We start from the raw sequence: 72,089 nt of genomic DNA, 5'->3' as shown, positions 1-72,089 counted from the left end.
CGCCATGAGGTTCATTTGTACAATCCACAAACCCTCGCTGCTGCCTCCTTCCACGGTGATGGATTTACAGTCGTGTACCACCGCTGCACATCTTCGATTCCACATCTATGCCCCCCCCCCCGTCCTTCATCAACCCCTCCTTTGACCAACGTGGTGAAGTATGGTCAAATAACCCTCGTGACCTGCAGGGGCTGTACGTGATCAACTGTGCATTGATTAATTAATTGATATTGGTTCTTAATGCTCACGATGCGTGCATGGAATTGTGCGTGCAAGTTTCGGGGACTGTTTGTGCAAATATAAATATATGTATACGAATGTTACATGTAATGCTGGTGGAGAAAAAAAACTTTGTATGAATGAGACGAAAGCAAATTTACCGATACGAACAAGATGGTGAAGTGAAATTTAAAGCTAATTAACGTTCTCCAATAGAATCAAACGTCTGGATTGTTACAAATCATCGAATCCTAGGGAGTCATGAATTGTTACATTTCTGCTCGTAATATAAACTTGTTAGAAATTGTGATTTGCTAGTACATTTAGGATCGGTTACTGACTGTTGTTATTCAGAGCTGGTCCTCGCTCACCGTTATCTGCACTCGTAATAAGGCCTTGGCGAGATGTTTACGACCTCGCCTGGTTTACAGGAGGTCGTGGGTTCGATCCCGACCCTGATGCCTGCTGTATATTTGGAGTGTGGATTTTTTCTCAGTGTCCTCCGGTTTTTCCCTCTCGACTATTTGCCTGTACACGATAAGCCACTTCATTGGGCTACCATTTGTGATAGCCGCTTCTGGAAAAGAGTTGGGCAGCTCAGTGGGCCTTACCTGGTAAAATAAAAAAAATACTTCATAGTTTTGTTTTACTTGTTTGTCATGGTCAGCGTTTGGCTCAGAGGTGTCCTACTTGACCATGCGGTTCCGTTCCGTGCGCTACAGACCCAAGTGGACACACCCTGGCTACCCCGCTGCTCAGCCTGCCCCCCAGGAAGAAGTAAGTTGTGTCTTACAACTATGAAACCTTTGCCTGTCCTATATGCAGTGGCAATGAATGGCAAGTGCGAGTTCCTTCGTGTCAGAATCAGAATATTCATACTGGAGGAATCCGATGAGCTGTAAAGCTCTTTGTCACATGACCAGTCGTGTTTCGCAGCGGCCTTTGTCTTCCCGGTGGCGATGTTTACACACAGCACCAGGTACTGATTTCAGCGCGAGTCGTCCTAGGGGAGGTCCAGGAACGGTTCAGATAATCGTCACTGGCGTTGGCTGTGAGCTGGAACCGTCGGGTTCGTAGCGCAGGGCGCTACCCGCTACGCTACCGTTCCAAAAACAAATATCCCCCGTATAGCCTCACCGGGGTGTTGGGGCAAGTGGTGTTAGCAAGCGAATCGGAATATGAATTAATACTGAAGGAGGAATCCGATGAGCTATGAAGCTCTTCTTCACAGATGTGCAGTTGGAGCACCGGGTCCGAACGTAACAACAACAAACAATACAAACACGATAGGAGTGCCACTGCGCCATTGCTAGGCGAGAGTGTCCCTTAATAATGAGGTTTAAAATCAGCATGTCGTCATTGCCAGAGCCTAATTAGCAGCAATAATTCAAATTGAACGCTCGCCGGAAATGACGAGCAACTTTGTATCCCCGGAACACACACCCCTTGGGAAGAGGGGGTGGGTGGGTGGGTGGGGGTCGGGTCAAGGATGTCAATGTATGGAAAAGGAAAAGGGAAGAGCGATTCATTGCAAATAAGAGGAAAAGGTCACGTGGCTTTTTTTGCCAGCATCAAAACATTAAATATCAGAATAGGTGTTTACCCTTTCTGGCAATAAAACAGGTGTTAAGATGTTCAAACACCAAATAGATAACTTTTGCAAGGAATCACGTCTGCATTAATAACACACGGCGCACGTGGTGAACATGCAAACATTCTCCGATAAAATACGCATTGGTTTTAAAAATGATTGGTGCGTGTGGTTAATGCAGACTTGATTCCTTGCAAAAGGTTGTTTGAACATCTTAACGGCTGTGGCCAACACCACGCCCAGCCACCTTTGTCTCCCCCGGTGGTGATGTTTACGCACCACAGACACACATACGCACGCACACACAGCCGGCATCCGCCGCCTTTTCACACACGCGCACACACAGCCGGCTGAGCGGATGACTGCGTTGGGCAGGAACCCGGACTACTACGAGAAGGTGAAGGACCCCCTGGACCTGGTTCGTGTGGAGCGGCAGATCTTGACGGGGCACTACCGCACCGCGGAGGCGTTCGACACCGACGTGCTCAAGGTGTTCCGTAACGCCGAGGTACAGCTTCTGCCCCCCACCCCTCAACCCCCCCCCCCCCCCCCCCCAATGTGGACTTTACGTGGTAAAATAAAAATTCATCTTCTTGGTTCTTTCGGTAAAGTCACGTAGAAGGGAAGTAATAAAATAATAAAAATAAAACATAATAAAATAATTCTCACGACTTTTCGGCCACAACGCAAGCAGTCGTCCTCAGGTGAAGACCAGGTCTGTCGGGGAGACAGCGTCATTCAGACGTTGTCTCCCCGACAGAGAATTATTTTATGATGTTTTATTTTTATTATTTTATTACTTTCCTTCTACGTGACTTTACCGAAAGAACCAAGAAGATGAATCCCTGCAGTCACGAAAGCTTTAAATCGAAAAAGAAAAATTGTTTAGCTTTAGGTTGTGATAGCCAAATCGCTTCTAAAAAATTGATACATAGCTCAGTGGGGGCCTTACCTAGTAAAATGAAAAGTTTGGCTTAGTTTAAATTTACTCGTGGATAATGAAAGTTTTGTACTCTTAGTTCTTTCGGTAAAGTCACGTAGGTCAAAAATGAACTTAAAATTAATAAAAATAAAACAATAAAATCATTTTTTACCTACGTGACTTCACCGAAAGAACTAAGAGCACGAATCCTTTCAGTCACGAAAGCTTCAAATCTAGAATGAAAGTTTTGCTTGCGCTTGCCTCCATCAGAAGTACCACGGGCGCAAGTCGAACGTGGGCCGCGCCGTGTGCCGCCTGCGCAAGGCCTACTACAGCGCCCGCAGCGACGCCTCGGCGCAGCTCGAGGAAATCGCCGGCGAGACCGCGAGCGAGGCGGACGGCAGCGAGATCTCGGGCGGCGGTGGCGGCGGCACCGGCACCACCAACGGCGGTGGCGCCGCATCCGGTGCAGACCGCCACGACGGGGGCGGCGCCGGCGGAGACAAAGACGGCGGCGCCAATGACGACGTCATCCGCTGCATCTGCGGCCTCTTCCGCGACGAGGGGCTCATGATCCAGTGCGACAAGTGCTTGGTAAGGAGGGACGGAGACGCGGGGGGGCGGGGGCTGCCAATTGTCGTTTTGTTCTTCTTGGTTCTTTCGGTAAAGTCACGTAGAATGGAAATAATAAAATAATAAAAATAAAACATAATAAAATAATTCTCACGAATTATCTTCTCGACAGACCTGTTCTCCGCCTGAGGACGGCTGCTTGCGTTGTGGCCGAAACGTCGTGAGAATTATTTTATTATGTTTTATTTTTATTATTTTATTATTTCCATTCTACGTGACTTTGCCGAAAGAACCAAGAGGATGAATCCCTGCAGTCAAGAAAGAAGCTTTAAATCGAAAGAGAATTATTTTATTATGTTTTATTATTTTATTATTTTATTATTTCCATTCTACGTGACTTTACCGAAAGAACCAAGAGGATGAATCCCTGCAGTCACGAAAGCTTTAAATCGAAATGTCGTTTTGTTGTCGTTCTTTGTTGCGTTGTGTTTACACAGGAAATCCTCACCGAGTCTTGAGGATCTTCATTTTATTTATGTTTTCTTGCAGGAAGGCCCATGCTTAGTTTTCGCACGAGGAAGCGACGATCGCTCTTGTGTCCGCCAATTAAGTTATTTGCAAAGTAATTGTTCAAAATGTGTAACATTTGGACCAAGGGAGCCGTGTGCACACGATGGCCCACACACTTTCGAATAACTTCACCGGACCTTGACCCCGTCCACTGTGAAGCAGGCGGCGCGTACTATATGGTTAAAGCGCCCGCACTACTAACCAGTGCGGTGAACCTCTGTTTGAGCCGCAGACCTCTGCGGCAAACGTGCTGCCGCTGGGCCACGTCGCACCCTCTCGCTATCGTAAGGGCCCAATAGGTTCCCGTCCCCATGTCTCTGTTGATTTCAGTCGATTATCGTCGGAGTGAGGCCGTTTTAGAGCGGGCACCTATTCCAGAGGATGGCAGTATGGACCATTGCTTTAGATTGTTGCCCATTGCCTCTGGGTCTCATTTACACACCACGTCGCACCCCAAGACCCACGTGACTCAAGCAGGGCTTTGGCAAGAGCGCCGCAAATGCACACGTGCAAAGGGGTCGAATGTTCCCGAGTCGGCTGCGACCCGGCTAGGTAGAGGGCGCCGCGTGACGGTGCCGTTGCCGCCCCCCTGCGCCCCAGGTGTGGCAGCACTGCGACTGCATGGAGGTGACGGAGGACGTGGAGCACTATCTGTGCGAGCTGTGCGAGCCGCGTCACGTCGAACGGGTGGGTGGACATCGCCGCTTCCTGTCGTCCTCCCTGCCTCTTCCTCCTCTTATCTTTCGACATGTCCCAGTCTCGCTTCTCACATCGCCGCTTCCTCCCATCTCTCCATCCCCCCCCTCCCCATCTCCCCTCTTGCCGTATCCCCCGTCTCTTTTCATCTTTTGCTCCCCATGTCCTCCACGTTGATATCTCCCCCACCTCTACATATCCCCAAACTCGCCAAGTCTTTCTGCGTCTCCTCATTTCCGTGTTCCTCAGTCGCTCCGTCCTTATCTCTCTGTCCACCTCTCTCCCTCCTTTGGGTTCTTCCTTTTCTCATTTCTTACATAACCTCGGAGTGGAACTCTCCATCCCTTTGTACAACCGCAACATCAAATGCAGTCCGACTCTTAAGAAACATCTGAAGGCCTCCTCTCTATCTGTTTGGATCAGGCGTTCGAGCAGCCCAGAGCTTGGCTCCGCGCCTCTGAGTTGTTGACTTGTCTGTAAAATCTTGCGCGTTATAAATGTCATTCTTATTATTTAGCTCCCACCGTCGCTACCTACACCTGGCCTCTCTCTTTCTCTCGGGAAAACCCGGCTAACGGCACACGCCTCTAATCCTCCTCGTTGTTTACGTCCGCACTCGCCCCGAACCAAACAAATGTCCTCCTTGACCCGCCGGCGAGCGGCGTGAGCACCCTTGCCGGTGCCGTTACACTCGCGAGGCCCCTCACCAGTCGCGCGTTATAGACACGCAGGCAGCGCCGCACGCGCTCGTCCGCTTACTACCCACCCCCCCTCTACCCCCGCCCTGCCCGCAGGAGGTGCCCATGGTGCCGCAGCCGTCGTACGCCCAGAACGGAAGCTCCTACTACATCTGCCTCCTCCGTGACGACCTCTTGCTCAAGCAGGGTGGGTTGCGGGCCATCGCACATCGCTGCTATCCTCTGGGAGGGGCTCGCCTGGGGAGGGTCTCACGGAGAATTTGAGCCGACTCCACTGAGATTGTGGGTTTGAACCCTGGTTTAGGCCGCCCGTGTTTTAAGGCCGGGCTCTCGCGAGGGGCGAGTCGATTGTCTCGGCCTGGCCACCGATGACTGAATGTAAAATTGGTGTACCGCCTTGTGTTATACTCATTGCTACGTATGGCTTAACACATTCCTGTGGAGGGAGCTGGTAGGAACGTTGGGTTGCTCGGTCAATGGCCAGGGTCAACGGCGGCGTGGTGTATTCCGCAAATATGGCCGACTGTGAGGGCGGGCGCAAGCCGGCGTGAGTAGGTTAAACGTTGAGTTTTATAAGGGCACCACGGGGTGACCAGCCCCTCCCCACCCAGCCCCACCCAGCCCCACCCTCCCCACCCAGCCCCTCCCCACCCGCCCTACCCAGCCCCTCGCAGCCCCTCCCCACTCTCCCCTCTCCAGCCAGCCCCACCCCTCCCATTTTTGGATGCACGACGGACGGACGGACACAATAATCCCCTGTGGGCTGGTGGAACCAGGTGGTTCCTACCAGTATTAACACGCAGTAAACACCTCTCCGTGGGGCATTTATAGGATGTTCGCCAAGTGTGGACGAACCCTACCACCTGAGTTCAATTTCCAGCCGTGCTTAAAACCAGTGGCGAGTGATATCACAACCGATCATGCGCCTCCTCTAGGTTGACTCCACCTCAAATGAGTACCTGGTGCAGTGTGGATAGCGGAGGAGGCTCGTGAATGACGCTACTGGGCAGTTAGAGGCAGTCGCCCTCCAACAACAACGGAGGGCAGGAGAGCGACGCTCACAACAGCAAGTTGGCACAGTAGGGGGCACAGCTGGTGCATCTGTCATCTGAGTCAATCAACCCATGGCACCTCGGTCTGTCCTGTGATCGCCTGTCAGTGAGCCTTTGACAGCTGTTGTTATAATAGAGACAAAGCCACCCATTTGTGGCCACACCACTTGCCCCAATAGCTCATGTGGCGTCCTCTGTTCTAACACCGTTTGAGACGAGGCTCAAAAGAAAGCTGTCTCTGGTGTGGACCAAACAGTTTCAAAGACAATGCATTTATTATCAATGTTTTTTTTGTTTGCATTCTGAGCACAAGTGTATTGTGGTTAATGCAGACATGATTCCTTGTAAAAGGTTTCAGTTTGGTGTTTTAACATCTTAACACAGCTGTTTTGTTGCCAGAAAAAAGGGGAAAACCTATTCTCATGGAGGATCTTTGTTTATGTGTGTTTGCGGGAGTAGGCGCCTGTGCTACGAACCCAGTGACCCAAGTTCGATTCCCACTCACGGCCAACACCAGTGACGATGATATGAACTGGTCCTGGGCCTCCCCTAGGTCGACTCGGCCTTAAATGAGTACCTGGTGCGATGTGTCAAAACATCGTCAACTCGGGGAGACGAAGGCGGTCGGGCGTGGTGTCGTCCACCCACCTACCCCTTCGTGTGCCGTGACGGCCTTCGTAGCACTTGCCCCAACAGTATGTTAAAGGCTATCCGGGGGATCTTTGTCTTTGCAGGCGACTGCGTGTACCTGATGAGGGACAACTCCCAGCAGCGGCGCGGTGCCGACGGGCAGCCGGTGCGGCAGTCGTACCGGCTGCTGTCGCACGTGAGCCCTGACAAGCTCGACATCTTCCGCGTAGAGAAGCTCTGGAAGAACGAGAAGTGAGGACCCTGAAAGCCACCGCACGCACACACGCACGCGCACGCACACGCGCGCACGCACGCACCCGCACGCCCACGCGCGCGCACGCACACGCACGCGCACGCACACGCACGCGCACGCACACGCACAGCCGCGTGCTTCGTGAATGTGTGCGTCTTGTTATATGAACCCTGGGGGTCATTGTGATTGTGAATCTTGTGACACGTTACCCTCGTGTCACGGCGATTGCGTGTCGATCAATTCGGCGTGACGGCAAAATCCCTGTGTTTCTTAACGCTGGCATCGCGCGCTCGTGTTTAAAAATGTAAGGCACCTTATAGATGGAAGTCCCATTCTGTTAGGTTTACGTGTCTGTGTGTGTGGGGAGTGGTAGTGTAGCAGTTAGCGCGCTGCACTACGAACCCGGCGTCCCGAGTTCCATTCCCGCTCACGGCCACCACCAGTGACGATTATCTGACCTGGTTCAGGACCTCCCCTTGGTCGACTCGGCCTCACAATAGTACCTGGTGCGGGACAAAGGCGGTTGGGCGTGGTGCTGGCCACCCACCCCCTCGTTTACCTTGCTGGCCTTCATAGGTGCTCGGTAACAGCACTTGCCCCAACAGTCTGTTAAGGCTATACGAGGGGGATCTTTGTCTTTGTGTGTGTGTGTGCGTATATAACCGCGCGTGCGCCTGCCCGTGTGTGTGTGCGTGCGCGCCGCAGGGGCGAGCGCTTTGCGTTTGGGCACCACTACTTCCGGCCGCACGAGACGCACCACGCCCCGTCGCGCCGCTTCTACCACAACGAGCTCTTCCGCGTGCCCCTCTACGAGATCATCCCCCTCGAGGCCGTCGTCGGCATCTGCCAAGTCATGGACCTCTACACCTTCTGCAAGGGTGGGGTCCCGCGACCCCCTCCCACAACCGCCCCATCCCCCCCCCGCCCCTGAATTCCCCACCCACCCTCAACGCGCTGCCATCACTCATCAACATCACCGCCGCCACCACCACCTTGTGATTCGTAATCGAATTTTGGGTCGCATCGCTTAAGTAAAATGCGTCTCTTAAACCCTCCTCGACTATTAAAGTCCTTTGCGAGTAATTTTGTCAAAGTTTGGACCGTGACACCATGGCCCCACTCTCTTTCGGATACGGTAAAACCTTGGATTGCGAGCATAATTCGTTCCGGAAACATGTTTGTAATCCAAAGCACTCGTATGTCAGTTGTGATCACGTGACGCTCGGCAGAGAAAGCGTATGCACGTACTACTCGTATTGCAAGACCTCGCTCGTTTATCAAATTAATATTTATTTAAAAATGTTGCTCGTCTTGCAAAACACTCGCAGACCAAGTTACTCGCAATCCAAGGTTTTACTGTAATGTCTCAGGCTTCTTCAATGCCCACTGTGAAGTAGATCGCTCCCACTCACGGTGAATGATGCCCATCGTTTTTAGGCCCACTTCTGTTCCTCTGTGTCCAGACCTGCTTGTCCATGTCCCCAAGCCCTCTATCCGAGCTCTTACATGCTGCTTGTTGTAACCCTTGTATCTGTTTCTCAGTCCTTATGCGTGGAGTGTCTGAGTCCCCCCGCGTGTCCTGCGTCCGAAGCGCCGCTATCGGCGTCTCCACCGCGTCTCTGTGACGAGAGCCTTTTGCGTCCGCCGTCTGCGCAGGACGCCCCAAGGGCGTGAAGGAGCAGGACGTGTACATCTGCGACTACCGGCTCGACAAGTCGGCTCACCTCTTCTACAAGATCCACAAGAACCACTGGCCCACGTGCACCAAGGCCTACGCCTTCGACCACTTCGAGAAGCGCCTCGCGCCCAAGCGGGACTTCACGGCGAGTGAATTGCCTAAACGCCGCCGCAGGGTCACGGTTCACAGGGTCCCACCCAGGGTCACAGGTCACAGGGTACCACCCAGGGTCAGGGTTCACAGGGTACCACCCAGGGTCACCGTTCACAGGGTCCCACCCAGGGTCAGGGTTCACAGGGACCCACCCAGGGTCAGGGCACAGGGCACCACCCAGGGTCACGGTTCAGGGGGCACCACCCAGGGTCAGGGTTCACAGGGTACCACCCAGGGTCACGGTTCACAGGGTCCCACCCAGGGTCATGGTTCACAGGGCACCACCCAGGGTCAGGGTTCACAGGGTCCCACCCAGAGTCATGGTTCACAGGACACCACCCAGGGTCACAGGTCACAGGGCACCACCCAGGGTCAAGGCTCACAGGGTCCCACCCAGAGTCATGGTTCACAGGACACCACCCAGGGTCACAGGTCACAGGACACCACCCAGGGTCACGGTTCACAGGGCACCACCCAGGGTCAGGATTCACAGGGACCCACCCAGGGTCAGGGTTCAGGGACCCACCCAGGGTCACAGGTCACCACCCAGTGTCATGGTTCACAGGGTAGCACCCAGGGTCAAGGTTCACATGGTACCACCCAGGGCTCAGGCAAAAAGGGTCACGTGGCTCCTGGACATCTGTAAAAAAGAGCTTTGTAGCTTATCGGATTCCTCCAGGATAACTGAAGATCCTGATGATGATGATTCTGCGATCCGGGGCGACGTCGTCGCGGGATCACCGAATGTGAGAAGAATATTTTAGAGTAGGGAAAGGAAGTGGAGGGTGTTGGGGTGATGGAGCCTGAAATAGCACAGATGGATGAGCTGACCTTCAAGTGTAACCCGGCAAGAACCCGTTGAGACCTAAAGTTTAGTTTTTTAAGGAAGACCTTGAATAGAACGGCTTTGACTTTTCCAGGCATTGTGTAGTGTGCCTTTGTGACATAAGTTGCAGCGCCGCAGCGAATATATGAAAAAATAATGTGTTTTCTGGGCAACTGCTGTTGTAAATCATTTTAACGCCACGTCTGCGTGTTTGTGTGCTGCCGTTTGGTGTGGCTTGGTGTTTTTTTTTCCCTTCAGCCTCACCACGTTCCAGAGAACTACAAGCGGAATGGCGGGAGGTGAGTGGCCTCTCTCACTCAATCCAGGGAGGGAGTGGAGCAGGGACGGAGAGGAGAGTGGGGGGGGGTCGAGGAGAAGGGAGGGGAGTGGGGGGAGTCGAGGGAGGGAGGGACACGGGTCACGATGTCAGTGGGTGATAAGCAGAGACCCATTTGCTCCCCAGGACACGTAAGAGATGCGAGCAGCATTTGATCACGTTCCGTTGCTTCGTTTGAACAATACAAGAGTGGCAGGGTATAGAGTTGGGTGATGATTCATCGTCCCCAAGCAATTGACAGATTTATCACGATTCCGGGTCAAGGTTTCGGGTCACAGTTTTTCGGTCACGATTCAAACCATATTTACTTGCCGTCTCGTTCCATCTGTCTTGTTTGTACTGCCTGTCGTGTTTGTTTGTTTGTCTGTCCTATTGGCAATGTCTCTCTCATCTGTCATGCACTTCTTGTCCATCTCTCTTATATCCGTAAGCGTCCATTAACAGATAATGTGCACGAAATTCTACGTAATGTATTATTCCAAGCACAATTCTGGCACGTGTGTCTTGAGCGTAAGAGTAAATTTTAATTGATGGGTCGATCGCTCTTAACATGCCTCCCAAGACAAATCAGAATTACGATCCTTTCAATTGCCAATCCACTGCTGGATGGAAGCATTCCCACGCCATGTCGGTTACGTGGGTTCGACTAAACTTCTCCACCCAGTTCAGTGCGAGATGGTGAAGGGGTGGGAAGCCGAAGATCGGTTCGGATGCCACTCGCCGCCGACGTTAGACTTGGCCGGGATCCAAACTCAGGTTTTCGTGTTCACGGTTCAGTACTTGTGCGCACCGCTGCACCGGAGAGATGGCGACACGGCGAGTTGACGCAGACTGCCCGTTACGTGCGCGTGTGACACTAGCGGCGGCGGTGGCGGCGGCAGCAGCGGCCGGTCGCCTTCGTGGAAGTCCGACAAGAGTCGCTCGCGCAGGAAGAAGCCGATGCTCGGAGCGCCGTCCTCTAGACACGTGGACGACGCGTCTTCACCACCGGCAACGTCACTACCAGCACCGCCACCGTCACCGCCACCACCAGCACTGCCTGTGGCAACGTTATCGGAGGAGCACAAAAAAGCCGAGTCGGTTTGCCACGGCGAGACCAAGGCGGAGCAGAGCAGCAGCAGTAACGGCGGCGGCGGCGGCGTCAGCATCGGCCAAAACGATGACGGCGACGGCAAAGAAAGGATCGACGGCGCCAGCGCTGTCATCCAGGGCAGCTGTAGCAGGGGCAGCAGGAGCAGTAGCCGGGCGCGGCGACAGCTGCAGCAAGAGAGAGAGCGAGCGGCGATGTCGGAGGTCTGCTCGGAGGACAGGTCGGGGGTCAGGCCAGAGCAGCCGCCCTCCACGGAGCCGCCCTCCACGGAGCCGCCCCCCACAGAGCAGCCCCCCACGGAGGGGGAGCGCCGGCAGCGGCAGAAGGATCGTCTCAACAACTTCCTCCTGTCACTTCTGGCGAAATGTCCCAGCAGGAACGGTGAGGAAGGGGGTGGGGGGGGGGTCCTTGTTGCTGCTCACCGGTGCCGCGTGAGCTTTGAGTTGAGTCACAGATTGTACATGTACAAAGCTTTTACTGGTAGGAACGAAGTAGACCAGCCACCAATAGATTATTTCGTCCGTCCGTCCGTCCGACCGTGTAACAACATCGCCCCCTACTGCAAACACTTGTCGCCCCCTACTGCAAACACTTGGCATGACCCTACAAAAACCTTTAGACTCAGTGAGGCTTTCCTGGCTAAACAAGTGTTCCCTTATAATTCCCTGAGATAGCTTTTAATTAAAACTTTGAAATTCAAATTTTACTCACAGCGCCCTAAAGCCTACAGCTAGGCCTAAAGCCTAGAACTAGGCCTGAAACTCTCCCTTCGTATCCTACCCCCGCGTGTGTGAAAGGGAGTTAATGTTTAACAATGTTACATTCCCTCATGTTTTTCAATAGAAACATTTACATTTAAAGCTTTTACATTAATAATTATAACATTTCAATTAAAAATTAACTCACGGCGCCCTAAAGCCTACAGCTAGGCCTAAAGCCTAGAACTAGGCCTCAATCTCTCCCTTCGTATGGTCCGATTAGGTGTAGCAACATCGCCCTCTACTGCAAACACTTGGCAGGACCCTACAAAAACCTTTTGACTCAGTGGGGCTTTCCTGGCTAAACAAGTGTAATAATACATGATGTTTATATTCTTTGGTTATTCGTTCCTACCAGCCAACCCCGCAGGGTCCTGTTAATGAGTGTAATAGTGAGCTAGAACAGTCTGTTTTCGCCTCTATCACAAAGGGGCTGTGTGTCGCAGATGTGTAGTCTGCCAGTCAGGGGTGGGGGTGATCTTGCTGTGGTTTTAACCAATTAAGTAATTTGCCCAGGTATGTAGAATTTGTGACGTGCTACATATTGATCGCGACGCCATCGCTCACGGCCGCCTGCCCTTGTTCGTATAACGCAACGCAATATTTAACGTCCACTAAAGTGGACGCCCGTGTTCAGGGCAATAACACCCGCGGTGATATCCGGGGCGCCCGCTCAGCTTGAACCCCGCGAGCCTCCGCAACAAAGGGGGGCAAACAGCGCTGCCCTGGGGCCACATTATTGTGTCGTCATTGTCACGTGCTGCCTCGTCTCCTGACCTTGCTCTCTCCCCGCCCCACCCCCGGCCCCGGGTTCTCTCCGCCGCCTGCGCACGCACACGCGCAGCCATCGACGTGACGTACCTGCTGGAGGAGGGCCCGGGCCGGAAGCTGCGCAAGCGCTCGTCGCTCTCCTGCGAAGCGTTCGTGCTCAAGTAGCGGCGAGCGCGGCGAGCTCCGGTCACCGACTCTGTGGCATCCGCGCGCCGAGCAGCGGAACCCAAGCCGCCCCCCCCCCCCCCCGCTTCCCCACGGTCGCCACTTTCCGACGGTTTTCTTCCAACGTCGACGGCGGGCGCGGTGGGGGGGGGACCTTGAGTTTAGGGGCATTTCGACGGCACGCGGAGACGAAATCAACCGCGACGACGAACCAACGACGAGGGCGCGCAGGCTGCTCCGAGATGAACGGACACGCGCGGGCAGACGACCCCCGTTGATTCAACTGCCGATGCTGGCGGGGGGGAAGGGGGGGGGGAGGCGATGAGGGTGGGGCGGGGGGGGTGGTGGACACTCGATCCGGACGGTTGGCGTCACGGGAAAGACATCGCCTGACCCCCGCGAGTTTCCTCCGCGCGGCGGGCAGTGGGACGCGGCCGCTCGCCCCCAGGAGGCCACACTACGGTTGAGCCAGGCACATCGGCCGCCCCCCCCTCCCACCTCTTCCTCCTCCCCCCCCCCCCCCGCTTAACGGTTTAGAGGAGTAACGTCCTCCCCCGCCGGTGGCTTTTACCAACTCGGTACTTGAAAAACAACAAAAAAAACACGTGAAGAAAATACGTACTTTACTGTAAATCGCAACAACAACAACAATAAGTTAAATAACTTGTTTTTTTATTATATATATAAAACGAAAAAAAATTGCCGCGAAAACAAACGCCGCGCAACCTTCCGCCGTGTCGGGAATTTAAAAGAATTATGCGATCCTCATCATCGAAGCCGTTCCTTTGCTACGTTTTTAAAGAAACAAAAAAAAGTATATATATGAAATAGTAAAAACAAGGATGTTAACGTTATTTAAAAAGACGCAGATGACAAGAAATGAATTTCGGTTCGTGTCAAAGCACTTATATAATAAAAATGCTTTTTTCTCTCCAGTCAAACGGTTTCATCGGCGCTGCGTTGAAGACGTGAGTTAATCGAGACGACAGTATTTAAAAAAAATCTTTTTACGCAAACTCGGCAAAATATATATGTAAGTTAAAACAAAAATAATGAAAAATCAAAATGTATTTAGTTCACCGTGACGCGTTAGGTAACATACTGTATATGTTTTCAAACTGTCCAATGCTGATCTTCTAAAGAGGTTTCTTAAGCTTTTTAATCGGAACACGGAGGAGAAAACCCCCATTTTTTTAAGTTTAAATTTTCTCTCGTTTTCCTTGACACTTTTGTTTTTGGGTTCCAGATATTTTATGGTTGCGATGTTTGTGAGTGGCAGTTGCTGGGGCAATGGGGGAGATGTGTGTGTGTGTGTGTGTTTTGTACACGTGTAATATAAATGGGCTCGTTATCCCCGGGGCCTGGCTGTACATAGCTCATGGTGTCACACACACAGCGGACTTTCTGAAGCAATACTTTTGCCCGCCGTTTCGTCCAATTCAGAACATGCTCTCTCTCGCTCTCTCTCGGACCAATAGCATCATCGTCGTCGTCGTCGTCGTCGCAGTCTGTGTTTTTACAGCCTAAAGTGAAGCTGGCGCGAAACGTTTTTATTAAATAAACACAACGAAGTGACACTGTAATCACGAACGTATCCGTTAATAGTTTGTGGTGGCGATGGTAAGGCGGGACCCCCCTCCCCCCACCCCCTCCTTTTGTGTGACCCCACAAAACAGGCAAAAAAGTTACAAGTGTTGGAACCTCATTTGCCAGTAGTAAAATATGATAATTGTTTTTTTTACCCTTTTATCTGGCAACAAAACTGACACCTTTTTTACAAGGAGTCATGTTTGCATTGACCACAATACCTGCAGTTTTTAAATCACGAATGGTCGTGCCCACCTACGACGGCAAACATCTGGTCCAGCCACAGCGGCTTTTGCTGGCCCAGCCTATGACCAATGAAAGGAGCGCTTACATCGCATCTCGTCATGGCGGCGGGGTGGCCACTGTGCAACAAGTACACACACAAAATTTGGTTCAAAAAACAACTAGATTTTCAATGCGCACACGTTTGTTTGCACTCAAAAGGAAAAAAGTTATTTTGACACCTGGATTAATCAAATTTGATGTGCTCATTGAAAGTGGGTGGCTTCTTTTAGATTATTTTCTTTATGCAAGCTACCCCCATACATACTCTTTGGTTCTTTCGGTAAAGTCACGTAGGTATAAGATAATCAAATAAATTAAATCACGACGTTTCGGGCGCAACACAAGGTGGGACAACCACAGCAAGAAACAATTGCTAAGATACACTGGACGCATTTATAAATCATCTCAACTTGCTAAAACCCATCCATCCAGTTCACCGTGGCAGTGGTAGCTGTGGTTGTCCCACCTGATGACGGATGCTTGTGTTGTGCCCGAAACGTCGTGATTTATTTTCTACCTACGTAACTTTACCGAAAGAACCAAAGAGTATGGATCCCTGCAGTCACGAAAACTTCAAATCTAGATCAAGCCCACCCCACTTTAATTGAGGACATCAAATTTGATCAATTCTGGTGCCAAAGTAATTCATTTTCTACTTTTGAGTGCAAATAAAAGCGTGTTCATTGAAAAGCTTTTTTTACCTAATTGTTTTTTGTATTCATTTATTTTTCTCTTGACGTGTTATGTCTGTCGCGAAAGCCGGTACGTTTGTATTGATGAAACCCGACTTAAGAGCTTTCTTGGCTCATAGGGTACTTCAAAATAAACTGACACTGGATGTGGGGTGGAATGCCAGTGGAAAAAAATCACCCCGCACCATGAAGGTCCGACGCTGACGCAGCTCAAGATGTGTGCCAGGGGGATCGTGTAGCAGGTTTAAAATCCATTCGACGGTGAAACTGGAAAACATTTGGTGACGAAGGCTGCATAGGAGGCCGAATTCACGTCGCAACTTTGGGCAAACGTTTTTGTCTTCACCAACGGTGGAACAAATCGTCTGAAGGGTTTCTTCACAGCGTGAATCTGGCCCCGTTTGTACACAAATGTGGCCTCCCGTCTGGCATGGGAGAATAGGGCCCACGAACAGAATCTAAACTCTGAAAACCACTGACTGGTGAAGGCATTCAGGCTGGTATTGCGGTGGCTTTAGGATTATTGAGGATGGCATTCAGAATGTTTACATCTGTAGGCCGATTGCTGCGACGAATCGACTCTAAACTTGTATGAAATGCAACACGTACAGGCCCCTTCTTTTTGCAGTCCACTTGCTGGATGAGACACGGCCCCCCTACTCCTGGTGGGGGGTTTGGCTATACTTCACCACGCTGGTCAATGTGGGTTTGGTGTAGCCTGGGGAACAGGTGGAACGGCCGAAGTTACAGTGCAACAGGATTTCGCTTGCCGTCCACCGCACAGCACAGCGACCTACAACAGCCTGCTTGCTTAATTGCTGGTCGCCCATTCGAGCACTAATCCAGGCTGACACACACCTGCTAAGCTTTTCGAGATCTGACGAGATGATTTGGTCAAAGCCCCATCAGGTTCGAGGAGTTTTTAAATCCTTTATATTAAGTTCGCTTGCTTGCTTAGGACCGTGCAAATCTTTCGGTCGTTTTTTAACCCACTTCCCGTGATCCAATCGAGCTGAAATTTTCCACACAGACTCGTTGTGCGTGACAATTAATGTTCGTGAAAATGTTTTTCCAAAATTTTACACTTTTTGGGACAAAAATATTATATTTAATTACCAATTGCTTAATGGTGCAATGCAATCATCTGACCCATAGGTGGCAGCCATCTCAAGCCAGAGGACGAGAGGACTCTATCCGCCACGCATATAAAGGATTTATAGTGAAAAACTTTGTTTTTACGGGTTATACTTGTTTTTGTATCAAATCGTTTGATCAACAGAATGAATTCCCAGTCCCGGCTCCACACTCGTGCTTATTTATTCAGATGACCGTCAAGTCCCGTAAAGCAACATTTTTTAGTTGAAATTTGATCTCAATTTTCAAAGGACAATCGCATGTATACAGACCGAGACTTGCGCATCTCACCGAACACGAAAGACTTGACACAACCCTGAGCACTGTTGTAAAATAGATATATAAATCCCCACCCTGTTATGAATGTAGATTACATTAGTGGTCCCCTTTTTAAATCAACGCTACGAGTTCAATCAAGATAATGAGCTGGGGGGGGGGGGGGTTGAGGTGTATTGGAGTTGGAACTAAGCTTACGTTCAGATCTAAACTTGGCTTAACTCCAAACTCAATCCTGCCGTCATTGAATCCGTTCCTCGCAAATCGCAGATCATCGCCTCCTCGAATTGAAACGCGCTCGCACGCAGCAAGGCGGTGGTCTTAATTTAGTAATTTATGTATTTAAACGCTCAAACGTTGAACGAATTTATGAATTCTAGATTTGAAGCTTTCGTGACTGCAAGGATTCATATTCTTAGGTTGTTTTCGGTAAAGTCACGTAGGTAAAACATTAGCATCTGGGTGAGAATTTATGAATGAATAACAATGTAAATGAACGGGGGGAGGAGGGGGGGGGGGTGGTGTGTCGATTATTTTGTCCGTGTTAACGAAGCATTTGCCGGCCGTACGCGGTCGATAAAATTGTCTCGTGCTGGGAGATTGCGACACGGACGTGGTGGTGCCTCCCCCCCCCCTTCTTCCCTGCGTTACCTCTTAGACACGTAACGCTTCACCCCCCCCCCCCCCCGTCTCGCCCCACTACTCCCAACGACGAATCGTCACAATCGTTGCCACACGACCTATCGTCGCGGTCCATCGCGTCGTCGTCTTCGTCCGTTCTCGCTCGTTGAGCCCGCCACTCACAGCTGGCGCTCTGCGTCAGCCCGAGGGGTGCTTTTTGGTGCGCGCGCGCGCGCGCCTCCGATGATTCCCCGCAGCGGTTCCGACGCTTTGCACCTGCCGTGCCCGGCGTCCCGTAAGATTCACGATTCAAGTCGACGGTTCCGTTACGTGCCTAACAGCATCTGGGTGAGATTCGCCCGGTTCACCTTCGGCGATTTCCACCTGAGTGAAAGCGCTGTATCCCCCCCCCCCACCGATCTGACCTCTAGCCCAGCACGTAATTCACACTCTTAATGTACAGATATAGGAGATGTGGGGGGAGGGAGAGAGGGAGGGGGGGTGGAGGTTCCAGGTAGGTAAACTATCGGCATTTTTGTAAACAAAAATATATAAACGGAAGGGGAAAAAAAAAATCGTGCCTGCAGTTCCGTCGCGTTTTGTAGTCGAAAATGACACGCTTTGGTTTTTAAGCATCGCAACTGACCTGTACAGTTTCGCACTGCGCGGCCGCGCGCGTTCTAAAGGTAACAGCGCGTCGTGTTAGTCGGACGCGCGCACCAGAGAGAAGTCTAATTCTGTGTGTACGTGCACGCGCGTGCGTGCGCGTGCGTCCGTCCGTATGCGAGTTCTTCATTAAACAAAATCGGGCAATCCCAACTGTGCGTCTGTCATCGCGCTTAGCCAGCCCCTCGTCCTCTCCCCGCCTCTCACCCAGTTTGTGTCCTCTGCATATTCACCTGGGCCCCCTCCCCCCCTTGCTGCTGCGGCCCATGTGCCCTGGTGTGCAGTTGCACCGACTGCGCTCTTGATAACTATCGCCACTGCGGCGCGCTTCACGCGTCACGGACCCCTGTCGGCTTTGCGTCGTGGTTTAATGCGGCGTGGCCGAATGGCGTGACATTTAGACGTGGCAGCGTGAGACCGGCCGTTGGATGGTGGTGGTGGTGTGTGGGGAACGGCACCAGGGCCGTCATTACGCACTGACTTTGAAGGCCTGCGAGCTCGGCAGCAGTGGGTTACCCAACCGTGTGGGGGCCCCCAAACGGGCTACTGCTGCTGCTGCTGCTGAAAGGCCGCGTGGCCAGTGAGTGGTCCGCACAGCTGTCGCGGGAGATGCGTTGTTGTTGGCGCGTGGCGGTTCGTGCAAAAGTGCCCTGGGGTCAAGCAGCGGGGTCATCTGCGTGTCCAGAGAGGTCGGTGAAGTGGGGGGGGGGGGGTCATAGCCTCGTCTAAGGCGAGTGTCAACCACGAGGTGCAACGCACACACAACAACAACAACCGCCATTCGCCACTAAGTGGTGGTGACGTCACCACGACGCTTGTGCCAGGCCATGTGCACCTTGAGGCTACCACGTGAAGTGTCGAACGCCCGCTGGCAGGAGGAGGTCACGGGGCAGACCCAGCAGGTGCCACGGGTCGACTGACTACGAACACTTGGCCACGGCTGGTGTGTTCTGCTGTTGTTGTTGCACTCTTATCAAGCGCTCGTGCCGAGGAGCGATGGGCTGTCGGCCATCGGTACCGCAAGCCCCTGCAACGTTGGCGTGGCAGTCAGCCAGTCCCCAAAGGTTGCACTGAGTGAGGGTTGGAGGCCCGGGGGGGTGGGGGGGTGGGGGGGGGAGTTCTGTCGGTGGTGACGGTCACGAGTCTCGCCGGGATGGCCGGCGGTGCTGAATGAACGCGGTCTGAAAACGCGTCGCACACATCAATGCTGGTGCCATTCGACCAGACGCGCGCGCTGGACTTTACGGTTGGGGTTAAAGGGATGACTGGTTCTTACGGTAAAATCACGTATAAAGAGAAAATAATAAATTAAATACTAGCATACGACGTTTCGATTGCAACACAAGCAATCGTCATCAGGTATAAATGAAATAGAAACACAAATCTAGTATACTTTAGAAATGTAATGTAATACAACAGAGTCGGATAACATAACAGTCAACACCCTACCTGGTTGATTACGTTCTTCCTGAGAATGCTAAATTTGAGAGAGAGAGATCAAACACAGAACCAGAGACATATTGACAGACATATAAGCAGAGACAGATATCACAGAGATACATAGAGAGAGAGAGAGACGTACATAAGCACACAGAGAAACCACGTCTCTGTGTCGAGGCCTTAAATAGAGAGAGGGGGCGGAGAGAGAGGGAGGGGTTAGAGAAATTAGCATCTCAATGAGTGGCATGCTAATTTCTTTACCGAAAGAACCAAAGAGTAATTCCTGCAGTCACGAAAGCTCCAAATTAAGTATGTTAAAGGGATGGTCACTCGACCCTTTTTGCTGTTGGCGTCAGGGCCGTTGACCTTCACTTGACGATCAAGGTCAACAGTCGTCGTGTCCAGTGCCGTTGATGTCGCCATGCGGCACCATGACCCCTTTCCATCTCGAGTTTGAAGGTCAAACGCCTTGACCTCCAGAGTTGCGCTCTTACATTTTTCCCCATTTTCCCCAATCGCTTCCTTTGCTCTCTCGCGGTACACGAGTGGACTGGACTGCCCTCGTTCGCGTGGTTCCATCCCTTGGGCCAACATGCGGGAGTTTTCATTCGGAACTCTCGTGTCATGTCATGTGGTGGTTGGTGGCTGGCAGAGCACCGAGCAATACGCCACAGCCCCCTCCCCAGCGTTGTGCCATCTGCCTTTTGCTGGTAATGCGACGAGTTTCCCAGGGTCCCATTGGCTTGCTGCGGCATCATTGTCACCAATTGAAGCTCATCTGGCTGCGTAAACTCGGTGGGGAGGGGGTCTCACAACCCTCCAAACACCGCTCCCGTTAAACTCCTACGCATGAAACTACTCGCGAAGGTGTTCGCGGTTCTGTGTAGCTCTATCGCGTGTGTGTGAGTGAGTGCGTGTGTCTGTGTGTGAGCGCGCGTGTCTGGTACAGTAGGGGGCCACAGGTGGTGCATCAGCCAGTCATCTCGGTCATCTCGGTCAGTCGACCCGTGGCACCTGCTGGGTCTGCCCCGTGACCTCATGCCAGCGGGCGTTCGACACTTCACGTGGCCTCAAGGTGCACTTGGCCTGGCACAAGCGTCGTGGTGACTTCACCGCCACTTAGTGGCGAATGGCGGTTGTTGTTGTTGTGTCTGTGTGTGTGAGGGCGCGTGTGTGTGTTCGTATGGCACCGCCTGTTCGATATCGTGTCTGATGTTTCACCTCCACGTGCTGGGAGCTTCTCCAAAAAGGCAACAACAAAAAGTCAGTTCCTGAAAGAGCTCAACAATCTCCCAGCGCGTGGAGCGAAACGTCGGACATCATCCCAGACAACACGTGGGACAACCCGTAAAGATAGCGGAGAGCTGATGCTCGTTCTGTTGGCCATCTGCCACGGCAGAGGAAGAGGCCTGAGAGAATATAAACGATACACTTTGTAGTTTACCAGATAAGGCCCACTGAGCTATTTATAGCTGGTTCAGAAGCGACCTGGCGAGCACAAATGATAACGAATTGGCTCATCACTTTGAAATGTATTCCAGCCAAAGAGTCTAAACGCATTTTTCTAAATGTGGAGGGGAAAACCGGAAGACTGAGAAAAATCCACGCCACCACAGAGAGAGACATTGCAAACTACAAATATAAAGCAGACGTGAAAATAAAGAGGTCCATTCCCGCGTCCCTCTACACACACGCACACATTGTAACAATTAATAACGCAAGACCGTAATTATAAATGTCCCCCCCCCCCCCCCCCAATATATTGATATAAACATTTTTTTGTTATTCTATGCTATGTAAATAAAAATGTGCTAAACCTTGGCCACAATATCTGGACTTGTCTTCATATAACAATGCATAGATTTATGTTTATATGATTGTGGTTATGGTTGTACTTTATAAATCCCTAATCTCTGTCATTACATACAATGAAACAAGAAAAAGTAAAAAATAAAAACAGAGCAATGTAATACAATACACTATTAGACATTATTGTAAAAAAAGAATGTGTTAGTACATTTTTTTATATATCCATGGCTACGACCTTGAAATAACTCAATTGTGTTCTTTGTGTAGCAGACCTGGGAGTCAACTATACAATGACAATGACAGCATTGCGATCTGAAATTTACAATTACGTCATTGCAATTAATTACGAATGACGATTAGCAGCCATTTACAAATTGTAAATGACGTGACGCCTTTGGGACTGTTCACAAGACGTCAGTGTCTCTTGAAGGTTAACATCGAGACTGGAAGCGTCATGAAGGGGTTCCCGAAAGCTCTTGTTCATCAAATATTTGCGTTATATTTATGTGTTTGGCCACGCCGCCGGACATTCAAGCCCGCCACCAGTTCAGTTAGGATGTACGCAGGTGACGGAGATGGATTGCTGGACGGCTGTTTTCGCTGACGTTCCCGAATGCGTGTTCCCACGCTGCATTGTCTCGTGCCCGGCACTTTACCATCATCATGATGATGTTGATGGTGGTATAGCGTATCCATCTACTACTTCCTGTCATCGTTAAAAGATTAACCAAACTCCCCCTTCCTCACCTCGCCTCGCCCTTCCCCTATCATCACCCTCCCTCGCCACCCCTCCTCACCTCGCCTCGCCCTTCCCCTATCATCACCCTTCCTCACCACCCTTCCTCACCTCGCCTCGCCCTTCCCCTATCACCACCCTTCCTCACCTCGCCTCGCTCTTCCCCTATCATCACCCTTCCTTGCCATCCCTTCCCCTCCCCAACATTCAAACCCCATTTCTTTTCCACCATCAGCCAATGACTACTGTACCATTTATACATCTTGTAGGGCGCTTTGACAAAAGCGCTATACAAAATCCTAAATAAAACAAGATCAACGCAATTCCCTAGCAATGAACAAAAATAGTTTACAGCCCTCTATCAATCCACTGCTGGATGAAATCCCCTCCCCCGCCTATGCTGCGTGGGTCATGAAGGTGTTTATTTTATTTACTGTACTTCACCGCGCCTGCCAGTGCCGGACGGTGCAGTAATGCTTCGGATATCACTCGCCACTGATGGCGAGAGCCGAACGAGCTGGAAATCAAACTCGGGTCACCGGGTCCATGTGGATGGAAATCAAACTCAGGTCACCGGGTCCGTGTGACCGTTCGCTCACCATTGTGCAAGCGCTCCCCCCGCTGCCCCCCCCCCCCTCTGTTCAACACTGTGTCCGTGTACAGAAAAAACTCAATCCACTGCTAGATGAGGGTCTCCCCCAGTGCCGGATTATCCTCGTAGCAAAAGTAGCTACATATGCTACGGGCCCCGCGTGCTTTCAAGCTATCAATTCCGTTTCAGTGATTCTGCACTTGCTCTATTACTATAGTATTATACTGCCTTCAACGTTCATGAACGACTGGGTGTTTAAGGTTAGCGATTTGTCGTATTATCTTGCTGTTTAGCGAATGAAAAAATACAATTACTTTACTATGCAAGTTAAACATTTGTCTTAATATTTATGTTTTTAATTTTATTTTAGAGGCCCCTTTGTAGCATAATGCTACAGGCCCCGCACTTGGCTTTATCCGGCACTGGTCTCCACCCCCCCCCCCCCCCACGGCGTTCGGTCGTGGCGGTTATTTGACCTCACAACACCACCACCACCACGCCGGTCAGTGCGGGTTTGTGAAGGCGGCGAGCATAGGCGTAGGAGAATAGTAGAGTACAACATTGGAATGCGCTCACTCAACACTGCATCGTCACCAGCAGCACCACCGAGCACAAAGCCGTGCCTTTTCATGAGTGGGGCGATTTGAGCAAATCCAAAGCCAAGACGTAACGCAAACACACAGTTAAGCGTCGTTGTCATCGTAGAGGTATTTAAGGGCACGATTGTGTCTCCTTCCATTTACTTGTCACTCCACGTAAAAATATACAGCGTCAAAGTATGTCTTAACACACCCCCACCCCATCAACCCGCACAACCTTCTGGGGAGTCCGTTTTTTTTATCAGCAGCATCAGCAGCATCAGCAGCATCAGCAGCATCAGCAGCATCAGCAGCATCAGCAGCATCAGCAGCATCAGCAGCATCAGCAGCATCAGCAGCATCAGCAGCATCAGCAGCATCAGCAGCATCAGCAGCATCAGCAGCATTCGTGATAACGCGAACAAACTTGTGGGACTCGTCTTTTTGGTTCTTTCAGTAAAGTCACGTAGAAGGGAAATAATAAAATAATAAAAATAAAACATAATAAAATAATTCTCACGACGTTTCGGCCACAACGCAAGCAGCCGTCCTCAGGTGTAGAACAGGTCTGTCGAGAGGACGGCTGCTTGAGTTGTGGCCGAAACGTCGTGAGAATTATTTTATTATGTTTTATTTTTATTATTTTATTATTTCCCTTCTACGTGACTTTACCGAAAGAACCAAGAAGATGAATCCCTGCAGTCACGAAAGAAGCTTTAAATCGAAATTGTGTGACTCGCTTTTCAAATCGAGCGCGTCTCATCAGCGGTGCCAGGTACAGGAGACCATTTTGAGCGGCGATGTCAAGCGAAGGATGCAGGAGCGGCGAACACCAGTGACGATGATTATCTGAACCGGTCCTGGGCCTCCCCTAGGTCGACTCAACCTCAAATGACTACCTGGTGCGGTGTGTAAACATCGCCGCTAGGGAGACAAAGGCGGTCGGGCGTGGTGCTGGCCACCCACCCCTCGTGTGCCGTTCCGGCCTTCATAGGTGCTCGCTAACAGCACTTGCCCCTACAGTCTGTTAAGGCTACACGGGGGATCTTTGTCCCAATATATATTAGAATTACGGCCTTTGGTGTTGGTTATGCATCACAGCCAACGTCGCTGCAGCAGCAGCAGCAGCCTCACCAAGCCACGGGTTACTGCTGCCTTGAGGTGTGCAGAGCTCCTCCTGCCAAGAGCTACGATCTCCGAAGCTGAGCAGGATCTTTGTGTTGTGCTGTTGTTGCTGTTGTTGTTGTTGCTGTTGTTGTTGCTGTTGCTGTTGTTGTTGTTGTTGCTGTTGTTGTTGTTGCTGTTGTTGTTGCTGTTGTTGTTGAACATCGCTAATTCTCGAACGAGTGCCCAACGGGGGGGGGGGGGGGGGGCGCAGCTCGACCCGGATGTTTGTCAGCGTGGTCGCGCCAAGAGGCGACGGTGCTGAGTCGTCGTATGGGGCCGTCCCTAAATGACGTCACGCACCTGGGGGGGGGGGGGGTCAGACATTTGTGACGATGTGTGACGAGGGGGGGGGGGGTTGAGAAATGTGACGTCACATCAAAATGCGTAACTTTTAATAAATATAGACAACACGTTCTACTTAATTAAATAGACTTTTTAATAAATGTTTTTCTCCTACAACATCAGAGTGCAGCGGCACATTAAATACGCACTACAATGACAATAGTTTAAAGCGATTTGAAGCATGTTTTATTTTCAAAATAGAAATATGTTTGGGGGGGGGGGCAGAGTTTTGTGATGGCATATTTGAGGGGGGGGGGGTCTGACTTTTTGTGACGCCGTATGACGATGGGGGGGGGGGGTCAAAAATCGTCCAAAATCGCGTGACGTCATTTATGGACGGCCCCTAACCGCTCGTGCAGAGCGCCACGCTGGGTTTCTGCGGGAGCCAGTGCCCGGATTCAGGTAGTTGCGGGCCTGTAGAATATGTTGCGATAAAGAGGCCCTACATTTTTTTTTAAACACGTAAATATAAAAACACATTTTTTTACTTGCATAGTAAAGTAATTGTATTTATTCATTTTCTATACAGCCAGATGATACGACAAATCGCTAACCTTAAACACCCAGTCTTTTGCAAATATTTAAGGCGGTATAGTACTGTAGTAATAGAGCAAGTGCAGAATCACTGAACCGGAATTGACAGCTTGAACGCATTTAGCGCGGGGCCCTTGAAAGTGCGGGGCCCGTAGCTATATACAATCTAGTAGTAGCTACTACATATGTAGTAGTAGTAGTAGCTACTACATATGTAGTAGTAGTAGCTACTACATTATACTAGGGTATACATATGTAGTAGCTACTTTTTCTACTACGATAATGCGGCACTGGCGGGAGCTGCCGTTAACCGCGCCAATGAAGCGAAACTCGCATTCGGGGCAATCGCCAAACCTTCCGAACAACAACAAAAAAGGCCATGTGGTAAGACGTTATCCATCCTCCTCAAAACGAGTCCTGAGACTCAACGAAGCTCTCTCTCTTATTTTTCATTTTTTTAAAATCAGCTTTGCAAAAGGTGCTATACACAGTCCGGATAGCCACCGATAATGTCCGGTAAGTGGACAATTTATAGCGAACAAAATAACAGTCCTCGTATATAATAAATTAACACGAAACGTCCATCTGCGTGTGTTTATAAGCCGAGTGGCCGCTAGGGCGCATGCGCGGCAGGCTGGGAGGCGGTTTTCGGTAGTGACGAGTGGGGTTTGTGGGTGAAGGCAGAGAGAGAGAGAATCACTCTCATCCAGGCTCTCCTCCACAGATCTCCTCTTCTCATCACTGCTCGCAGTGCTCCTCATAGCCGATCCATCGCAACTCGTAGCCACGACGGTGACCTCATCCACTGCTCCCTCGTCTGACCGTCTCCGCCTGCTCCTCGTCATCATCAAAGCTCACTCGTCCGGAGTCATCCCTCATCCCAGGGCTCTGGGCGGCCTCCCTCACCGCCGTCTCTCGTCACGCCGCAGCCTCGACACCATCTCTCGCTTCCATCCCATCACATCATCATCATCACCATCATCCCCATCATCTCTCATCGCAGTTTGCTCACACCCCACGCTGCTCATCGCCAGCATCACAACCCAAGGGCACGCACGCAGAACCAGCGACACGCCGGCGGGCTAATCTGTGCGCTCGGCAGTGGCTGTGTGTGTGTGAGAGAGAGAGGGAGAGAGTCGGGGAAGAGCCAGAAGAGAAATAGACCCAGGAGAGAGACAGCGAGCGAGCGAGAGAGAGGGAGAGAGGGAGCGGGGACGAGAGGGAGACTGGTGGTATATGGGCGTCGCCCGCATTCAGCACCGCGGACAGCACTCGCCATGGCTGATTCGGTCACCATAAGTCGCACGTCTGCTGGTAAGTGATGCTCGTATCGCGAACGCGGTTATTTTTATCTAACGTGCGTTAAAATTCACGTGCTATTTTAGCACCATCGCCACCACATCGATTATTATCGTGACTGACGTAGTGGGTTGGGTTGTTTTTTTTTATCACTGTTACTGTTATTGCAAATCATGTGTTTGGACAATGTAGCATATCCCATGTAACGTGGTATGTTATGAACGGTGCTGTCGAGAATTTGCATGCAGCCTTATGTTGGATGATCTGCAAAAAACAAGCATGCCTTTTGATTCGTTCAATGTTATATATATGTGTGTCGTGTTTGTTTAACTGTAACAGGCACACCGTACAGAGGAGGGTGATCGCGTGTGTGTGTGTGCGTGTGTGTGCGCCTGTGTTCGTCTGTGTCGGCGTATATTTCTCGAGCACAGCGATTGCTGGAGGATCTGCCTAACGTGGTTACGTAATTCCCTCTGTGATTTGGGACTTGCTCGGCCTTGTTGACGAATCGTAATAACAACAACGCAGAGAGAGAGAGGCAGTGGACAACTTAGGGCAAGGTGGACGCGTGTGTGTGTGTGTTTATTTGCAGCATTGGAGGGAGGCAATTGGTGGGCGTTGAGAGAGGTCTGATTGTTGTGGGCGTCATTGTACACAGGAAAAACAACTCCTTACCCCAGTCAACATGCAACGTTGATCCAACCACCATGCCAATGTTGTTCCAATCACCATGCCAACGTTTGCCCAACGTTGACCGAACGTTTACATTATACTGGGGTATACAATAATAAAAAAATAAAGGAATTACCCAAACATCCCAATGTATCCGAACCCTGCTGATGACAGACTATTGAAGACCCGGGCTTTTTAATGGCAACATCTTGAGTTACAGGGTGGCCGTGTTCATGTGTGTGGGGAGCGGTGGCACTGCGGTCACCATGTGCTGCGCTACGAACCCGGTGACCCGAGTTCGATCCACCACTCACGGCCACCAATACCGGCGCTAGCGATGATCTGAACAAACGCTCCAGGGCCTCCCCCGCTCGGTCGACTAGGCCTCGAATGCGTAACCTGGTGCGGTGTTGCAGTAGGCATCGCCACTCGGAGAGACAAAGACGGCCGGACGCGCATGCGGGCGTGGTGCTGGTCACCCACCCCGGCCGTGTGCCGTGCCTGCCTTAATAGGTGCTCGCTAACAGCACTTGCCCCAACGGTGTAAGGCTATAACGGCGTTGGGGTATCTTTGTGTGTGTGTGTGCGTGCACTGTTACAGGCTTCGCGTCTTCGTGCGTTGAGATTGAGGGAGTCGGTGTGTGCGTGAACGGGCGTGTCGTTATTATTTTTACTGGAATAACATCTCAAACTCGCAACACCCTCGGCCCCACTTTAAAATAGACACGCCGAGCAAAAAATACACGTTATTTTATTATACATTTTTTTTAAATATACGTATTTTATTTTTTAAAACGGCCTATTTATTTACATGCATAAGATGTGTATGTTGTCCTATGTACCGTGCTGTGCTGTTGCTAGCGTATTGCACAAGCACGTTGTTGAATGACCACATCGAAACTCGAGCATAATGCAACTCCCAACAATCGCAAAACGTACATCGAGGATGTTTGATGCCTGCGCACGCGTCAACATGAGTGTCCGTCGTCAACATTCGCCTCTGAGTAAGCATGTACACTATGAGACGTCTCCTTTACCAGTGGCAAAATATAATAATAGGTTTTTACTCTTTCAGCTGGTACAAAAACTGACACCTTTATACAAGGCATCGTGTTTGCAATAACCACAACACAAGCAGTCAAAATGCAAACAAAAAGGAACAGCTCTGATTATGATGATAATGATATGCAGTTTTTGTACCAGTTGAAAGGGTAAAAACCTATTACTATTTGCCTCTGAGTTGTGCACCAGATCTGCCCTGGGGGCCGCGGATCTCGAGGTGACGTCACCTCTAGACCAGAGTCGCCTGAGCTGCTGCTGCTGAACAGAATAACACAATGTGCGATGCGTTTTAATTGTGTAACCTGTGAGCCCCTTATCAGCGCCCTGACCAATTTAGACCTTATTGGTGACCCCGTGCCCCGCATAAATCTCAACGTTCATCTTACGAAGTCATCATCGTAAGGGAGAAACACAAACGAATAGACAATCACCACTACTGCACTCATCGCTAGCAAGTGCACTCACCACTACACTCACCACGTGTACACTCACCACTACACTCACCACTACACTCACCACTACACTCACCACGTGTACACTCACCACTACACTCACCACGTGTACACTCACCACTACACTCACCACGTGTACACTCACCACTACACTCACCACGTGTACACTCACCACTACACTCACCACTACACTCACCACTACACTCACCACGTGTACACTCACCACTACACTCACCACGTGTACACTCACCACTACACTCACCACTACACTCACCACTACACTCACCACTACACTCACCACGTGTACACTCACCACGTGTACACTCACCACTACACTCACCACTACACTCACCACGTGTACACTCACCACTACACTCACCACTACACTCACCACTACACTCACCACGTGTACACTCACCACTACACTCACCACTACACTCACCACTATACTCACCACTACACTCACCACGTGTACACTCACCACTACACTCACCACTACACTCACCACTACACTCACCACTACACTCACCACGTGTACACTCACCACTACACTCACCACTACACTCACCACTACACGCATCGCTAGTAAGCACACTCACCACTACACTCACCACGTGTACACTCACCACTACACTCACCACGTGTACACTCACCACTACACTCACCACGTGTACACTCACCACTACACTCACCACGTGTACACTCACCACTACACTCACCACTACACTCACCACTACACTCACCACGTGTACACTCACCACTACACTCACCACGTGTACACTCACCACTACACTCACCACTACACTCACCACTACACTCACCACTACACTCACCACGTGTACACTCACCACGTGTACACTCACCACTACACTCACCACTACACTCACCACGTGTACACTCACCACTACACTCACCACTACACTCACCACTACACTCACCACGTGTACACTCACCACTACACTCACCACTACACTCACCACTATACTCACCACTACACTCACCACGTGTACACTCACCACTACACTCACCACTACACTCACCACTACACTCACCACTACACTCACCACGTGTACACTCACCACTACACTCACCACTACACTCACCACTACACGCATCGCTAGTAAGCACACTCACCACTACACTCACCACGTGTACACTCACCACTACACTCACCACGTGTACACTCACCACTACACTCACCACGTGTACACTCACCACTACACTCACCACGTGTACACTCACCACTACACTCACCACTACACTCACCACTACACTCATCGCTAGTAAGCACACTCACCACTACACTCACCACGTGTACACTCACCACTACACTCACCACTACACTCACCACTACACTCACCACTACACTCACCACGTGTACACTCACCACTACACTCACCACTACACTCACCACGTGTACACTCACCACTACACTCACCACTACACTCACCACGTGTACACTCACCACTACACTCACCACTACACTCACCACTATACTCACCACTACACTCACCACGTGTACACTCACCACTACACTCACCACTATACTCACCACTACACTCACCACTACACTCACCACGTGTACACTCACCACTACACTCACCACGTGTACACTCACCACTACACTCACCACGTGTACACTCACCACTACACTCACCACTACACTCACCACGTGTACACTCACCACTATACTCACCACTACACTCACCACTACACTCACCACGTGTACACTCACCACTACACTCACCACTACACTCACCACGTGTACACTCACCACTACACTCACCACTACACTCACCACTATACTCACCACTACACTCACCACTACACTCACCACGTGTACACTCACCACTACACTCACCACTACACTCACCACGTGTACACTCACCACTACACTCACCACTACACTCACCACGTGTACACTCACCACTACACTCACCACTACACTCACCACGTGTACACTCACCACTACACTCACCACTACGCTCACCACTACACTCACCACTACACTCATCGCTAGCAAGTGCACTCACCACCACACTCACCACTACACTCACCACTACACTCACCACGTGTACACTCACCACTACACTCACCACTACACTCACCACGTGTACACTCACCACTACACTCACCACTACACTCACCACGTGTACACTCACCACTACACTCACCACTACACTCACCACTACACTCACCACTACACTCATCGCTAGCAAGTGCACTCACCACCACACTCACCACTACACTCACCACTACACTCACCACGTGTACACTCACCACTACACTCACTACTACACTCACCATGTGTACACTCACCACTACACTCACCACTACACTCATCGCTAGCAAGTGCACTCACCACCACACTCACCACTACACTCACCACTACACTCACCACGTGTACACTCACCACTACACTCACCACTACACTCACCACGTGTACACTCACCACTACACTCACCACTACACTCACCACGTGTACACTCACCACTACACTCACTACTACACTCACCATGTGTACACTCACCACTACACTCACCACGTGTACACTCACCACTACACTCACTACTACACTCACCATGTGTACACTCACCACTACACTCACCACTACACTCATCGCTAGCAAGTGCACTCACCACCACACTCACCACTACACTCACCACTACACTCACCACGTGTACACTCACCACTACACTCACCACTACACTCACCACGTGTACACTCACCACTACACTCACCACTACACTCACCACGTGTACACTCACCACTACACTCACCACTACACTCACCATGTGTACACTCACCACTACACTCACCACTAGACTCACCACGTGTACACTCACCACTACACTCACCACTACACTCATCGCTAGCAAGTGCACTCACCACTACACTCACCACGTGTACACTCACCACTACAGTCACCACTACAGACCTGTCAACCCCTTATCAGTGCCCTACCTTATTACAGACAAATTTAGACCTAATTACTCACCCCGTCCCCCTATAAATCTCAACGTTCATCCTACAAATTCACCATCACAAGGACAGAAACACAAAGACACATGTTTTTGTTGATGCCCCTATTGAAACGGCTGTACGCCGTATGTACCTGCAAACTCAATTTCCCTGTGCAAGAATACGGGGTATGAACCGTATGGGTTGACACGGTATGTAATCAGAACCTAATACTTCGACCAAACGACGCCTTATATACATTTCAACGCGTCGAGTGTTGAACGTTGTGGTTGTTAAAGGGCACACTTCGTTGAGTTTGCACGAGCGATGCCGATGTTGTTTAGTCGTCACGGCGAGAGAAGGGTTTGTGTGGTGGTGGTGGTGGTTGATGCGTGCGCGAGTTGATTAGTGGGGAGCGGTGGTGTAGCGGTTAGCGCTACGAACCCATAACGTGTCATTCCACAACGGTTTACCCCGTATTCTTGTGCAGGGAAATTGAGTTTGCAGGTCCATACGGCGTACAGCCGTTTCAATGCGGGCAACAACCAAACAATTCTTCTTGGTTCTTTCGGTAAAGTCACGTAGAAGGGAAATAATAAACAACGCAAGCAGCACTCCTCAGGTGAAGACCAGGTCATTCAGACGCTGTCTCCTCGGCAGACCTGGTCTTCACCTAAGGACGGCTGCTTGCGTTGTGGCCAAAACGTCGTGAGAATTATTTTATGATGTTTTATTTTTATTATTTTATTATTTCCCTTCTACGTGACTTTACCGAAAGAACCAAGAAGATGAATCCCTGCAGTTACGAAAGCTTTAAATCGAAAGCAAACAATGGTCTATTTGTTTGTGTTTCTCCCTTGTGGTGGTGACTTTGTAGGATGAACGTTGAGATTTATCAAGAGCCCAGGGTGGCCAATAAGGTCTGAATTGGTCTGATAATAAGGTGATAAGGGGTTGACAGGTTTGCGAACCTGGCGACCCGGGTTCGATTCCCGCTCGCGGCCAACACCAAGTGACGATTATTTGAACCGGTCACTGGGCCTCCCCCCTAGGTCGACTCGGCCTCAAATGAGTACGTGGGTGCGGTGCGTAAACATCGCCACGAGAAAGACAAAGGCGGCCGGGCGTGGTTGCTGGCCGCCTACCCCCTCGTGTGCCACTATGCCGGCCTTCATAGGTGCTGCTCGCTAACAGCACTTGCCCCTACAGTCTGTTAGAGGCTATTCGGTGATGGGGTCTTTGTCTTTTTTTTTAGATAATTAGGCAGATGCTGAATGTGGCCGGGCTAGTTGTGTAATAGCGCGAAGCTTGTACGAGGTATAAGGGGCCGTCCATAAATGACGTCACGCACCTAGGGGGGGGGGAGGGGGGTTAGACATTTGTGACGATGTGTGACGAGGGGGTGAGGGGTGAGAAATGTGACGTCACATCAAAATGCGCAACTTTAAATAAATATAGACAACACGTTCTACTGAATTAAATCGACTTTTTAATAAATGTTTTCTCCTACAACATCAGAGTGCAGCGCCACATTAAATACGCACTACAATGACAATAGTTTAAAGCGATTTGAAGCATGTTTGATTTTCAAAATGGAAATATGGTTTTGGGGGGGGGGGGGCAAAGCTTTGTGACGTCATATTTGAGGGGGGAGGGGTCTGACTTTTTGCGACGCCGTGTGACGAGGGGGGGGGGGTCAAAAATCGCGTGACGTCATTTATGGACGGCCCCTTGGCACTTCATGTATAAACAGTTGCCCGCAGCACTTCCAAATTCACATTCGTGCAACGCTGAACACGTCTTTTTTTGTCACTCAAAGGGGTAATAAACATCGTAATGGATTTAACAACAACAACGAAGACGACAAAGACGATGATAAACATATTCTTAGGTTTTTTCTTTTTTTTCGGTAAAGTCACGTAGGTAAAAAAGAATAAATTAATAAAAGATAAATAAAAAATTAAATAAATAAAAACCCTAAGAATATGAATCCTAGCAGTCACGAAAGCGAGGATAAACCTACGAGGATAAACCTGTGAGATTCCGCGAATTGCATTTCGCAGCGCGATTAGGCATAAATTCTAGATTTGAAGCTTTCGTGACTGTAAGGATTCATATTCTACGAATAGGCATCGTCTGGCGGCGCGACACGAGCGAGCAGAGCGGCGATTGGCTGTTCCCGCCCCACGTGACGCGTCGCCGCTCGCAGGTTTGGGCCAATGGCAGGGCGCGGGGGTCGATATCCGCGTGCTCGTGCGAACGACGATTTATTAAAAAAAAAAGTGTTGAGGGGGGGGGGGCTTTTAATGTGTTGCGTGGTTAATAACCTCACGCTTATAGTGGTGAACGTTTGCGTCAAAGATTAAAAGCGATTAAGATGTGGATGGGCTGTGTACGGCGCCTCAAATGAACGCGTGATGCCGAATTTCCCCCCCCCCCCTCCCGCCCATTCACTCCGGAGATTTTAATATCTCATTCACCCATTCACAGTTCGCGATAATTATCTTAACACGCAGTTGGGGGGGGGGGGGGGTCGCAGCCAATTTTTGATCATTCTTCATTGTTTCTGTTTAAGTTTAGGCCGCGTAGTATAAATTATTTGTGTCAAATTGTTTCCGTGTGTGTCGTGTCGCCCTCTACCACACGACATGGCCAAAACGAATTCTGTTTTGATTAAACGGCGCGTTTTGATGTTTTTTTCTTTACTTTTTAGTTCTCAAAAGGCTGCAGATTGCTTGACGTAGTTGCAAACGGAAATATCTCTCTCTTAATTTGCTAGATTTGTCCGTGAGAATCGCTCACTCAAATTGCCGGCGAGCTGAGGCGTGTCGGGTGGCGGAGGGTGATACGACACACATCTGATCAGATCATTCATCACCCCCTGAAATGTAATTACGAGTTATACGATATCCGCTTAACGCTTCATGCGATATGCTATTTTTATACCTGTCAACCCATATGTTTTACCCCAAATTCTTGTACAGGGAAATTGAGTTTTTAGGTCCATACGGCGGTACAACCGTTTCAATACGGGCACAAACATTGTTTTGTCTGTTTGTGTTTCTGTCCTTGTGATGGTGACTTTGTAGGATGAACGTTACGATTTTTAAGGGGCACGGGGTGACCAATAAGGTCTGAATATTGGTCTGTAATAAGCTCGAGCACTGATAATGTGTTGACAGGTATGTAGTGGTGAGTGTAATTGTGGTGAGTATAGTGGTGAGTGTGCTAGTGGTGAGTGCACAAGTGGTGAGTGTAGTAGTGTTGAGTGTCTATTTGTTTGTGTTTCTCCCTTGTGATGGGACTTTGCAGGATGAATGTTGAGATTTATAAGGGCACGCGGTAACGATTAAGGTCTAAATTGGTCTATAATAAGGTAGGGCATTGATAAGGGGTTCCCTGTTATATATGATTACTCTGGTTCGTTGTACTCTACTCCTATGTACGATTTACATATTGTGTCCTCATTCACCTATCTACTTTATGGTGCTTTGTCCAGTACAGTATATGATTTGCACGACATCATTCACATAGACAATTCATTATCCAGTGCAGTATATGTACTGCATGGTGTCTGAGTCACAATATGGTGTTGGTGTCACTGCTCTGATTCGCTGGACAGGGCGGTCGAGATGTCTTGTGACCCCCATTTAATTTTCTAAAACGTAATATTGTTCGAAGTCAAGTTTATTTCACATTAAGACCGGAACAGGACCTCTCCAAAATTCTGGCTGTCGCCTGACGATGCTGGTTGTGATCACCGGCGAAACGTCGTACTCGAATTCTAACTGTTATGGGTTTACTCTCCAACACACAACCGGTGTGCTGAACTATTTATTAATTGGCACATTTTGTTTTTACGTAACAAATCTTACTAATTGGCTGTGTCGGGTGGTGGCGGGTTTAACGACACATTTATATTTACGCGATCTAACCCAAAGACAAAACAAACAAAAAACCTCTTATCGATAACATTGGTCGCGAAAGCCTCCCGTGCTAAACTGAGGATGTTGTTGTTTAACCAAGTGTGAGACATCTGGACCAGCAGAGTCTGCCAGTAGGGCACGATGATTGCCACAACCACACCGGCACACATTGGCCTACTCTTGCGAATACGCGCAAGGGAATCTCAGATGTGCATGGGCAGCATTAACCAGGGAGATTGCTGGATTAGAACCGCGAGCAACAACCCTGCAGCCACTCGCTGCGGCGAGCCCAAGTCTCCGCTCACATCCGAACACTGTGTCTCCGATTCCGTGATGCTTGGACTCTGGTTTCGTAACAGATCTTAAGTGTCTGAAGGTTTTGTTAAATGTCTTGTAGGGTCTCCAAATGATCTGTGGGTTTCCATTAGGGTCTGAAAGGTCCTTGAGGGGGGTCCCTTAAGGGTATGTAGGGGGTCTTTAATGACTTTTAGGGTCTCTATGACATAGAGTCCGTAGGTCTAAACAATAGTAGCGATATATATATATCTCTCTGTTGACATGGCGGTACACATCTTGTGATCCAACACTTTTCGGAGGCGAGGGTTGGTGAATCACGCGGACATCTGTGAAGCTGCCAAAGCCGCTGGGCCCTGAGCTGGGCATGACGTGCAGCTAGTGGGCTCGTGGCCCTGTCTCGACATCACCTCTGGCATGACCTCCCCTGGTATGCTTGGCTTTTCTCTGGGTCCTCTGGAATTGGCCAAACATCCCAACGTAGCTGGCACATTTTTTGTTTTTTGGTCCGCTTAAACGTGAAGGTTTCAACGACGGAGCGGCGATAGAATCGCGTGGCAAGGGGCTTAGATGGACTGTCGTTGAGTTCAGCTCTTTGCATGTGTGATGCCGTGTGATATCAACGTTATTGTTCTTCTTGGTTCTTTCGGTAAAGTCACGTAGAATGGAAATAATAGAATAATGAAAATAAAACATAATAAAATAATTCTCACGACGTTTCGGCCACAACGCAAGCAGCCGTCCTCAGGTGGAGAAACGTCGTGAGAATTATTTTATTATTTTTTATTTTTTTATTTCCCTTCTACGTGACTTTACCGAAAGAACCCAGAAGATGAATCCCTGCAGTCACGAAAGCTTTAAATCGAAATGTTATTGTTCTTGTTGTTGTTATTATGCTCTGGACTTTTTTTTTGCTGATGTCAGGAGCTTAAGCGTTTCCAGTCACGCTTGTCTGCTTCGAGCTGTGATCCTCTCCGTGGCCCGTGTCGCGTTCATGTTGTGTCTCTGTTGGGTGTCGCGTCCTCGTCCTCGTTAATGTTGCGACACGTGCTGCTTAGCGTTGTGCGATGCCATTTACGCGAATGACGCGATATATAAAAAAAATATATAATTCACGTTCATATTCAACCGTGACGTCAGCGGCATGGGGAGGCCTTTTATCCAGCAGTGGATAGACCGCGGCTGGTGACGATGATGATGACGATGATGACGATGATGATGATGAAGATGATGATGCCGTTGATTGACGACGGCGGTAATGATCATTGAGGTCAGCCGATGTCGCGAGAGGTTTTTGCCGCAACACTCCCACAAGTCTGCGTTCGGTGGGCACGTGGAGACGACGGGGGGGCGGGGGGGGGTGATTCGCTCATGTGGTTGTGGTGCGTGAACGTCCGTAGACGTTAACCGCTGGTATAGAGGGATCTCCGTGTGGGGGTTCGACAGGGCTGTCTTGATTGGTCAACAACAACAACAACGGCGGCGGCGGTGGCGTTCTTACCGCTAACACCGCCGCGAAAGTTGTCCCGTATTTTCTGCGCCGGTTAAGGGCATCGCCACGTTGTCGACTGAAATGACACCTGGGCACGGTGTTGGTCACCAGACGAAGGCACCCCGCTCCAGTAAGCCCGCCGTGTTGCGTCCACGGCAATGAAGAGCGCATTCGCCGTTCGACCGCGCCGATCCAAAAATACCATTGACACGAAAATCGGTGTTGGCCGTCGTAGGCGCTCGCCAACAGCGCTGGCTCGAGCCGTTCTCTGTAAGAAGCTTAGCGTAGAGTGGGGGGCGAGGGGGGGCGGGGGGGGGCTTTGTAAGCATCTCATCGGGGTGAGTAGGGACTATAAATGTGCATTGGGGTCACGGCGAGAAACAGATCTCTGGGTGGGTTGGGTTGGCGAGAGATGGAAAAAAAAGGCGGATTTTGACGCAAGACCCCACCCAGAGTCACCAGCCGGTGACATCAGCTGTCTCCAGCCAGCTGGGAGGAGGGGTGGGGGTTGCAGTGCCTCCAACCCCTCATCCCCTGACTGGCAACAGCAACACATAACAATCTATTATTCATCTCATCGGAGAAGCGTGGAGGAAATGATGATGGATGTCAGCACGATACGGTACTGCGATGATCGATACATAATAACGATAATATAAATGATAATAATAGGTGGTTTTCCTCGGTTGGGAAATTTGAGAATGTGTAATTGTTGTTTTCGTGCATGGCTATTATCGGTGGTGAGTGACATCTGAGACAATCCTGGGCCCCCTCCTGCCCACGCCATCACCAACACGTACACAATAGAGAGGTGGAGTATGGTCAAGCATCCCCCGACGGCCGCCTCGGCACGGCTGAGTCTTCGTTCCAGCATTGGATTGAAAACGGGGTGTGAAATATTATTCCGCGTTTAACCGCTCTCGCGATTTTACAACGTGCGATCGGGGCCACTTTTCACGATAAAACTCTGCGTGTACATTATTACGTACCTCGTATTTATTAAATATATATATTAAAAAAAAAACTCAAATATTGTTTGCGAAGCAGCGTTAGCCAATTACGACGCCGGTCCAGACGCTGTAAACGCGACAGATTTCAGAAGCACCACGCTCGACGCCCTTGATCCAGTCGGCGCCGGGAGGTCTTCATTCAAGCGGTGGATTAACAAAGGGCTGTGAAATTTTTCGATTTAAAGCTTCTTTCGTGACTGCAGGGATTCATCTCCTTGGTTCTTTCCGTAAAGTCACGTAGAAGGGAAATAATAAAATAATAAAAATAAAACATTATTAAATAATTCTCACGACGTTTTGGCCACAACGCAAGCAGCCGTCCTCAGGTGAAGACCAGGTCTGTCGGGGAGACAGCGTCTGAATGAAACACCACCACGCTTGGAGCGTCTATTTAAGCTGGGTTGGAAGGGGGGAAGGGCGCCTTGACAAAAGAATTTGCATATCAAGAGGAATTTAGCATATTTATGGGAAATGCAGGTATACTGATTAGTACTACTTGTGAAATGCGTGGTGGTGTTTCATTCAGACGCTGTCTCCCCGACAGACCTGGTCTTCACCTGAGGACGGCTGCTTGCGTTGTGGCCGAAACGTCGTGAGAATTATTTTATTATGTTTTATTTTTATTATTTTATTATTTCCCTTCTACGTGACTTTACCGAAAGAACCAAGAAAAAAAAAAGGGCTGTGAATTATTGTTCTCACCATATCCACTGTCAATTGTTAACGAGGCTCTGCAACATCGCAATGGGACCGCCCGCTTGTGATTGCGCGAGGACTTTTAATTTTGATCGGACGGCAGTAGCACTGCTCTTCTCGGTACAGATGGCATTTCGAGAGCGGTAATTGTAATCGATGCGCGCTCTTAATTATATATTTTTTCTCTCTCTCTCCCTGCCAACCTCGCTGACACCCCCCCCCCCACCGCCCACCTCAAATAATCGGGCTGTAATTGTTCCAATTACTGTGGGGAGGAGGGGGGGCATCGGAGTAGGAGCTGTAACGTCCATTCTTCGATCCCTTCGCATACCACCATGTTGATCTCTTTACCCAATCATCCACTCGTCCATCCGACCATCCATCCACCTAAAGCCATGCTTCCTCCACCCATGTAACCGTTCGCTCAACTCTTCGTCCATTAATTCACTCATGCATCCTTCCATTCGGCCATCCGCACATCCACCACATGCATCCTTAAATCCATCTGTCCCCGCATTCACCCATCCATGCTCCCTTCTACCCATCCACCCATTGATCTGCCCATCCGTCCATCCACCTATTCACACATCTATCCACCCACGCATTCTTCCAGATGTTCACCCATCCAAATGTACCTCCCTCCATTTACTCGCCCGTTGAGCTACCCACCCATCATCTCCCATTCACCCATTTCATTCACTCAAAACATCCATCCACCCTTCCATCCGTCCACCCATCCATTCATCCATCAATCAAACTATCCCCCCACCGCTCACCCCACCCATCCACACACGCACACACACACGCTCACATACACACACGGCGTTCATTTGTTGTTTCATCCGCGTGCCAGCTGCCGTCTCGCGGCAATTTGGCCTCATTCGGTCCGTCCGGTCGCGCGCTTAATGGGCCAAACGCGAGGAGTCTACCGGAGGCGACGTTCTCGCGCGAAGTGTCCAGGGCAGAGGCAATTTACGGGAAAACGCGACGCTGGGACGCATTGCTCTCCACCCGGTGAACAGAGCCGCGTTGCGTGCCGTGGCCTGGGGCCGGTTCGCGTGATGAACGGATGCAGCGCCGGTCCATTGGGACCCCCTCGGAAGAAATAATTTGAGGGCCCCCCCCCCACCCAACCCCAGCACCCTCCCCCCCCCCACATCAACCTCCACCCCCCCCCGCCTTTTCAATTCACCAACCTCCTAGTAGTAGTGCGATATGACAGAACAGATCTATAGGCTAGAGGTATCGATGTAGCGATTATTATAAGGAGGAGATGCAGGCTCGATTTCGATCGGAGAGATTAACCGTCGCGTGATATCAATGAGCTCCTCGTGTTTATTGGGATTTCAATTCGGGCTGAAATTCGATGTTTGCACCTCGTATTTATTTTTTATTTTGTGAATCCAGGGGAGGGAGAGGGGGGGGCCCATTTTAGTTTTTTGGGGGGGCTGGGGTGGCGTGGGCGGGGGGGGCGTTAAGCTTCTGCTTCTTCTGAGCGCTGCCACGCGTTGATGGACTCTGATTGGGGGGGGGGGGGAATGTCAAATCGTGTCTCGATCCTGTCTCCGCGGTGAATTGCGGCACATGGCTCGGTCCACACGCGGCAGGGGCCGCCCGGCTTTGATCTCGGGGTTCATTCTCGGTCTTTCCCTCGCCTCGCCGGCTTCTCTATTTGTCATCAGTTCGAAGTCTGCGTCGTACACCAGAGGTCGCAAACGGGTTTTGATTCCTTACCCGTACCCGGCTGCACCAGGGTCGCAAACGGGTACCCGTAACCCGGCCGTACCCGTACCATACCCGTACCCAGACGGGTACGGGTAGGGTACGTGGGAGTCAGTGTCTGGGAAGATGAGAGACACTTTTCAATCCACCGCTGGATGAATGTTTCCCCCAACGCATTGTCCGGTCATAGGAGTTGTTTGACCATACTTCACCACCCTGGACAATAAGGGGGTGGTGGGGGGAGGTGGAAACTCAGCACGGGCTCGGATATCGCTCGGCCACTGATATCAGCCATGGCCAGGAATCGATCTCATAACGCAGTGCGCTCTCAACAATGTTTCCCATTTCCTTCCAGAAAAACAACAACAACAACAACAACCTTTTGTCCAGCCACTGCGAGACGAAGCCCTCCCCCACGCTCACTCGGGCCAATTGCAACAATTACATTTGTATGTTAAATAACAATGTATTGATTTAACACGTAGGCTTTCGCGACCAGAATGATCCATAATATGGGTTTTTTGTGGTTAGATCGCGTAAAATATAAATTCATCTTCTTGGTTCTTTCGGTAAAGTCACGTAGAAGGGAAGTAATAAAATAATAAAAATAAAACATAATAAAATAATAATATAATATCATTCTACGTGACTTTACCGAAAGAACCAAGAAGATGAATCCCTGCAGTCACGAAAGCTTTAAATCGAAATATAAATGTGTCGTTATCTGTCTGTCCGCCTGATGATGCTAGTTGTAATTACTTGCGAAACGTCGTACTCAGATTGTAAATGTTGTGGATTTGCTGTCCAACACACCGTAGTGCTGTACTAGCAACGAATTGGCTACGTTCTGTTTGCGTGACAAACCTCGCTAATTGGCTGTGTCGGGTGGTGGCGGTACTCACCGCTGCCTACCCAGTGGTTACTCAACACTGCCGACTCTACTAATAAGGTTTTCCCCTTTTATCTGGCAACAAAACTGACACCTTTTGCAAGGAATCATGCTTACATTAACCACAATACCTGCAGTCAAATGCAAACAAAAAACAAGCCTAGTCTCATATGGTGTTCGACCAGATAACGCCAAAAGGCGCCTTTTGGCGTCATCTGGTCGAACACCATATGAGACCAGGCTCTAAAGAAAGCTGTCTCTGGTGTGGACCAATTAGTTTCAAAGACAATGCATAAATTATCAGAGTATTGTTTTTTGTTTGCATTTGACTGCAAGTATTGTGGTTAATGTAAGCACGATTCCTTGAAAAAGGTGTCAGTTTTGTTGCCAGAAAAAAGGGGAAAAACCCTATTAGTATATTTTGGTACTGGCAAAGGAGGTCCCATGATGTAACTGCCGACTCACTTCCCTGCTCCGAAACTCTGTGTGCCTCTGTTCACGAAAGCTCGCATCACAAAATGTTTTTTATTTTTTGTTTAAAGACGAACTCCTCGCCCTTATCCCGCGGCGTAAACAGGCGCAGTCTCCAACTCTCGCCATCATCTCCGTCTCTCTTCACGCCTCTCTAGATTTCTGCGTAGAAAGGTCCATTGCCCGAAACGTCGCCTGTTTTCTATTTTTAGAAACAGGCGACGGGTTCCTCGAGCCTCGGATTTTGGAGCTCCCAAGTGGAAATTTCCACTGAAATTTGGCATTCACAGCGGTGGGGACGGTAAGTTGAGAGGAGGGGAAGGGAGATAAACTCCCCATCACCCCCTCCCCTCCTACTTGAGGTGCTCCATGCAGCCGGCCACACTTTTACCACGAGCCAGACGGGTGGCGATGAACGATCAACGTCCCCGTCGTTCATCACGCCGCGCCGCGCCGCACGCCAATGCCAACACCGCCGCGGTTGCCGATGATGCCCCTGCCTCCACCACCACCAGCACCACCACCACCAGCACCACCACCACCAGCACCACCACCAGCACCACCACCACCAGCACCACCAGCACCACCAGCACCACCACCACCAGCACCACCAGCAGCACCACCACCACCAGCACCACCACCAGCACCACCACCAGCACCACCACCAGCACCACCAGCACCACCAGCACCAGCACCACCAGCACCACCACCAGCACCACCTTCCTTCCTTGCCCTCCCTAATCGTAATTCCCAACACCGGCTGCTACGCCGTCTGCTCCGCAATCATTTTGGGCGAATCGGCAAGGACACGGGGAGGTGTTGGCATGGGGGGGGGGGCGCTGGGGGTGAAGGTGGAAGAGGCGGGGGTAGGGGGGGTGGTGGAGTTGGGGGGGAAGAGGAGGAGGAGGGGGGGGTGGTTGGGCATGGGGTTGGTGTGGTGGCTCAGACAGAGATGGTGGTGGCGTAGGAGTGGTGGGGTGGGGGTGTGGAGGAGGGGACGCAGACAGAGATGGTGGTGGAGTGGGAGTGGTGGGGTGGGGGGGAGGTGGGTCAGACCGACACGCACGCACCAGACTCCTTCCGTCTGGGAGTCAGTGTCTGGGCAGGAGGGAGGAGCTGCTTGTGGTGATGGGGACAAGAGCTGGCTGCTGTGTTTCTCGCTCACTGCCAGAGGGACACGTGACCCAGGGCTTTAACATCGGCGGGCGGTGGACCGGCGAACGCCGAGCGAGTCCGATGCAGTGTCCGATGCAGTGTCCGGGCCATTGGCTGTGAATGTCATTTAAGAATTATCGATTGCAAGTGATCACAATAACAACGCCTGGTTGATCGATGCTTACGACAACTAATCGCCCGGCAAACGCACGCCACGGATGGTGGTAACGGCTAGGCGGTGAGCCCGAGCCAATGTTCCCACCACGCACCACCACCAGCACCACCACCACCAGCACCACCACCATCACCACCACCAGCACCACCACCACCACCAGCACCACCAGCACCACCACCAGCACCACCAGCACCACCACCACCAGCACCACCACCATCACCACCAGCACCAACACCAGCACCACCAGCACCAGCAGCACCACCACCAGCACCACCACCACCACCACCACCAGCAGCACCACCAGCACCACCACCACCAGCACCACCACCAGCACCACCAGCACCACCACCAGCACCACCACCAGCACCACCACCACCACCAGCAGCACCACCACCACCACCAGCACCAGCAGCACCACCAGCACCACCACCACCACCAGCACCACCACCACCAGCACCACCAGCACCACCACCAGCACTACCACCAGCACCACCACCACCAGCAGCACCACCACCACCACCACCAGCACCACCAGCACCACCACCACCAGCACCACCACCAGCACCACCACCACCACCAGCACCACCAGCACCACCACCAGCACCACCACCAGCACCACCACCACCACCAGCAGCACCACCACCACCACCACCAGCACCAGCAGCACCACCACCAGCACCACCACCACCACCAGCAGCACCACCACCAGCACCACCACCAGCACCACCACCACCACCACCAGCACCACCAGCAGCACCACCACCAGCACCACCACCAGCACCACCACCACCACAAGCACCACCAGCACCACCAGCACCACCACCACCAGCACCACCACCACCACAAGCTCTGCGGTCTTCTATACATTCAGACGTTACCGCACCTCCGATTTAGCACGGTTGGCTACGTACGGTGCGAAAGAAGTTCAACGTACATACATACTGCACATGGACTAACACTGCCCATAGACTCAACACTGCCCATAGACTTAAAACTACCCATAGACTAACCCAACACTACCCATACACTAACACTGCCTATTGACTCAACACTGCCCATAGACTAACACTACCCATAGACTAACACTACACTACCCATAGACTAACACTGCCTATTGACTCAACACTTCCCATAGACTAACACTACCCATAGACTAACACTACACTACCCATAGACTAACACTGCCTATTGACTCAACACTTCCCATAGACTAACACTACCCATAGACTAACACTACACTACCCATAGACTAACACTGCCTATTGACTCAACACTTCCCATAGACTAACACTACCCATAGACTAACACTACACTACCCATAGACTAACACTGCCTATTGACTCAACACTTCCCATAGACTAACACTACCCATAGACTAACACTACACTACCCATAGACTAACACTGCCTATTGACTCAACACTTCCCATAGACTAACACTACCCATAGACTAACACTACACTACCCATAGACTAACACTGCCTATTGACTCAACACTTCCCATAGACTAACACTACCCATAGACTAACACTACACTACCCATAGACTAACACTGCCTATTGACTCAACACTTCCCATAGACTAACACTACCCATAGACTAACCCAACACTACCCATAGACTAGCACTGCCTATTGACTCAACACTGCCCATAGACTAACACTACCCATAGACTAACCCAACACTACCCATAGACTAACACTGCCTATTGACTCAACATTGCCCATAGACTAACACTACCCATAGACTAACACTACACTACCCATAGACTAACACTGCCTATTGACTCAACATTGCCCATAGACTAACACTACCCATAGACTAACACTACACTACCCATAGACTAACACTGCCTATTGACTCAACACTTCCCATAGACTAACACTACCCATAGACTAACACTACACTACCCATAGACTAACACTACCTATTGACTCAACACTGCCCATAGACTAACACTACACTACCCATAGACTAACACTGCCTATTGACTCAACACTTCCCATAGACTAACACTACCCATAGAGGCATAGACTAACACTACACTACCCATAGACTAACACTGCCTATTGACTCAACAGTGCACCTCGATTAGCAAGGTTGGTCACGTACGGTGCGAAAGAAGCTCAACGTCTATTCCCTACGTGACTTTACTTAAACACCCAGTCGTTCATAAAAGTTGAAGGCGGTATAGTACTATAGTAATAGAGCAAGTGCAGAATCACTGAACCGGAATTGATAGCTTGAAAACATTTAGCGCGGGGCCTTTGAAAAGTGCGGGGCCCTGTAGCTACTACATATATAGAAGTAGCTACTACATATGTACTACAGTAGTAGCTACTACATATGTACTACAGTAGTAGCTACTACATATGTATTACACATGTTGTAATAGCTACTACATATGTAGTAGTAGCTACTACATATGTACTACAGTAGTAGCTACTACTACATATGTAGAACTACATATGTAGAACATAGGTAGTAATAGCTACTACATATGTAGTAGTAGCTACTACTACATATGTACTACATACTATCTTCTTGGTTCTTTCGTTAAAGTCACGTAGAAGGGAAATAATAAAATAATTAAAATAAAACATAATTAAATACAATTCTCACTACATACTACATATGTAGTAGTAGCTACTACTACATATGTACTACATACTACATATGTAGTAGCTACTACGATGATAATCCGGCATTGCTCCACGGGACAGACTCTCGCTGTCCGGATACGTAACTGCCTCCCTGATGAACACGTTGTCGGCGAAATCACCGATTCTGTTCTGCAGGCCTTCAAATGCTGAGCACACACTTGCGCACACACGGGGCATCTGATAACTTCACCACGCACCTCGCAGGGACTACTTTGAGTCTTTGACCTGCACACTCTTAGGTGTTTTCGGTAAAGTCACGTAGGTAAAAAATAATAAAATAATAATATTAAATCACGACGTTTCGGAGGCAACACAAGTCTCCGTCTTCAGGTGGGACCGTCACAGCTAAATTTACTGTATCAACACTATGAGATCTCCTTTACCAGTGGCAAAATATAGTAATAGGTTTTTACCCTTTTAACTGGTACAAAATCTGACACCTTTATACAAGGCATCATGTTTGCAATAACCTCAACACAAGAAGTCAAGACTTCTTGTGTTGAGAAAGTCAAGACTTCTTGTGTTGAGGTTATTGCAAACATGATGCCTTGTATAAAGGTGTCAGATTTTGTACCAGTTAAAAGGGTAAAAACCTATTACTTTACCGTATCAAGTGAAGAGAAATCCAAAGGACAAGATCTTAAATACTGGTTAAGGGGAGGGGTGAGGGGCTTATCTAAATGTGGTAGTCAGGGGCTGACCTGCAGTCAACCAATGGTCATGCCGATTAGATGTCCTCACGTCCGACGTGGCTTTTGTTCACAATTGCACAGAAATTAAACAACAACAACAAAAACGATGGAACCGGTGGGTATTCACATCCGCTGTGCCACGCACTCGGCCAACCTACTTGCGGATGACTGCTGCGAAGTATGACCTTGAGTTTTGATTATAGTGTGCTGATCTTTAAAGGTGCATTGAAAAATGTTGATACTGCTACTGATCCTCCTGCTGTTATGGAGTGACTCATGCAGCCAGCTGTGGCTGCAAAGTTTGGTCGTACATGTTATGTGTATATTGTTTACTGTTAACTTTGAATCACAGTACCTATGATCACTGTTACATTGTTTTTATAGCTTTCTTTTGGTGATTTTGAAAGCGTTTTTGGTTTAGCCATGCTTGTTTGTCGTAGTACAGAGTTAGCCTGATAACTTTAATCTAAATTGTCTTATGGTTGTTATTGTTTGACTTGTATCCCACTGGGAGTTTTGCACACAGTGTTAAAATACGGTGTTTTTTCTGCAAGACTTTGCTGTTTTTTCCTGGATTTTTCTGTTTGCGTGTAGTCACTTTAAGATGTTTCTTGTTCATGTTTTTGTTTGCTGCGGTTGCACCCGAGCCAAGAGCCACATGGCTCACAGGGTCATACCTAATAAATGAAACTGAACATACTTGCGCCCGAAAGAATTCGCTCCACCGCACGGTTTGAATTCACTCTCCGTGCGGCGATGCAGTCAGCACGTGGGGCATGATGTGCTTGTGCGTGCGTGATGTGCTTGTGCGTGCGTGCGGGTCTCGATGTCCGCGTGTCTTCCCCCTCTGTCTCCTCCAGCACCGCCAACGAGGCTCAAGCCCGCGATGGCTCGCGACAAGTTGGTCTTTGACGGCGGTGTCCGAGTTCGATTCCTTTACTCTCCCTCCACGCTGCCTCTCCCCCCCCCACCCCCCGTCTCGACCTCTCTGCCCTCTCCCCTTGTGACCCCCACCAGACGTGTCTCCCATCGTGGTGGGAATCCTGGGCGCGACGGCGCTGGTGGTGGCGGCGGCCGTCACCGCGCTGTCGTGGACCTGCTGCCGGCGTCGTGGCGGGGACGGCTCCAAGCCGGCGGCGAGCCCGCCCTACCGCCTCGTCCACATGCTCAAGGGCGTCACCGACATCTACGGCGCCGGCGAGAAGCGACACCCGATGCGCGGCAAGCGCGGCTCCGATCAGCAGCAGCAGCAGCCGCCGCAACAGCAGCAGCAAGCGGGCAGCGACCGGCACGGCAAAGGCGGTGCCGCCGCCGCCGCCACGCTCAATAACAACAACAACAACGTGGTGGTGGTGCGGTTCGGCAGCGAGAGGCTGGCGCCCGCGACGGCGCTGTGCAGTCCCGACCGGGCCGGCGGCGGTGCCGGTGCCGGTGCCGGCGGCGGCCTCGGCTTCGGCTCCGGCCCGGTGCGCACGCCGCCCATCATCGAGCCGTTCCGCCACGTCAGGAACGGCGGCGGCGCGTTCCCCGACAAGTGCAGCCCCTCGTCGTCGGCGGCGGCGCCGGCGTCGTCCTCCTCCTCCTCGTCGTCCCTGTCGTCGTCGGCGGCGACAAAGGCCGGCTCCCCGCACACCCCGCCGTACCTCTCGTCGCTCTCCTCCTCCTCGTCCTCCTCGTCCTCCTCCTCGGCGGCGGCGGCGGCGGCGGCGGGGGGCTCGGCGCCACCGGAGGACCTGCCGCTGGGCGCGCTCTGCTTCTCCGTCGAGTACAACTTCGCCAGGAAGGCGCTCGTGGTGACGATCCAGGGCGCGCGAGGGCTGCCCGCCATGGACGGCCAGACGGGCAGCTCGGACCCCTACATCAAGATGACCATCCTGCCCGAGAAGAAGCACAAGGTGAAGACGCGGGTGCTGCGGCGCACGCTCGACCCCTCCTTCGACGAGACGTTCACCTTCTACGGCGTCCCGCACGTGCAGCTCCAGGGCCTCGTGCTGCACTTCCTCGTGCTCAGCTTCGACCGCTTCTCCCGCGACGACGCCATCGGCGAGGTGATGGCGCCGCTCGCCGGCGTCGAGCTCGGCGGGGACAAGGTGACGCTGACGCGCGACATCGTCAAGAGGAACATACAGGTACGGCCACCACCCCCCACCCCCCCTTGTGCTCCGTGCACCGCGCCTCGCCGCTGAGCCGTGCGGACCACCGACCCGGCGATGCGGCCCACTCGAAATTGTTTTTGCTCGTTGGTATTTTGGAATTTCGCCGCAATTTTACGTCGCAAAAGTTCCACGTTCCCTCGAGACGGACTCGTCAGGCGGCAGGGAGACCCCCCTTCGTGTCCGTGGAGAACGGCCCCACGGAAGTGGAGCTCATGGAGCTACCTCCTGAGCTCCCTTCAAGTGACCTCAGCTCCAGCGGACAGTGACGAGAGGGCATCACTTTCCCGCCCGCTCGGCATGTCGAGAGCGTGCCGGTCACAATCGTCACGTCGCTGCTTTTTTTTTTTACATTCCCACAGCTGGAATTTAGCCCAATTCAATGCGGAGCCCAGTTTAGCTCGATGATGTTTTTTTACATTTATTTATTATTTTTTATTTTTTTTACGCATTCAAAAGGCGACCATCAGCTCGCGACGCCTGAGAACCACGTCTAATCACGTAGGGCGGCGATCGAAACCCGGATTCGAGCCCAGGGTCCTGGGCCGTGCGGCCTCAATGCGCCTCTGGCCCCTGGGGCAACCCGGCCGGTCCTACGTGGACGTTCCACTTACAACGGCCGATTGGGACGGACACGAACCCCTCCCCTACGCCCCCCCCCCCCCGCATCACGGCCACTGTCATCACCACCGCCATCATTGCCACCATCATCACCATCATCACCACCATCACCGCCACTGTCATCACCACCGCCATCATTGCCACCACCATCACCACCACCATCACCGCCACTGTCATCACGGCCACTGTCATCACGGCCACCATCATCACCATCACCACCATCATCACCACTGTCATCACGGCCACTGTCATCACCATCGCCATCATTGCCACCACCATCATCACCACCATCACCGCCACTGTCATCACGGCCACTGCCATCACCGCCACTGTCATCACGGCCACTGTCATCACCATCACCACCACCATCATCACCATCACCACCACCATCACCACCACCATCATCACCACCACCACCACCATCACCACCACCATCACCGCCACTGTCATCACGGCCACTGTCATCACCACCACTGTCATCAGTGCGGTCGTTATTCTTGGCACCGCTGCACTGAGCAGACGATTGTCAAATCGGCAGGGGAGATAAACACCCACCAGGCAGCTGCCTGCAAAATCATTTGCAGTAATTTTTTTTCAAATCCGCGTGTGAAACTGATATTCCAATCTCTTTTAATTTCACTCTAACGGCCGTAGTTTTAGTTTCATGATATTTTTTTTACCCTTCATCTCCTCCTCTCTTCGCGGAAAGTGCGGCGGGCGGCGAGCGCGTGGATTTACAGCGCCGTTTAGAATCCTAACGAGCCGTTTGCCGAACGTCGTCTGAGCGCCGTTCTCGAGAAATTTGCATTCACGAAATCGCCCCGCGAGTAGAGGCGTGGAGGGGGGGGAGCGGTGCCCGTGTAATCGCGCCGGAGGAACTTCGAGCGGGGATTCCGTCGGTGCCCCGTCGCAGCTCGCCGTGCCGCCTCGTGAACCGCGCTCACCGACAATCTGAAGCGCCGTTTGCCAAAACCGCAGCGGATGGGCTCCTTGCCCGCGTCTGCGGGGCCACGTTGCAAGTCCCCGCTGACACTGCGGCTTTGTGGCCCCCCTCCCCCCCACCCCGTAACTTCTCCTGTTCCCAGTCAATGTCTACTGCTACTACTACTACCAATATTTGTGTTGATAATTGTTTTTTTACACTTCTATCTGGCAACAAAACTGACACCTTTTTTTACAAGGAGTCATGTTTGCATAGACCACAATACCTGCAGTCGTAATGCAAAAAAAACCATAACTCTGATAATTTATGCACTGTCCTTGAAGTTGATTGGTCCACAACCGAAACAGCTTTCCTTAGAGCCTAGTCTCACATGGGTTGGACCAGATGACGCCAAAAGGCGCACAACTCAAAGACAATGCACCATCAGAGTATGAGAGCTCGGGGTTTGAGTTGTGCGCCTTTTGGCGTCATCTGGTCCAACCCATGTGAGACTAGGCTCTAAGGAAAGCTGTCTCGGGTGTGGACCAATCAACTTCAAGGATAGTGCATACATTATCATAGTTATGTTTTTTGTTCGCATTATGACTGCAGGCATTGTGGTCTATGCAAACATGACTCCTTGTAAAAAAAGGTGTCAGTTTTGTTGCCAGATAGAAGGGTAAAAAAACAATTATCATATTTTTTACTGGCAATTGAGGTTCCAATGGAATATTTGTGTTATTGTATCAGGTAACTGAGCTGTGTGCAGCTCTTTTTCAGAAGCGGCCTGGCCATCGTAAATGACAGCGCGAAACGAAGTTTTGCTGATCGCGTGGACTTCTAAACGTGGAGGGGGTTTAAACCAGAGGGCTCCGGACAAATCTTTTTTTCAAAATCCACGCGACCACAGGGAGAGAAAGACACGCAAACTACAAATATACAGCAGGCGTCGTCAGGGTCGGGATCGAACCCACGACCTCCTGCATACCAGGCGAGGGAGTCAACATCTCCTAGCCACCGTGATGATGATGAGAGAGGGAGAGAGACACGCAAACTCCAAATGTACAGCAGCAGGCGTCAAGGTCAGGATCGAACCCACGACCTCCTGCATACCAGACGAGGTAGTTAACATTTCCTAGCCACCGTGATGATGATAAGAGAGAGACGCAAACTCCAAATACACAGCAGCAGGCGTCAGGGTCGGGATCGAACCCACGACCTCCTGCATACCAGGCGAGGGAGTCAACATCTCCTAGCCACCACGGCGCCCTTATCCCGGGGCGAGCGGTGGTGCCGTGTGGGCCTTTGCCCCCCACGCGCGGGGGGTCGGGGCACGCCGCGTGGCAACCACCGACGCCTCGCAGAAAACGATTCCCAAAATCAGCCGCCGTCAACGGCGCACAGGGAGAACGCGGCAATTAGCGCCTTTTCAGCTTAATTGCCCATTCTGCCGGAGGCAAGAGAAGAGATGTCGGGAAGAAACGACGGCCCTGCTCACTTAATTGGCGCGGGCCCCCACGTCCAAGGAGCCCCCCCCGCCCCCTGTCCCCGTGCCACGCCGCGCGATTAACGATGGGACACGAATTTGCGTCGCGTTCAGTGTCGACGACTTCCCTTCTCCCCTCCACGCTCTCCTCCCCCTCCTGTCTCACGCTCCCTTCCCCTCTTGCTCGCCCGCTCTCTTAAATCTCCTCCTTCCACTTTCCTCTTCTGCCGTTTGCATCCTCCCCCCTCTCCTCCACGTGACGCTTTCTCTCTTCTCCCGTCCCCTCCTCTCCCTCCCTCTTCCTCTCCCTTTTTCTTTCTCTCCTCTCCCCCCTCCTCTCCCTCCCCACCTCGTCTCCCTTCCCCCTCCTCTCTCTCCCTCCTCCTCTTCCTCTCCCCTTACCTACTCTCCTCTCACTTCCTCTCTCTCCCCCCTCCTCTCCCTCCCCCCTCCTCCTTCCTCTCCTCTTCCCTCTTCTACTCTCCTTCCCTCTCTTCCTCTCCCCTCCCCCTCCCCTCCCTCCCCCCTCCCTCTCCCCCCTCCCCTCCCTCCCTCCCCCCTCCCCCCCTCTATCCCGCTGCGCTGGGCAGAAGTCCGTGGGCCGGGGGGAGCTGCTGCTGTCCCTCTGCTACCAGCCGTCCACCAGCCGCCTCAACGTGGTCGTGCTCAAGGCCAGACACCTTCCCAAGACGGACATCGCCGCTCTCTCTGGTACCGCCACCTCTTCCTCCAACTCATCTTCCTCCAACTCATCTTCCTCCAACTCATCTCCTCCAACTCATCTCCCTCCACCTCTTCTTCCTCCAACTCATCTCCTCCACCTCATCTCCCTCCAACTCATCTTCCTCCACCTCTTCCTCCAACTCATCTCCCTCCAACTCATCTTCCTCCACCTCTTCCTCCAACTCATCTCCCTCCAACTCATCTTCCTCCACCTCTTCCTCCAACTCATCTTCCTCCAACTCATCTTCCTCCAACTCATCTCCCTCCACCTCTTCTTCCTCCACCTCTTCCTCCAACTCATCTCCCTCCAACTCATCTTCCTCCACCTCTTCCTCCAACTCATCTTCCTCCAACTCATCTCCCTCCAACTCATCTCCTCCACCTCTTCCTCCAACTCATCTTCCTCCAACTCATCTCCCTCCAACTCATCTTCCTCCACCTCTTCTTCCTCCAACTCATCTTCCTCCACCTCTTCCTCCAACTCATCTTCCTCCAACTCATCTCCCTCCAACTCATCTTCCTCCACCTCTTCCTCCAACTCATCTTCCTCCAACTCATCTTCCTCCAACTCATCTTCCTCCACCTCTTCCTCCAACTCATCTCCCTCCAACTCATCTCCCTCCAACTCATCTCCCTCCACCTCTTCTTCCTCCAACTCATCTCCTCCACCTCATCTCCCTCCAACTCATCTTCCTCCACCTCTTCCTCCAACTCATCTTCCTCCAACTCATCTTCCTCCACCTCTTCCTCCAACTCATCTCCCTCCAACTCATCTTCCTCCACCTCTTCCTCCAACTCATCTCCCTCCAACTCATCTTCCTCCACCTCTTCCTCCAACTCATCTTCCTCCAACTCATCTTCCTCCAACTCATCTCCCTCCACCTCTTCTTCCTCCAACTCATCTCCTCCAACTCATCTTCCTCCAACTCATCTTCCTCCAACTCATCTTCCTCCACCTCTTCCTCCAACTCATCTCCCTCCAACTCATCTTCCTCCACCTCTTCCTCCAACTCATCTCCCTCCAACTCATCTTCCTCCACCTCTTCCTCCAACTCATCTTCCTCCAACTCATCTTCCTCCACCTCTTCCTCCAACTCATCTCCCTCCAACTCATCTTCCTCCACCTCTTCCTCCAACTCATCTTCCTCCAACTCATCTTCCTCCAACTCATCTTCCTCCACCGCCCCTTCCAGACACGGCGGAAAATTCTCAGCAGATTCAGGAGTCGGCCACTGCAATGAGCTTCAAGCGATTCGGACATTCACCATTTTAAACCGGCTGTCAATGAACAGATTAAAAAATAGAGATAGTTGTTTCGTTTATCCATTAATCAATATTTTATACGTACAATTGATTCGTGGGTTTAATCAATGCTACGACGAACGGATAGCGCTCAAGCGCGCGCGGACACGCCAGTGGCCTACTTGCTGTACTGCCTCCATCAGACACCACCTCACATCCCCCCTCCCGGCCCAACGTGGCCACCAAGACACCCGGCCTCACCACAAACCACTCGCATCGCTCTCACCCCTCCCTCCCCTCCCTCTCCACACCACTCCCCTCTCTTTTTTTTATTTGTATTTTTTTTACTTTTTTATTTTTTTTACGATCAGTGGAAACAAGAAGATGCTCGGTGTATTCGCCACTTTGCTTCGTTCATCATTTCGTAAATTTCCGCGCCCCCCCCCCCGTCCCTCCTCTCCCTCCGCGCAGACCCCTATGTGAAGTTGAACGTGCACGTGGGCAACAAGCGCGTGGCCAAGAAGCGCACGCACGTCAAGCGCTGCACCCTCAACCCCGTCTACAACGAGTCGTTTGCCTTCGACGCGCCCGTCGAGTGGCTCTCCGAGCTCTCGGTCGAGTGCCTCGTCGTCAACTCCGACCGGGTCACCAAGAGCGAGGTCATCGGGCGGCTCGTGCTGGGTCACGGCGGCGCCGCAGCCGCCGCCGCCGCCGGCGTCTCGGCAGCAGCCGAGCACTGGCGTGAGATCTTCGAGAACCCGCGGCGCCAGGTAGCCAAGTGGCATTGCCTCGGTGAGTTTTAAGGCGCCGGGCGGGCGCGGAGGCGCAGGCGACGCGAGAGGATCGATCTGTCCGAGGAGGAGGTGGTGGTGGTGGTGGAGGGGTGCGCTTTAAGTTGGTGACGTTTGTTACGATGTTTTGTTTTGGTTGCGTCCTGCACCCCTCCCCCCCTCCTCCTCTCCTCCTCTTGTCCGTGCCGTCGCGTTCCATTCCTCGCCGGGGCCAGGGCAACCGCGGCGTTGATTTGGCGTCGTGCAAATTGATTTGCCCCAACGGTTTCGCGGAGAGGGAGGGAGTCGCTCTCTGTTTGAGCTTCCCTCGTTTTGTTTTACTTTTCTTCTGTTTGTTGATTTATCGAATAATTTTTGTTGATTTCCCGACCGGGGGGGGGGGGGGGGCGTCGTAGGCACCCCCCCCCCCCTGCCCCCCTGCCCCCCCCTGAAGGGTCATCAGTAAAACTCCGCGGCTGGATTCTCGGCACTGTTTGCGTTCGCCTCTTGCAGACATTGCTTCCGCCGATTTACTCGACTTCTGATCATTGTTGAAGTGTCCCGTTATGGTTATTATCGCACTTTATATTCACCGATATTCATACCTTCGTTCACTTTCACTCGTAAATTATGAAACCGTCATGGACGCGAAGAAATTCGAACCAGTTTTGTTTCCAGTGCGCAATATAACTGCCGCTTCCAGTAGCTATTGAAACTCGATCACTTGAAAAATGTGTAAAAAAAATAAATAAACCACGTGATTGAAAATGCCACCACCTAGCACTTGCGTTAAGTACTTTTGGCCGTGCCTGAGAATCCAGCCAAGGTGAGTTTGCTGGCCACTGCTCTCCGAAGCCTTCCGCCTGTTGGGACCCTTAAAAACCCACAGCAGTAGCAGCAGCGGCAGCAGCAGCAGCAGCGGCAGCAACAGTGGCAGCAGCAGCGGCAGCAACATCTGCAGGCAACCGCCACACTCGCTTCTCCTGCAGCAGTTACCGCAGTTGCATCGGCCTCTCTCAAAACCTTACGTGGATAAGATCCACGCTGCCATTGTACTCGGCATCAGTATACGTGACACGAAAGTCACCTTTCGGGTAAGAATTCAAAACGAAGGGTAATCGCACCCTCTAATTTCTCGCATCCGCACCTACGATCAGCGCGGCTGGCAGCGTGCGGGTGAAGATCACGCGACGCCTCGAACGCCGCCGACCGATTTTGCCCACGTGCGGAGGGCGTCTCCTCGCTAGCCCGGTCGCGTGGCCTCCCGCAAATTCAATCAAAAGACGAGCGAGGACTGCCGGCTGCGTAGCGCCGTTGGGCGTCGGAGGAGGCGCGCCGCCGTCGACGACTTTGGCGGCGGCAGGCACGGCCGTCGTGGTCCCAGAGCTCCGTCTCCTCGTTCGTCCAGAGACGCTGGAATTGAACCAGGAGGGGCGGCGGGGGGGTGGGTTAAAGGAAGGGATTCGCATTTCCGCCGGCGCTTTTGCTTGAACGTCTCGGCGGCATCGATGCGCGCGGTGCGTCGCGTCTCATCTCGAGCATTCCATTGCCCTAGCGCAGCCGGAGCTTCAAGGGTAGCGGGCGCTGGGGGGTGGGGGGGGGGTGACGACTCCCGATGTTAGCGCAAGGTCCGCACGGCACCTGCCTGCGTATTGGTGTGTGTGTGTGCGTGTGTGTCTGCCAGCAAGGGAGGGGGTGGTGTGATGTTTGCGATGTGTTTTTGTTGATCTCTCTCTCGAGTCGGGAAGTGCGTCATGGCCGCGCGCGTGGTCGTGTTTTCGTAGAGAGAGTTCAGAAGCGATGGGAAAGGAAGCTTAGGAGGAAAGATTTTGACGAAACAAAAAAATATATTGAAAACCCACCCCCCTCTCCCCCCAAAAGAAATACACAACGATCATCACTCATGGGGATGTTTTGCGTTTGATTTAATCACCGATCGTCTATGCAAATTCAGCTGGGTTTGGGGCGCCTGCACGAATGTGCGAGCGCGTACGCCCCACGCGAGATAATTTTTTTTCCCCCTCGTTTATTTTTTTTTGACCCATTCGCGATCAATCGCAGTTCAAAGTAAAGAAGTCCGTCGATCGGCGTTGGGGACGACGCGAAAATCGGAGGCGTGGGGTGGTGGTCGGGGGTCAGGGGTCAGGGGGTCAGGAGGTCAGGGGGTCGCATTGCCGGAGCGCACCAAACCGTTTGTGCCCGCCGCGCCGCTTGGCCGGTTCAGGGCCCCATTTCTCGCACGTTCATTTGCGCCACATTGCGCAGAGGAGAGAGGGGAAAAAAATGCATCTTACCATTTAACGAGTGAAACTAAAATATATATATAAACATATGCCTCTCGTTGTCGTTAATTACAATAACGAACACAATATTCCCCGCCTCCCAAATAATTTTTTCGTGATTTTTCCATTCGGGTGGGAGCAGAACGTCGATCATCAACGTCTACGGATGTTTGAGGTCAGAGGTCGGGACTGTACGTATGTATTTTGAACTTCTTTCGCACCGTACGTAGCCAAGCGTGCCTATCGGAGGTGCGGGGGAAGGACAACAATCGAAAGGCAAAAACCAATTCTGAAGAAATGAGTTTACAATCTAGATGATGATTAAAAAGTGTATAGCTCTAGTGGATTCCTAATATCAGAGAGAAGAACGTTCCAGACGGTCGCAGAAGCGCGTCTGACGGCGACCGCCGTCTTTGTTCGACGGTTGCCCAAAAGTCGCCGCTGCCGCGAGGATGACAGAGACTGCTTCGGCGCGGTCACGTGACCGTCTTGACAAACGCCGATCGTCGATGTAGGGGACACGCGCGCTCGTTACTCGCGACCCCGACACGCTCGCACGTCAGCGCAGGGCAGGACCCGGACCAACAGCGACGGGACCAACAGTGGCGCTGCGCGCACGAACACGGACGGGTCGCGCAAGTCCACAAGCGCCCTGCCCCCCCTCCCGGTCTCACCTTTAACCCAACGCGACGTCCCTCCGTCGGTCGGATGAAGACCTCGGAAACCCCGCGCTGCGGTCGAAAAGTCTCAATCGGTGGGGAGTAGAAAGTTGCGTGGGGGACGCTGCCGTGGCGCCACGGTGGAGCCGGTCCGCTCACTCGGGAGGTCGCCGGTTCAACCTCCCCCGAGCGGGAGTTGAAACGATGGGGGCGATCTTCTCTTAAATCCCGACCCGGCCACAGCCGGTGAATGGGCGGGTCACGCGCGGTGGGGTCAAGCACGTGGGTTGCTACCCACCGCTTCCAAAGACGTCTGGCCGGCGTGGAAGACAAAGTTCGGCCCCCCAGCGACAGCCCCCCCCCCCCCCCCCTGCCACCAGCGGCGGGCGCGAGCAAAGGAATTTCAGGCCTGCGCCTCTGCCCCCCCCCCCCGTGGCTTTGGGGTGGCGTAAACACCCACGTCGCTCGCCACGCGAGGCGAAAGCCGCCCTCCGGATGGACGCCGGAGGAAGCGCTTGCGACGATCGCGTCGCGTCGATTCCACGTTCCTTCGATGGGGCCCCCCCCCCCCCCTCCCTGGGCACGTGAACGGCGTAATGAGTTTAAAGTTGAAACGCAGCGGCGGTCACCGTCGGCGTGACTGCGGCGCCGGGTGCAGCATCACTAACCGGTACTCCCCCCCCCGCTTCCCACGCGCACACACCGCGCGCACAAAGACAAAGATCACCCGGATAGCCTGAACAGACTGTTGCGGCAAGTGCTGTTAACGAGTTGCACCTACCAAGGCCCACGTGGCACACGGGGTGGTGTGTTGTCAGCGACTCGCCCGACTCCCTTTGTCTCCCTCGTGGCAAAGTTTGCACACCGCACCAGGTACACGTTTGAGGCCGAGTCTACCTACGGGAGGCCCACAACAAAACAAACGTACAAACACGCACACACTGGCCAACTGCCACTGGCCGACGCTGCAATGTTCAAGCAACGTTGAACAAACTTCAGCGGGGAGCACCTCCCTGTGGTGTGCACAGTGACACCGCCGCCACTAACCGTGACACCGCTAAGGGTGTCACTGCTAAGGGTGACACCGCTAAGGGTGACACCGCCGCAGTGAGTGCAGTGGGGACATCAGCGATGGGGACGCGTTGCGACGTCAACTCTGTCACGCGGCACACGACGGCACCCCCCCCCCCGCCGCCTGCCCCCAAAGAGAAAGGGTGAGAGTGTTTTAAAAAAAAAAAGATAAAAAAACGAAAAAAAATGTTCGAAAGTTGCATCGGTATGAAAATTCGAAAGCAGATAACAATTGGTAATTGTTTTTTTTACCCTTTCATTTGCCAGATAAAAGGGTAAAAAAAACAATTATCATATTTTGCTACTGGCAAAGGAGGTTGCAATGGCAGATAACAATTCATATTCCTGGATCTTTCGGTGAAGACACATAGCGAGGTTATGTTATCCGACTCTCCGTGTTGTATTGCGTTTATATTTCTAAGTTTACCAGGTTTCTTTTCTCTTTCATTTGTACCTGATGATGATTGCTTGTGTTGCAATCGAAACGTCGTATTCTATTTAATTTATTTCCTATCTACGTGACTTTACCGAAAGACCCAAGAAGATGAATTCCTGCAGTCACGAAAGCTTTAAGTCAGGATTCAGATAAGAACTGTAAAATCGCTTCTGTAAAGCCAGATTTTAGTTACTTACGTTAAAATCTGGGTTTCTTCGGTGGCCACCGAACCCGTTTCCGGCTCTGATACAAATGCGGATCGTGTCCGGTGACCACCGCAGGCATAATTCCCATTGCCGTGGCCCTGTGTGTGTGCGTGCGCGTGTGTGTGCGCGCGTGTGCGTGTGTGCGTGTGTGTGTGCGTGCGTGTGCGCGCGTGTAGGTGTGTGTGTGCGCGTGTGTGTGCGCGCGTGTGCGTGCGTGTGTGTGTGCGTGTGTGCGTGTGTGTGTGTGCGTACGTGTGCGCGCGTGTGCGCGCGTGTAGGTCTGTGTGTGTGCGTGTGTGCGCGCGTGTGCGTGCGTGCATTCCGTTGTCCCGGCTCCACTGCTCCGCTCGCTCGCTCCTCCGCTGTCGATTGCGCTTCACGTGGAAGAGAATTCGCTTCTGGCCACGGCCTCTCACTGCCACCCCCCACCAACCCACGAACCCACCGATCACCAACTCGCGCCGCTCCCCGAAGAAATCCACGGCGGCTGACGTCCGGGTCGTGCCTGCAGCTCGTTCGACCGCGACGCGAGAAGTTTACTCCATGGGGGATGGGGGGGAGGGGCCAAGAGCTTCCTTCAGGCACCTCAATTCAAGAGACCCCCTCCACCCCCCCCCGGCGCACGTGGGTGCTGAACGTCCCCCCGACGTCGTGCCGAACGGCTTCCACGTGCCGGGCTCGTAATGGTGGGGGGGGGGGGGGACATACTCTTAGTTCTTTCGGTAAAGTCACCACGTAGGTAAAAAATGAAGTTAAAATTAATAAAAAATAATAATAATAAAATCACGACGTTTCGGAGGCAACACAAGTCTCCGTCATCAGGTGGGACCGTCACAGCCAGATTTGCTGCATCAAGTGAGGCAGGGATTCCAAGATGCAAGCTCTTAAATACAAGTTCAGGGGGAGGAGAGGGGGGGGAGGAGCTTATCAGAATGTGGTAGCCAATGAATGGAACGTATCGGGAGGAGGGGGGGCGGGGCTAAAAGAGGGCACGAGGTGCTCGTTGAGAGCGCTGCTGGGAGAGAGAGCGATCCGGCACGAGGGTCTAATCCCTCTGCGGTCATCTCGATGTGGGGACATCTCTCGTCGTGCGGACACAGGCGGTGACAGGGAGGATGGCTGCTCTCGCCCCTTGCCCTCGTCGCGAGTCGAACAGAAAGTTGGAGCGACCCGTGGCCCGGATGACCATCGAGGCATTTGGTGCTCAGCTCCTGATGTAGCAGGGGGGGGGGGGGCAGTGGTGGAAGTTGCTCACTTCCTCTGGCACTCACGTTCCTCGACTCCAAGGTGGATGACCGATGGCGTGAGTCAAGCCCCCCCCCTCCCCAACCACGATTTGAACTCTGAACTTTCTGGCCGCCCGGCGCGATCCATCTGTGACCGCTCCAGCCGCTCACTGGAATAAGCCCGTGGGCGCGGAACGTCGTTCGCCCAGAGACAAGGTCCGCGCTTAGCGGTTCACTCGTTTGTTTGAGCGCAGCGCCGTCAGGATTATAACCCGCGGTGAGCAAAAACGGCGCCAATGGACAACAACACAACAACAACAAACAACAACAACAATGCCGACCGTTAATCCACTGCAACGGTTGTACGAATGGAGGATTGCGTTCCGTCATCGCTTGGAGCGTGGAGTGTGAACCCCGCCGTGCGCCAACACACAAATTGCTGTTGCCGAGAGAGAGAGAAGGGGGGGGGGGGGGTAGGGGGGGGGGTGGCAGCGACCCCACCAGGCATGTTCGCTCCCCCTTGTCCCTGTGCCCGTCACCTACCCCAGGGGGGGGGGGGGGGGCTTGTGGCGTTGTCCCACCGCGCGTTGTCCCGCGACGCAGTCACCGCTTGTCGTGACTGTCCAGCAGAGGTCGCAAACGGGTTTGATTCCTTACCCGTACCCGGCCGCACCAGGGTCGCAAATGGGTACCCGTACCCGACCGGGTACGGGTAGCCGGGTATCGGGTAGGGTACCCGTACTCGGCCGGGTACTGGTACCCGTTCCCTACCCGTACCCTACCCGAAATGAGTGACAAACGGTGACTCACCAGTGACTCACGGCCTACCCGTACCCGGCCGCACCAGGGTCGCAAACGGGTACCCATACCCGTACCCGGCCGGGTACGGGTAGCCGGGTATCGGGTAGGGTACGGGTATCGGGTACCCGGTTGCGACCTCTGCTGTCCAGCGTGCAGGCCGGTGGGGGGGCGGGGGGGCACACGCGCTGTTCCACGGAGAGGAAGGGGGGGGGTACATTCAGACAGGGAGCCCCCCCCCCGTGGTTCATTCCTTGCGCCAGGACCTCGTGGAAACCGGTAAGGGGCCGTCACTTTAGGGGGGCTGCGGGGCCCGGGGCTGACTCAACACCGCGAATGATTTGACGTGACCCCCACCCTCCGTGACAAGCCCACGAGAGGCGCGACATTCACCAAAATGTACAAACAACAGAGAGAGAGAGAGCCGACTACGGAGTGGAATCGCGAGCGAGAATCACGACGACACCACGAGGTGCAGGGAATGCCGAGTGCGGGGTGGTGGAGGTGGGGGGGGGGCACACGTGGAGCAGCGTCATTCATTGCAAGGACACCACGTGATACACTGGCGGGGGGCCCCTCACGTGACACCCCCCCCCCCCCCAATCATCATCATCGTGTTGTCGTCTAAGCCAACAGTGGTTTTCAAATGTATGGCGGCACCTTTAACACCGCTGATGATTTCGATTTAAAGCTTTCGTGACTGCAGGGATTCATCTCCTTGGTTCTTTCGGTAAAGTCACGTAGAAGGGAAATAATAAAATAATAAAAATAAAACATAATAAAATACAATTCTCACGACGTTTCGGCCACAACGCAAGCACCTGTCCTCAGGTGAAGAACAGGTCTGTCGGAAAGACAGCGTCTGAATGAAACACCACCAAGCTTGGCAGCGTATATTTAAGCTTGGTGGTGTTTCATTCAGACGCTGTCTTTCCGACAGACCTGTTCTTCACCTGAGGACGGCTGCTTGCGTTGTGGCCGAAACGTCGTGAGAATTGTATTTTATTATGTTTTATTTTTATTATTGTATTATTTACCTTCTACGTGACTTTACCGAAAGAACCAAGAAGACCGCTGATGATGTCGGCGAAAGTGGCTCCACATTCTGATGCCGAGTGGAGGACACTGCCCTTGCCACCCTCCTCCAGCGCCGCATTAAACTAGTTGCGGGGCCTGTAGCATATGTTGTTATAGAGGGGGCACTAAAGAATAACAAAAAACACGTAAATGTTAAAACACACGCATTTTTAACTTGCACAGCAAAGTAATTGTATTTTTTTTCATTTGATACACAGCCAGATAATACGACAAATCGCTAACCTTAAGCACCCAGTCGTTCATAACAGTTGCAGGCGGTATAGTACTATAGTAATAGAGCAAGTGCAGAATCACTGAAACGGGATTGGTGGCTTGAAAGCATTTAGCGCGGGGCCCTTGAAAGTGCGGGGCCCGTAGCTTCTACATATGTAGTAGTAGCTACTATATATTTAGTAGCTACTTCTACATTTGTAGCTACTTTTGCTACTGTGATAATCTGCAACTGCCTTCCTCCACTGGTTCTCAGTCGTAAAAAAATAGCTACAATGTTAATTCTTGCACAGGGCTCGATGAAACAAAGTAAGTTGTTACTTATCGCGCCCGTGGCTTCATTTGTGTTCTCGATTATTTAACTTCTACAAACATTTGGCCACGTCTCGCACCCCCATCCTCACCCCAGAAAGGGCCTCTCTCACGTCCCCAGCGGGGTGCGATGCGTGCACCCCCTGGGTCCAGAGAGTTTTCATCCACGTGTCGTTACAGCCGGGGACGATTGTGAAACAAAGTGGTTTCTGTAGATCAGGCGGTACGACCCACTCGACCCCAAATCGGTCACCGGCGGCCCGATCGTTGGTAGGATCTCTCCACTGCCGCTTTGTGGAGGGCACTTTCCACGATGGGAAAGTGTCACGCACACAGACACACACACAGACACACACACAGACACACATACAGTCACACACAGACACACACACAGACACACACAGTCACACACACAGTCACACACAGTCACACACAGACACACACACAGACGCACACACAGACACACACACAGACACAACACACAGTCACACACTGACACACACAGACACACACACAGTCACACACACAGACACACACAGACACACACAGTCACACACACAGTCACACACAGACACACACACAGACACACACACACAGACACACACAGTCACACACAGACACACAGACACGCACACAGTCACACACAGACACACACACAGACGTACACACAGACACACGCACACACGAGGATGCCACGTGGGCTATTGGGTTGGTGAAGCGACCGCTTGAGACTGGGGGTGGAGGGGGGGCTACGGCGCGTGTCGACGGCCACCTTTGAAGACGACGCGAAACGTAAATTGTTGTACTGTACTGCTGCCCCCCCCCCCCGTGTTATAATTTCCCTGGTCACAGCTCCCCCCCCCTCCTCCTAACCCCCCACCTCATAGCCCCTCCCCCCTCCTAACCCCCACTTCACAGCCCCCCCCCACTTCAACCCCCCCCCTAACTCCCACTTCAAACCCCCCCCTAACCCCCACTTCAACCCCCCCCTAACCCCCACTTCAACCCCCCCCTAACCCCCACTTCACAGCTCCTCCCCCATTCTACCCCCACTTCACAGCCCCCCCCCCACTTCACCCCCCCCCTAACCCCCACTTCACATCTCCTCCCCCATTCTACCCCCCACTTCACAGCCCCTCCCCCCACTTCACCCCCCCAACCCCCACTTCACAGCCCCCCCCTCCCATCCACCGCAACCCCCACGTCACCCTCTCAGCCGGCCGACCGTGTGAACTTGAGGCCGACCGAACTGAATTTCTGGTTTCGGCCGAAACCGAAAACCAGAAACCGAAAGTTAAAAATTTACTTTCGGCCGAATCCGAAGTCGAAACTGAAAGTTTAAAAACACTTTCGGCCAAAACCGAAAGTTTAACTAAACTTTCGACCAAAACCGAAAGTTTAACTAAACTTTCGACCGAGACCGAAACCGAAACTTTAACGACACTTTCGACCGAGACCGAAACAGAAAGGCATATAACCGAAGTTACCGAACACAAGATTTCTGAAATACGTCATGATGCAATGCTACTTTAATTAAAAATAAATCTAGAACGAATCATTCAGAGCCTGCAGTAAGAGTCGCTAAAAATCAAATCTGTAGGTGTTACTTAGTAATTATATCCAAACAAACGAATGTTGTAGGTAAGAAACAACATCTTCTTGGTTCTTTCGGTAAAGTCACGTAGAAGGGAAATAAAAATAAAACATAATAAAATACAATTCTCACGACGTTTCGGCCACAACGCAAGCAGCCGTCCTCAGTTTTTCCGCATTCAGCCAGACAGGCTGTTGACCGGTCGTATAAACATTAGCGGACCATGGTTGCGGCTGTAACCTGCTGCTGATGTGTGTGTGTTTGCAGCCGATCGCATAGGATTGCCTAGCGCCGACTGACTGGCCAGATAGGCAGAGTGATAGACGTAGCCACTAGCGTTAGATTCTAATAAGTATAACCCGTAAAAACAAAGTTTTTCACTATAAATCCTTTATATGCGTGGCGGCTAGAGTCCTCTCGTCCTCTGGCTTGAGATGGCTGCCACCTATGGGTCAGATGATTGCATTGCACCATTAAGCAATTGGTAATTAAATATAATATTTTTGTCCTAAAAAGTGTAAAATTTTTGAATTTTTTTTTACGGACATTAATTGTCACGCACAACGAGTCTGTGTGGAAAATGTCAGCTCTATTGGATCACGGGAAGTGGGTTAAAAAACGACCGAAAGATTTGCACAGTCCTAAGCAAGCAAGCGAACTTAATATAAAGGATTTAAAAATAGATCTTCGGTTGACGACCGAAAGTCAATGTCAGTTTCGGCCGAAACCGAAACCAGACCGAAAGTTAAAAGTTAAAAGTATGCTGAAAGTAAAAAAAAGCGATAATGCATTGTCTTTGAGCTGTACGCCTTTTGGCGTCCTCTGGGTCGAGGCTCAAAAGAAAGCCGTCCCTTGGTGTGGACCAATCAGTTTCAAGGACAATGCCTATAATATTATCAGTGTTTTTTTTGTTTGCATTTTGACTGCAAGTATTGTGGTTAATGCAGACATGAATCCTTGTAAAAAAAAGGTTTTAGTTTTGTTGCCAGAAAAAAGGGGGAAAACCCGATTATTATTATATTTTTACAAAATACTTTCGGCCGAAACCAAAAGTTAACATTTTTATTTTGGCCGGAACTAAAACTGTCGAAAGAGGCAATTTGGCAACTTTCGGCACCGAAACCGAAACCGAATTTCGGTCGGCCTCTAGTGTGACCCCCCCACACCCCCCCGAGGAGACACACCGCGTGTGTTGCGTGGTGTACACAACTACTACTACTAACACTACTCATCATCATCACAGTCGCTTCCACACTCAGGCGGAGCGTGGTGTCTCAGTTTCTACTATAATCATTATAATCAGTGAAGGACGGGGTGATGGTGATGATGATGGTGGTGATGATGATGGTGGTGATGATGATGGTGGTGATGATGGTGATGATGATGGTGACTTGGGCGAGGGTCGGGCTTGAACGGCGTTGAAGACAATTGGTGACGAGGCGAGCAAATGCAGCGATTGATCCGTTCAGGACGGGGGGCACGGGGTTTTAGGGGGTATAGGGGGCACGGGGGGCACGTGAATTGAGGTTGGTTTGGCGTCAATGCCTTGGACGCAGCAGGAGCAGCAGCAGAAGCAGCAGCAGCAGAAGCAGCAGCAGCAGAAGCAGCAGAAGCAGCAGCAGCAGAAGCAGCAGCAGCAGCAGCCTCCTCGATGATTCACTATAATTAATGACAAAGACCAGGTGGGGGTTGCCACCTCGTGAGCTTCACCGGGACACGCCGTGCGAGGCAGAATACTTCGCAAATGCGGAGGGGAGCACTGGGCGTGAACGCGTTGCTATATTGAGTTTGGTGCATTGTTAATAATGATAATGATGATGTTATAATCACTGAGCAAGTGACAAAACGTGGGGAAGAGTGACTGGTTTCCCAGGGCTGCGAGCAGCTGGCCTCCTCGACGCGAGGGCGTTCCTGGGAAAATCGGGACGGGTGGTAACACCATTCTGCAGTGGATGTTGGCGATGCAATTGTGGCAATGTTTGATGATGATGATGATGGTGGTGATGTTGTTGACGATGTCGACGATGATGATGATGATCCTGCCTGTGATACTGTTTGTGTGCGTGTCCTGATTGCTAAACCGATGATTGTTTTAAAATAGCAGGTTGTAATTGTACCCTTGTAGGGACCAGCTTGTACTTGCTTGGTTTTTATTGATTTTAAGTAGCAAGTATGCCGGAAGGTAACAAAAAACAAGATTAGTAACGACGACGGCGGCGATGATGATGATGATGATAGCGTAACAGGAAAACACACACCACAATTCAAATTTATAAAGCATTTAAGTGTAAACACGTGTACATGTATGGTTAAGTCATGCATGTCATTAACACCTGATTAGTAAAACTAAGAATATTTAAAAAAAACAATAACAAAAGCGATGTCCGTGTGAGTCGCCGCTTCCCGTCTCGTTATTCGCGTTAACAAACGGAATTCGTCGCTGTCGTATCTGCCAAAAGCAGCCCGTGGAAGCAGATATTACAAAACTACATTTCGATGCGTCGGGCGAGTAGCGAGTGATGGGGGGAGTGTGGAGGAGTGATGTGTGGGATGAGTGGTGGGCGAGTGTGGAGGAGTGACGCGTCGAGGCGTGGGGCGAGTGATGGGCGAGTGTGTAGGAGGGTGATGAATGTGGATGTGAGAATAATCGGCGGGTGATGGAGGCGATGGGAGTGTGTGTTTTCGCTTATGCGGGATTATCTTGGTGCGTAGTGATAGTTGATGGCTGCTGTGTGCTGTAGGGTGACCAAAGGGTGATGGGTGAATAGTTGATGTGTGTGAGATGATGGGTGAGTGAAGGGTGAGTGATGGCTGATGGGTGAGTGATGGTGGTGATGGTAGTGATGGGTGAGTGATGGTAGTGATGGTAGTGATGGGTGAGTGATGGTAGTGATGGGTGAGTGATGGGTGAGTAATGGGTGAGTGATGGGTGAGTGATGGTAGAGATGTGTGAGTGATGGTAGAGATGGGTGAGTGATGGGTGAGTGATGGTGGTTATGGTAGTGATGGGTGAGTTATGGGTGAGTGATGGTAGTGATGGTAGTGATGGGTGAGTGATGGTAGTGATGGGTGAGTGATGGTAGAGATGGGTGAGTGATGGGTGAGTGATGGTGGTGATGGGTGAGTGATGGTAGTGATGGGTGAGTGATGGGTGAGTGATGGGTGAGTGATGGTAGTGATGGGTGAGTGATGGGTGAGTGATGGTGGTGATGGGTGAGTGAAGGGTGAGTGATGGGTGAGTGATGGGTGAGTGATGGTGGTGATGGGTGAGTGATGGTAGAGATGGGTGAGTGATGGGTGAGTGATGGGTGAGTGATGGTAGTGATGGGTGAGTGATGGTAGAGATGGCTGAGTGATGGGTGAGTGATGGTGAGTGATGGGTGAGTGATGGGTGAGTGGTGGGTGAGTGATGGGTGAGTGATGGGTGAGTTATGGTGGTGATGGGTGAGTGATGGTAGTGATGGGTGAGTGATGGGTGAGTGATGGTAGTGATGGGTGAGTGATGGTAGTGATGGGTGAGTGATGGGTGAGTGATGGTAGTGATGGGTGAGTGATGGTAGTGATGGGTGAGTGATAGGTGAGTGATGGTAGTGATGGTAGTGATGGGTGAGTGATGGTAGTGATGGGTGAGTGATGGGTGAGTGATGGGTGAGTGATGGTAGTGATGGGTGAGTGATGGGTGAGTGATGGTGGTGATGGGTGAGTGATGGTAGAGATGGGTGAGTGATGGGTGAGTGATGGTAGTGATGGGTGAGTGATGGTAGTGATGGGTGAGTGATGGCTGATGGGTGAGTGAAGGGTGAGTGATGGGCACGCGATGTCGGGAACGCGCGCTGTGGAGTGAATCACCTTTCCCCAGGCAAGCCCCACTGCACGTGGCGACTGACACTCGTTTATTGACAGCCTGGACATCAAACGACTCCACGCAGATGCATTGGCAGGGAAGCCGTCGTACTGCGCCGCGGTGCATGTCGGGTCCGTAGCACTCAGCTGAGAAATGAGAGATCCTCCGTGCTCAGAAGGCAACTCAAGAATTGACAAGCATTCTTTCTAGATTTGAAGCTTTCGTGACTGCAAGGATTCATACTCGTAGGTTTTTTTCGGTAAAGTCACGTTGGTAAAAAATATTGAAAAATAAAATAATAATAAATGAAAATAAATCTATTATATCACGATGTGCCCTTTTTTTACACCTGATGAAGGAAGCTTGTGTTGCCTCCGAAACGTGATTTAATTGATTCATTTTCATTTATTGTTATTTTATTTTTTATTCTTTTTTACCTACGTGACTTTACCGGAAAAAAATTAACCCGTAAAAACAAAGTTTTTCACTATAAATCCTTTATATGCGTGGCGGCGAGAGACCTCTCGTCCTCTGGCTTGAGATGGCTGCCACCTATGGGTCAGATGATTGCCTGCCACCATTAAGCAATTGGTAATTAAATATTTTTAAAAAATTCCTAAAAAGTGTAAAGTTATGGAAACATTTTTTCACGAAAATAAATTGTCACGCACAACGAGTCTGTGTGCAAAATGTCAGCTCGATTGGATCACGGGAAGTGGGTTAAAAACGACCGAAAGATTTGCACGGTCGTAAGCGCGCAAGCAAGCAAGCAAGTGAACTTAATATAAAGGATTTTAAAAACCTAACAATAATTGACAAGCAGCTCGACGCCACGAGCGGCCGCCTCTCTCTCTCTGTCTCTCTCTGTCTCTTCACCCTCCCAAGCTCGCAACCCTGAAGTCAACGTTCGCACGGCATCTTTCAATTCAATATCCCGACACTGTCCAAGGTGGGAAACGTGGCGCACACACACACACATCAGCAGCAGGAGCATTGTTACGCCTGGACATCAATACAACCACCACCAGCTACTATTATCACTACTACAGAAGACAAAGATCCCCCCGTGTAGCAGTGCCGGATTTTTGCAGTAGCAAAAGTAGCTACATGTGTAGTAGCTACTACTACATATGTAGTAGTACTACTACATATGTAGTAGTAGCTACTACTACAAATGCTACGGGCCCCGCACTTTCAAGGGCCCCGCGCTAAATGCTTTCAAGCTTCTCAATTACGGTTCAGTGATTCTGCACTTGCTCTATTACTATAGTACTATACCGCCTTCAACTTTTATGAACGACTGGGTGTTTAAGGTTAACGATTTTGTCGTATTATCTGGCTGTATAGCAAATGAAAAAATACAATTACTTTACTGTGCATTTCAAAAATTTGTGTTTTAATATTTACGTTTTTTTTTATTTGGGGCCCCTATATAACATCGTGCTACAGGCCCCGCACTACCTTAATCCGGCACTTAACATAAAGGTTTTTTTAGGTTAGATCGCGTTATTTATAAATGTGTCGTAACCCTCCACCACCCGACACGGCCAAACAGTAAAAAAGTGTCACGTTGACAAAAGACAAATAGTTCACTACTTTAGCCCACCGGTGTGTTGAAAAAAACCTATATTATAATTATTGGTCGCGAAAGTCTACGTGTTAAATTGACTGCGGGTACCGTAAATGTCCGTGCATTTGATTAATAAACGTGGAGCTCTTAACTTAATTTGGAGCTTTCGTGACTGCAGGAATTACTCTTTGGTTCTTTCGGTAAAGTCACGTATAAAGAGAAAATAACAAATTAAATACTAGCATATGACGTTTCGATTGCAACACAAGCAATCATCATCAGGTATAAATGAAATAGAAACACAAATCTAGTATACTTAGAAATGTAATGTAATACAACAGAGAGTCGGATAACATAACAGTCAACACCCTACCTGGTTGATTACGTTCTTCCTGAGAATGCTAAATTTGAGAGAGAGATCAAACACAGAACCAGAGACATATAGACAGACATATAAGCAGACAGATATCACAGAGATACATAGAGCCTATGTTTTGTCTCTCTCTATGGAGCTCTGCCATCTCCTGGCCACCTGGGAGCCCAGCGAACGTGGCAAGTCCCGACAACTCTCCACGTGAACCACCAACCCTTGCCTCCAAAGTGCCGGCTCAAAGCCGTCAACATACCTGGGCACGGCCGTCAGGTGACGAGTGGGGAAGAGCGCAGGGAGGTGGCTGGTTGTGGAGATGATGCTGCTGCTGGTGGTTAGTTTGTGGTGTGGGGAGCGGTGGTGCAGCGGTTAGCGCGCTGCGCTACGAACCCAGCGACCCGAGTTCGATTCCCGCTCACGGCCAACACCAGTGGCGACTATTCGAACCGGTCCTGGGCCTCCCCTAGATCGACCGAGCCTCAAATGAGTACCCGGTGCGGTGTGTAGGGGCCGTCCATAAATGACGTCACGCGGTTTGTGACCACCCCCCTCGTCACACATCGTCACAAATATCTGACCCCCCTAGGTGCGTGACGTCATTTATGGACGGCCCCGTAAACATCGCCACAGGGGAGACAAAGGCGGCCGGGCGTGGCGTTGGCCACCCACCCCCTCGTGTGCCGTGTTCCGGCCTTCATAGGCGCTCGCTAACAGCACTTGCCCCAACGGTCTATTACCGGCTATACGGGGGATCTTTGTCTTGTTCGATAGTTGTCGTGGTCGTGGTGGCGATGCCAGCGGTGTCTGGGCGACACTTCACAGTTGACCAGGGCCCTGGCACGCTGAGGATGACAATTCTTGAGCAGCCGTCACCGGCGACGCGTTTACCGTCGAGCAACAAATGTGGGGGCCGCATGGAGGAGCAGTGACAGAGAGAACCGTGACGGAGTTGCGTCCTGACGGCAGAGGTCGCAAACGGGTTTTGATTCCTTACCCGTACCCGGCCGCACCAGGGTCGCAAACGGGTACCCGTACCCTACCCGGCCGGGTATCGGGTAGGGTACGGGTATCGGGTACCTGATTGCGACCTCTGGGATGAAGCCATGTTGCAGGCGCGGGTGGGTTGATTCTAGGAACTTGAATTGTGAGAAGAGACAAGACGTTGGGAAATGAGTGACAAACGGTTACTCACCAGTGACTCACGGCCTACCCGTACCCGGCCGGGTACGGGTAGCCGGGTATCGGGTAGGGTACGGGTATCGGGTACCCGGTTGCGACCTCTGCCTGACGGTGATCATGAGCGCATGTTGCACGAACCAGGGGAGGGAGGGAGGGAGGGCTATGATTGGTCGAGAGAGCACGCGACCTCGTGCAGCCGCGTGACGTCGACCCGCGATCTGATTGGAAGTTGCCATCCCACTAAGAA

General features: G+C 51.5%; 2 protein-coding genes and 1 long non-coding RNA gene across 6 annotated transcripts in view; all 3 read left to right on the top strand.

Annotated features, from left to right (window-relative positions):
* Positions 1-14,565, top strand: part of LOC144950820 (histone-lysine N-methyltransferase ASH1L-like) — a 95,594-nt gene extending 81,029 nt beyond the window's left edge. For all 3 annotated transcript variants that reach the window (XM_078880931.1, XM_078880932.1, XM_078880930.1), the window contains exons 20-30: positions 942-996; positions 2,186-2,318; positions 3,003-3,326; positions 4,476-4,562; positions 5,366-5,456; positions 7,056-7,203; positions 7,910-8,082; positions 8,861-9,027; positions 10,120-10,160; positions 11,059-11,669; positions 12,891-14,565. In XM_078880931.1, the coding sequence (XP_078737057.1) occupies positions 942-996; positions 2,186-2,318; positions 3,003-3,326; positions 4,476-4,562; positions 5,366-5,456; positions 7,056-7,203; positions 7,910-8,082; positions 8,861-9,027; positions 10,120-10,160; positions 11,059-11,669; positions 12,891-12,982 (1,922 nt within the window). In that variant the 3' untranslated portion in view covers positions 12,983-14,565. The remainder of the gene's footprint in view (positions 1-941; positions 997-2,185; positions 2,319-3,002; positions 3,327-4,475; positions 4,563-5,365; positions 5,457-7,055; positions 7,204-7,909; positions 8,083-8,860; positions 9,028-10,119; positions 10,161-11,058; positions 11,670-12,890) is intronic.
* Positions 14,566-26,081: 11,516 nt separating this feature from the next.
* On the top strand, positions 26,082-56,871 carry LOC144950817 (synaptotagmin-11-like). 2 transcript variants are annotated; one of them, XM_078880929.1, is made up of 4 exons: positions 26,082-26,755; positions 48,088-49,199; positions 52,846-52,963; positions 54,689-56,871. In XM_078880929.1, the coding sequence occupies exons 1-4, from the start codon at positions 26,719-26,721 to the stop codon at positions 55,018-55,020; spliced, it is 1,599 nt and encodes a 532-aa protein (XP_078737055.1). In that variant the 5' UTR covers positions 26,082-26,718; the 3' UTR covers positions 55,021-56,871. The 2 variants fall into 2 exon arrangements, with proteins under 2 accessions (XP_078737055.1, XP_078737054.1); XM_078880928.1 differs by having other exon boundaries at positions 52,843-52,963.
* A 260-nt stretch (positions 56,872-57,131) lies between these two features.
* On the top strand, positions 57,132-61,201 carry LOC144950818 (uncharacterized). Its single transcript, XR_013640409.1, has 2 exons — positions 57,132-59,817; positions 59,920-61,201. It is a non-coding gene; the product is annotated as an uncharacterized LOC144950818 (long non-coding RNA).
* The last annotated feature ends 10,888 nt before the right edge of the window (positions 61,202-72,089 follow it).

Source organism: Lampetra fluviatilis, chromosome 59, assembly GCF_964198595.1.
Source record: "Lampetra fluviatilis chromosome 59, kcLamFluv1.1, whole genome shotgun sequence".
In the NCBI taxonomy this organism is placed as follows: Eukaryota; Metazoa; Chordata; class Hyperoartia; order Petromyzontiformes; family Petromyzontidae; genus Lampetra; species Lampetra fluviatilis.
Note: the sequence above shows the minus strand (reverse complement) of the source record. Positions and strands in the feature narration are given on the sequence as shown.

Excerpts from the sequence above, each read along its gene's own strand:
- LOC144950817 (XM_078880928.1), top strand. The coding sequence starts at position 26,719 with ATGGCTGATTCGGTCACCATAAGTCGCACGTCTGCTG. Across the intron at positions 26,756-48,087 it reads CATAAGTCGCACGTCTGCTG|ACGTGTCTCCCATCGTGGTG; the intron begins GTAAGTGATGCT and ends GACCCCCACCAG. Across the intron at positions 49,200-52,842 it reads TCGTCAAGAGGAACATACAG|AAGTCCGTGGGCCGGGGGGA; the intron begins GTACGGCCACCA and ends TGCGCTGGGCAG.